This window comes from Cupressus sempervirens, chromosome 11 (genome assembly GCF_028749045.1).
Source record: "Cupressus sempervirens isolate cs-2001-9-10 chromosome 11, ASM2874904v1, whole genome shotgun sequence".
NCBI classification, from domain to species: Eukaryota; Viridiplantae; Streptophyta; class Pinopsida; order Cupressales; family Cupressaceae; genus Cupressus; species Cupressus sempervirens.
In genome coordinates this window covers 280,504,407-280,576,495 of record NC_143128.1, presented here as the reverse complement: position 1 = coordinate 280,576,495, position 72,089 = coordinate 280,504,407, and positions in this window count along the sequence as shown.

The window sequence follows — 72,089 nt, the reverse complement described above, 5'->3', positions numbered from 1 at the left end:
ATAATCAACAATTCAATTGCATCAAAAATCAGATCATCTCATTTTTACTCTCTAACAATTGTAGTAGTGATCTAAATCTCTTAATAGGGTTAGCTTAACATCTATTTGCAAATCCTCTAACAAGGTGGCATTTCTATTGAATTGTCAAAATACCTTCTAAAAGGGCACTCCTAACATGGTGATTAAATCCTCTAACAAGGTCACACCTAACAGTGTGTTTTAAAACATTTAATAGGGTTTTCTCCTAATAGGGCTCACTTCAGAAGAGTAAAAATCAGTAACTAGTTGCAATTGGTGGTTTTTCCCAAATTGAGTTTCCATGTTAAATCTTGTTGTGAAATGTGTTCATGATATTTCTCTTATATTTTTTCAACTAAGTTAAAGTAATATTAATCTTAGATAATATCTTAAGACTTTCATGTTAAGCATTTCTTGAGCTATTTTAGTGTTTACTGAGTTACAACATTTTGTCTGTGTGTTTATCAAGCATCAACAGAGTTTAATTTTCATAGAGTTTGTTCTATAGTAACATCTAAGGGATTTGGGATTTATTTTTGTGGTAACTGATTCATCCCTTCCCTCTTAGTTACTCCTCTTATATTTCCAACACTTTGTTCAAGTTTTCAATGGATGAGACAGATTATCGATTTGGGATCAACTATGGAGCGATTTCACTCAAGAGGAGTTTAGAGTAAGTTTTGTCATTGGGGCCAACAAGAGTAAAATAGGGAGGTGGAATGGGAAAAAATTGCCTTAATGGGAAATGGGAAAGAAAAGAAGGGGTCTAGAAAAAGATCAAATTCACAAAGTGAGAAGAAGAAGAAGAACGATCTTTCTAAGACCAAGTGCTTTGGTTGTTAAGAGTATTGTCACTATGTCAGTGATTGTCCATAAATGAAGAAGGGAAATAAATAGGTGGGAGCTTTAGAAGGTGCAGAAGAAATCTCTAGTAGAATGAAAGATGAGTTTGAACTCATAGCTTGTATAGTTAGCTCAACCTCATAATGTGTTTGGTATATAAATAGTGGGGTGTCATTTCATACATGAGTTAGAGAGTTCTTCTTTAGTTTTAAGGAGTAGAACACTAGTATTCAAATCTCTATGGGAAACTTTTCCAAACTCAACCTAGTTGGGAAAGGGACTATTCAATATTAGAGGGAGAATGTAAAGATAATTCCACTTCATGATGTATTGCATGTACTAGGCTTAGGTATTAATCTAGTTTCCATATCTATCCTTCATGATATGGGGTATAATGTACTCTTTAGAGGGGCACATGTGTTCATCAACCATAGGGATTGGAAGTCACCCATAACTATTGGAGTTAGGAGTGGTCACCTTTATAGGTCATAGTTTGATAATCCTAAGGAACTCATGAGCATAAGTAATCCTAGAGGTCTTGGAGAGCTATAACATAGGAGGATGGGCCATATCCATAATGGAGAACTCAAATTGCTTCATGAGATAGTGATGGGTATTCCAGAGGTGTGCACAATGCATGTTGATGTATGTAAGGGATGTGTTTTGGAGAAGTTTATAAAAGAATCATTTCCAAGGAGTGATGTCATATGTGAGGGTGTTCTTAATCTAGTATAGTAAGATGTTTGTGGAACAATGCTAACAAAGTCTCTTAAAGAATATGAGTAGTATGTCACTTTTATTGATGATTTCTCTAGGGAGACCTAGATATACTTCTTGAAGACCAGGAATAAGGTTTTCATTCACTTTAAAGAGTTAAAGGATTTTGTGGAGAGCTCAACAAGAAGGAAGATAAAGGTTCTTTAGTTACACAATGAGGATAAGTAAAAATGAAATTTCTTCTAGCATTTCTGTACCAAGGAAGGAATCAGGAGAGAGTGGATGGTTCCTTACAATATACAACAAAATGGAAATGTTGAGATGAAGAACCATTCTATATTAAAGGCAGCAAGGGCTATTCTACATCACCAGGACATGCCTTGTTACTTATGGGCATAGGTGTGTAGTATGATAGATCACATTCAAAATAGGGTTCCATACAAGGTGCTAGGGATGATGACACCAAAAGAAGCTTTCACATAGAAGAAGCCTAATGTTGGTCACTTTAGGATATTTGGGAGTTTGGCATATTTTCATATTCCAAATGATACATGTAAAATGTTAGATCAGATTGCAAAGAGAGGGTACCTTGTTGGGTACAATGAAACCTCTAAGAAATATATGATTTTTATCCCTAGGACCAAAAGAATTATTGTCACAAGTTATGTCAAGTTCACGGAGGACAAGGAATTTAGAAGGTCTAAAAATTTTCTAGTAGATGATCAGAGTGAGAAACTAGAAGGAGATCCAATACCAAGTCAAGGGAAACAAAGCTCAAGCATAATTACCAGTACTAGTGTAGGCTGAGGTGGTGAAGATTCACTGAATATGAAGGAACTTGTGTAATAGAAAATGCATCAAGAGGACATAGATGTTGATATTCCATCCTCTACAATTGGTAATAGGAACCATGAGGTTCAACATACATAGAACGATACTTAGGAGTTTGTGGGAGGTCCTAAGAAGAGTACTAGATAACAAAAAAAACTATTCAAGTTCAATGACTATGTGGCATTAATTAGTTGTTAATAGATAGTGATCCTTCTAGCTATCAAGAGGATACAAAGTATCATGTATGGCAAGATTCTATAGTTAAGGAATATTCTAATATTGTAGAATGATGTGTGAGAGGTGGTGCCTAGACCAATAGATAGAGTTGTAATTGGGTCATGTTGGATCTATAAGATAAAGCATGGTGCATATGGTAGCATCAAGAAATATAAGAAAAGGTTTGTGAAAAAGGGGTTATCTCAAATGGAGGGAATAAACTATGATGAGACATTTTCTCTACTGCACATGTATACTTCTATACAAGCTATGAATTTATTTGTAGTATAGATGAGATGGAAAATCCATCAAATTGATGTCAAGACAATATTAATTAATGGTGAGTTGAAGGAGGAGGTATACATGGAGCAACTAGAAGGCTTTGTAGCACATACCAAAGAGACCCATGTGTGCAAATTAAAGAGATCCTTGTACAGACTTAAGCAGGCTCCCAAAGCATGGTATGAGCACATTGATATATAATTGCAAGAAATGTGCTTTTTGAAGAGTGAAATGGATGATAATTCCTACTACTTGGTGGTTTGGGATAAGGTTCTAATTTTTTTTCTTTATGTGGATGACATGTTTCTTTTAGGTTCAATAGGCCTTATAGAGGATTGCAAGAGGGACCTTGGGCAAGAGTTCAAGATGAAAGATTTGTGACTTATGCACTATTTTTTAGGCATGGAGGTGTGGTAGATAGATGGAGAGATTTTCCTTGGTCAAGGGAAATATTGCATTGAAATCTTCAAGAGATTCAAGATGGATGATTGCAAAGCCATGTCTACACCCATGATCATGAATTGGAGGAATGTAGATACCTCTAGGGAGAAGGATGTAGATCCCACCTTATATAGGAAGATGATTAGTTCCCTTATGTGTTTGGCCAACACCAGGCTAGATATGATATTTGTAATAAACTCTCTTAGTTAGATAATGGTTGAACCAAAGGGAATGCATTGGACAATGTTCGCACATGGGTTTTGTTTCTTACATGGTATAGTTGAGTATGGGATCAAATATGCTTGAGGTGAAGGTATTAGATTGATAAGCTATACTATCTAGCTTGTGTAGGAAGTACAATAGACAAAAGGATCACTTCAAGGTATTGTTTCAGTTTGGGATTAGTTGTTATCTATTAGTTCAATAGGAAGTAGATGTTTATGGCTCTAAGTTTAGTAGAAGCATAATACATAGAAGCTAGCATGGTGACATGTGAAGTTACACATCTTAGAAATTTTCTAGTAGCATTGCTTGATCAGAAGGTTGAGAATACTATGATGCACTATGAAAATCAGAGTTGCATTGAGTTGTTTGAGAATCCAACATTTCATGATAGGTCTAAACATGTAGACATCAGATATAAATTCATGAGAGATTGTGTACAATGAGGGGTTTTTAAGCTACAATACATACCTATAGAGGAACATATCACAACCATTCTAACTAAGCCATTAGAGAAGGAAAAATTCATCTTCATCATGGATAAGTTGGGTGTCATGTAGAAAAACTTCCTCACTAAGAGGGAGTGTTAGTTTTGGTAGCTTTGGACATTTTTTCATCATTATGTAAATATTTATAAAATAATGGTTTCACTAACTAAATAGTTAGAGTAGGAAAATTATTTGTTAAATAATTAACTCCTTTTAGAATCAACTAGAAACCAAATTTGTTAGGGTTGTTTTAATCTCAAGTACTATTAATTGAGAATCAATATCAACCATAGTTTTTCCAATAGGAGTAGTAAAAATGGGGGTCAAGAGGAAATTTGAAGAACACAAGTTGGATAAGCATTTGTAGAGCTAGAAAATTAATGTGCAATAATAGAAAATAAGTGCAGTGTTAACAAGTGAGTAGTGATAGTGTTGGGGATAGCAGTGAAGGATTATCAGTAGGAGAAATTGAGAGGTTGTTAGAGTTCTATCAGTGAGAGGCAAGGAATTTTGTATCTCTTGATTTCCAAAAGTTAATATAATTCCTCATCTATACAACTAGTTTTCTTGTAAAGGTTTTTCTATGGATGATTTGTCTAAAAATATTGTCACATTGTGTTGCTTATCTCATTCTATATTTTATCAGTGAAGTTGAAGTTGTTTTATTTTTTGATATTAGCTATGAATAATTTTTTATAGTTAAATAATAATTTAAGATAGGAGATTAGTAATCAATGACTACTCTAGATTATCGGGTACTTCCATTCCCCCTTCTTGGGATACCTCACATACCTTCAATATTTATATATTTATTTGGCAATAGCTTAAGTGGGATGTTTTCCCCCTTCATTTTTTTTTTTACTCACCACAGAGTTCTTCATCTTTGGGACAATGACTTCAATGGGAGCATACCTTCTTGCCTTGACAATGTTTCTTCTTTAACTAAGCTTGACCTTAGTGACAACTGAATTCTCTTAGAAGTATCTCTTTGTTGAACTATTTATATCTTGATAAGTATCTACTGAGCAATATCATTCCATATACCTTAGGCAATCTATCTTTACTGGAGTGGTATCTTATTGATAATAACCAATTGAGCAAGACTATTCCCCCTTCATTTTCTCATCTTTCCTCACTAACTTAATTGTGTGTTGATGGAAATTGTTTCAATGAAGCCATCTCTTCTTCATCACTTCTACCTACTTTAGTTAAACTAAAATTGTCACTAAACCATTACTAGTCCATTTCAAAAATTCTCTTTCACAACCTTAGAAGATTGTATAATTTGCAATTATCCAATTGTGTCCTAAATATTAGCACAAGTTGGATTTCATCCTTTTATTTATTTAGAGATATATTTAATGTCATGTAGGATAGAGGACCAATTTCCATTTAATATTTTGACATTGATCTCACTTGAAGGGTTAGAAATAACTTGACTAAGAGAAAACAATCCTCTATTGACTACTCTAGATTTGTCTAGAAATGTATTGAGTGGGTGCATCCCATTAATGGGTTCTTCTATAGTTGAAATATTGATGCTCAATGACAACTTATTTAGTGGAAATATTCCTCCTAGCTTAGAAAAGTTATCTCAGCTCAAAGTGTTAAATCTTGCAAATAACAACATAAGTGGAATGATCATTCTAAACTTGTCCAATTGGTCTTCCCTAGTTGTTCTAAAAATGAGAAATAATAATTTGGAGGGAAGTTTACCATTTGATTTTACTAACCTAAGTAAGCTACATTCATTAATTGTTCATTATAATAATATAAATGGATCATTCCTTCCTTCAATAGAAAATTATTCAAAGCTACAAGTCCCTTATATAGGAAAAAACTCATTTGGAGGTGAAATACCAACTTTGACTAGGAATATTTCATAGATAAGAGTGTTGGTAGTGAAGGAGAACAATTTTATAGGTATTCCTTGGATTTCCCTATCCTCTTGTGCTTTTTTGATTTCTCATCCAAATGTTTTGGCCATAACAATAAATAGGAATGGTAATATGGGATCTCCTTGCTCCTCTGGATGTATTGAAAAATCCTTCTATATATATATATATATATATATATATATATATATATATATATATATAATTCTATTAACAAGAGAAGCCAAACTCTTCTACAATCTCTCATAAAATTCTCTAGTCAACCTTATGATAGGCTTTTTGGATGTCTATTTTCATGAGCATGCATGCTTCTTTATTCTTTTGTGTTGAATGTATAGTTTTGTGAATACTAATTATGCCATCTAAAATAAATCTTCTTAAATCAAATCTTGTTTGTTCTTCTAATATGAGTTTTGGTGAAACTATTTAGAGTTGGTTGGTTAGTGCCTTAGATAAGATCTTATAGATAGTATTACAATGCACAATAGATCTATATTCTTCCAGTTCCTCATGGCTTTCATTTTTTGGAATGACTGTTAAGAAGGATATAAATAATTTTAGTCAAAAGAGACCCTATATTTTGAGAGGCTTCCCCTTGATTAACAATGTGATTAAGATCATCCATCTTTAAATCATACACAATATCCATAAAAGATGGATGAGAAATGGCATTAGTATCTTGTTCATGTAAAGGATTCATATAGATTTGAAAATTTTGAGGAGGAGGATAAATAAATTTGTTCCCACTACCATAAAACTTATCAATATAGATAAGGCATTGGAGTCGATTAAGTCTTGAACCTTATGTTTTAAAAAATAAAATTTCTCACTATCATGGCCATTATGGTGATGACATTGACAAAATTCTTTTGGATCAAAGGATTTATATGCAATCGTAGCAGGTAAAAGAGGTTGAATAGGAGGTAAAGTAATCATATTTTCAGTCAACAACCTATTGATATTAGTATGTAAAGATTCAGAAAGAGGAGTAAATGTACAATTTAATTGAAAAATAGTGGATGTAGAAGTCGCATTATGAGATGCAACAACAACTTGATAAAAAATTGCTTTCACTTGATTATTTATCCTGACATAGTTGTTGAATATTTGAATTCTTTTTGGATTAGAAGGAGCATCTCTTTTATCAACATGAACATTAGCCAACAGAGTGTTGCTCTTAAATTGACTCACTTGTAATAGATAATGAATAAGCACTACAAAAAGTTGTTGAAAAGACGTAAATTTAGTAAACATAATCTTATCTCTAATATCCATTTGCAAATTTGAAATAAACATATGTTGAATATCAATATCAACAACAAGATAGGAAATCTAAGCATGTAAACGCTTAAATCTTCTAAGAAATTTAGTCAATTTTTCCTTCGCATGTTGTTTACAATGCATAAGACACTTGCAAACTAATGTTTTTTTGAAATTGTTGAATAAAAGCATTGGAAAGTTGTGGAAATGAATCAATAAAATAAAGAGGCAAGGAACAAATCATTGTAATGCATTATCACAAAAGATTCTAGCAAACAACTTGGCTAAAATCCTATGGTCATGAGCATAATCACTACAAAGGATTTGAAATGTTTTAACATGATGAACATGGTCTCCCTTAATATTATAATTCTTAAAATGAGGAATATCTTCATGTTGAGGAGTGAGAGTATGAATGATATCTTGGGACAAAGGACTTCCCATGTCACATGTAGGAATACTAAACTTGTTTTGAGTCAAGCATGCAAATTGTTAGTGTAAAAATGACACAGTTTGAACCAAATTGATAATTGTTGAATCATTAGAGGAAATAGGAGGAATAAAAATATTATAAACACTAGGTAAAGTGTATGAATCTGTAGAATTGGAAAGCACAATTGAAGGAACACTTGGAACTATAGTTAGTTGATGACTAGAATAAGTAAAAGGAAAATTATGATAAGAAGGTTGTCATGTAGGAAGTGACACAAGAGGAACAATCATAGGAATAGAGGGAATCATCCTAGTCATCAAAGAAGGAGTATAGGTAGAAATAAAAGGTAAAGGAACAAAAGAAGGTTCTACAATAGTGATAGGAGGAATCAACTCTAAATCTTAAGCTTCTTGAGCTAAAGGTTTAACATTTGAATGCACAAGGTGAGTAATGCCACACAAGAGGTTAACACCTTGATCAATATCACAAAGAACTTTCTTAAGAGCCTTTATAACCTAAAAAGAATCTAGATTATGGTTTTCTTGTATAAGCAAATTACCCATTTTATCAAGTTAAGTTGAAAGTTTTTGGACTTGTTCAAGTAGAACTCTTAAAGAATCATCCTCATCACGAGACGAGTGAGAATATCTTTTGTCCATAATAGGATTGGAATCATGAATAGTCAAATTATAATCTAGGATCCTAAGAAAAGGAAAGGAAGACTTAGGATAAAAAGCAACCATAAGTCCATGACTTCATTGAAATGGAATATTATAAGTAGGATTAGAAGTACAAGTATTACGAATATTTTTGTATTTTGAAAGAGATTTTGCAAATTTTTTTGTATTTTTGAAATATAGATGCAAGAAATCTAATTAGCATGGAAGATTTAACATAAACGATAAATCTAACATCAACAAGATAAAGAAAATCTAAAACCACAAACTAAGAATGAGTATGTGTGGGTATGATGTAAGAGGGAGAATATAGGACCTATCCTTAACCAAATTTCCAAAAGAAAAGATCTAAATTGGTTAATCACAAGGAAGTGGTCAATACACAGATGAATGAAATGATGGAGAACATGAAGAAATGGGTAAATCCTATAATATAATATACAAAGTATGTATTTGAAAAATTGAATGAATAAAAGATGAATACTAACCTCAAAGCTAGGTAAATCTGGAAAATGCTAATTCTTGATGTTTGTGCACAGTTTTGGGGAATTATGTAACCTACTCCAGACTAGAAATACTAAGACAAAGACTAGAAATTTTTTTCCTTTTCGAAGGTAGGTCAACCTTGACCTAGATAGAAAGGCACAATCTTAACCCTTTATTTCAGACCTTCACCTGCAATACTCCAACAAAAATTATGTTTGCAGATCACAGAGGTTTTTTGAAAAAGGTATCCAAATCTAAAGTTTAATTCATCATTCCACACCAATACCTACAATAAAAATGGTTTTTTTAATATAAGTGTGGAGTTTTCCTTGGTCAAACCTCAATTTGGAATCAACCTTGAAATGTAATAAAATAATGAAATGTGTAGAAATTGATGAATTTTATGATTATAATTTTTAATAATTATTTGGAATCAAAAATTATATATTTTCCTATTTTTTAAAGATAAATTTTGGTTGTTGAAAAATGCTAGAAATTAGGGGTCTAGTTCCCACCACAAAACTATATGTAAATAAACTTATTTCCCTTTGATCTTATATTATGTTATCAATAATATATGCATCTAGAATAATAAAAAATAGAAATGGGCTTTAGAGTCATCTTTTCTCTTGTATAACGATTTGAATTTCAACTTATTCAAATTGATAGTTTTCATCTCCCACCACATTTTTAAAAATATATCTACTCCAACCAAAAAAATATTATAGATTCTAGAAGAAGGCTCTCTCCTCTAGAATGTCATATAATTTTTTTTTTTATAATATTATTTAATATTTTTTCTTTCCCAAAATTGACATCTTCTTAAGTGTTAAAAGACATATTTGTAGAATGTTTTAATTACAATATACTATATCTAATTAAAAAGCTATGAACTCTATATGAGAATATTCTTGACTTTGAGAATAATAAATAATAAGAGTTATTGAAACATTAGTTTTCTGAAATAATTTTATTTTTTTAGTAATTCGATACCAACTAGTATAAAACATTCATTTAATACACATTTCCAATTGGAAAAGTGTGACACCATATATAACTTAGTTAGAATAATTTTATCAAGATCATATGAGTGAAAAAAATTGGTTTTTAGATAGAAATACTCAAGTTCATCCATTCTGATAAGTTAGCCTGAAAGGTGACATAGCTTTGTACTTTTACCCATAAACAAAGTAAGTGGAACTATTCACCTTACTTATGTTGAAATCCTTGTGGAGGATTAGAATCCTTGAATCCATAAGTATGGATGCTCCAAATAAATGTATAAATTTATGTAGGATGTTTCGAATCAATGTCATTATATCTTCAACACCAATCTTCAATGTATTTTAGCATAGGAAGAGGCATCAATGAATGTGACTAGAGAAATCATCAAGGGGGCTCCAAAGAGATTGAACCCTTCAATGTCTAACAATGGATCTCCTTGATGAATGCTTGAATGCTTGAATGCTTCATCATGAAAGTGGATTCTTGATAATGGATTGATGGAAAAACTTTATATTTTTGTTGTTGTTCTTCTTCTTATCCTTCTTCTTCTTGTCCTTCTTATTCTTCTTATTCTTAGAGAAAATGAGAGGAGGCTTTCTTATATAGTGATGTAGGGCAAAAAATTCTAGAGAGGCCAACATTGGAGGATTAGATCCCAATTAACCTTAACCTTTAGAAATGGACCTAGATTAAATGTAATTAAATGTTTTACCATTTCAAAGACCAAAATAGCCAACTAGGAAGTGGGAAAACAATTCTTTCTAAAACTCAACATCCAAAAATCATGGAACCTTGAAATTTGGACCTAGGGTTAGGGTTGATGTCAACTCTACCCTAGGTTAGGGTCAAGGTCATCTTTGACCTAGGTTAGGGTTAAGGTTTATCTTGACCTAAATGATCAAACTTGACCTTGAGGTCATGCATCTTAGGACCTTAGTCCAGAATGCTAGAAAAATGCAGAAAGAAAGTGGAAAAGGGGTTAGAAACAAGGGGAGAGAAGAAGAATAGAAGGGAAACAACCAGATCCATGCAAAGACCTAATCAAGGCACTTGACATGACCTTAGACCACATACTCAAAGGGCTAAATCTTCTTATCATGGAAGTACATTTTAAGATGATACATTAAGCCCCCACTTTAACAAGAGTATGGACTTGATGCAAACTCTTGGTAAAGGAGACCATAATGAAAATATAATAGTATTAAAATCAAAAGGAAAAGGTATCATCAAGCCCCTAGAGACTCAAGTCTTCATCAACTCCAAGATCACAATAAGAGAGACATCTCTAGAGAGAGAGAGAGAGATAGAGAGAGAGAAAGAGAGAGAGAGAGGGGGGGGGGGGAGGGGGGGTGTGAGTAGATCTCACCCAATCAAAACTTATGTCCCATTGTGAACCATACATGGAAATGATGCAGACAGAAAGATGGAATTGAACAACCTAGTGAATGTGGCAACTCACTAGTCAACCCATCAAGGATTCACCCTTAAGAATATTCCTTTTCCATAAGACTAAAATCAAAAAGAAAAAGAGAACCAATCTTAAGGACACTTTCGACCTTAAGCAATAAAAAAAAATTGAAATTGGAGGGACGAAGGGATCCTTAAATATAAATCCATGCTTTATTGATTAGTCACTAATTGGAAAAGGGATAAAATGTATCATGAAAAATAATACACACATATCAAAAAGAGTGTGTGTGCATAATAGGTGAGCAAAATATATGCCCCCACATTAAAGTCATTGCTAACACTTTAATAGGAGAAATGGCTTTAACAAAAACATAATAAACTCCATAGATTATGTTTCCACTATGAGATGCCCTTAGACAAAGAAAAATCAAGGGAAATACCAAATAAACATATAGAGAAAAAAGAAGGCATTTACCTATCATGGAGTGAGTATGATCATAAGATTATATATATATATATATATATATATATATATATATGTAGTGCAAATGAATTGACATCATTCCCAACAGAAAGTAGAACTACAATCACGAGGGAGGAAAGATCACATAAGAAGTAAGAAGAAGAATATTTTTGGACCATGACCTAGAGACTAAAAAGAATCAGTGCTACCAGGTCGCATATCCAACCAAATTACACAAGGAAACATTTACGAACAATAGCACATGAAACAACATATGGAAGAATAGAGATACATATATAGGAATTTTACCACAAGTTTGATTCCTTTATCACCTTGCACCAACAGAGAAACAAGGGTCATATAAAAGAATCTAACAACATTTATCAAACACAATACAACAAGAAAACAAAGCTACCATAAAGGACAAGCCAATCAAGTGTGCCATCTATTCTCCCCATCTCATTCTGTATCATTTAGGGAAGGTGGATAACTCACAAGAGGGACTATATCCAACATAATAGGAAAGATAGCTAGTTCCAAATAAGGATCCTCTTGAGAATCATAATGTTTGATACTAGGTGTAATTGTTAATTGTGATGAAAGAATATTAGGTAAATCAATGTCAATCTCATTAGTCTCATATTCATCACTAACATCATCAAGAGTATCTTCTTCATCGAGATTAATCAAAATAGTATCTACGACACAAATGGAATCATCATAATAATGCATCTCAACATCATTATTAGTAACAACTTCTTCTAACACATCATACATAGGTTTATTCAAACAAGGTAAAGATTTTTGAAGAACAAAATTACAAGATTTAGCTTGAGCATAATGCTTCTTACAATGTTCATTAGCATATCAATTACATTTCATCTTGTTTGAAATGGTTTGAGAACTAGGAGGAGTAATTATTGGATCCTTCACAAGTTCTATAGGAGAATTAATAGGATTATCAACATATAGACAAGAAATAGTACAATCTTGATTAATAGATGTAGAAGTCATAGATAAAGGAGGTATGGAAGGTGTAGGAAAAAGACCATAGTTAAGATCCATAGGAGGCAAGCTTAGCTTGAGAATCTAATTATTCTTATGGGCTTGATATAAGTAGAAAATATTATTAGGTCAAGAAGGACGTGAATTAGGTAATGAAGACCAAAAAAATAAGTCAAGGGTAGCATAATCTTTGGGCCTAGAAGGTTGAAATAAACTATGATTAACTGTCTTCACTTCTTCATCATGAATAAATTTAAGACATTCATGTATAGGTGAAGCAACAATGTGCATGGCATTTGACCCTAACAAAGAAAGTTTAACTTGAAACTAATTAAAAGTAGGAACAACAACAAAGGTAGTGTTCACAATTTTACCACAAAGTTCAATCAGTAAATTAATAGAAGAAAATGATAGATGAAGAAAACCATATACTTAAAGAGGAATCAAAGTATATACTTTATAGCCACCCTCTCAACCTTACACTCTCACGTTAACAAAATAAAATGAAGTTAGTATGTTTTTCTTAGGAAAATACATTATTTTGTCTAATCATAGATCCAATGTGAAAGGATGTCCAATCCTTTGTTATAGAGGTATTTAGCTAACCGACCATTTTTGATATCATTTTTGGGAAGGTGTTAATCTAATTCAACTTCAAAGTCAATATATTAGATTAGATTTCACATTATCTTACATGCATGGAAAAAGAGATTCCTTTGGGAGATTTCTTCCCCATAATATTAAGGAAGACATTTTTAATCCTGAACTTGAAAAACCTCACAATGAGAATGAGGAAGAACCTTCTAAAAATTCATTCACTACTACTCAAAAATGAATACCCTCATCCTCTAATGAATCCTTGCATCTAAATGATCTCTTTTCTGGACCTAAATCCCAAGATAATCCACTTGCCCTTATCATCTATCAAGCCCCATTGCAAGCACCCCCTCCAACAATGGCTTAGCCTCATCCTCATCCAACATTTCCTTTTCCTATCCCTCCTTAATAAGGTAACCAAAATTTGAAGAACATACCTACTACTACATCCCAAGTTTTATGGCTTGATCATTGAACACCCTAAAATGTTTATCTTTGAGTTTGACATACTATTTAGAAGTTATGACTATACAACTGATGCCCAAAAACTGAAGTTGTTTCCTCCTACCCATAAAGAAGTTACTCTAAGATAGTTCATGGGGTTGGGTGCCAATGTTATAGTAGATTGGCCTACAATGAGAAATTTATTTCTCACAAAGTATAAGGAATATTGCAAGGGTTGAGATTTAAAAGGGGATGAAATTTTCAAAATATAACAAAAGGATGATGAAACCTTGGAAGATTATTTTTTCCAACTCATGTTCAACTTGCAACATAACTCACATCATCAATTGAATGAGAAATCAAAGAAACATCTTTTTCTGAGAGGGGTAAATGATGGAAGCATTGAAGCTCTAGATCTTATGGTAGGAGGGGATATCGATCAAAAGAGTTTGGGTGAATATATGCTTGAATTATTCTAGAGCTACTATGAAGAAAGGTAGGGGAATTAGAGATCTACCACATAAGTCCAATGGTAGTTAAGGAGTATCCAAGATGGAATTATCTAATTTGCTATTAGATTTCAAGCAAGACACCATTAACAATGTAGCCACTTTGCTGGACACCATGCATGCCTGAGAAAAGAAAGATGAAGTCGATGCCATGTTTATTGAATAATGTCCACATTGTAGAGAAAAGAAAAAACACTGCAGATGTAAGTCTATAGCAAGTGTGGAGACAAAACTAATGCCAACCGAGTTCAAAGTCATTCATAAAAATGGAGAGGTACTTTATGTCAATCAAAGAAAGCCATGGGGTCAAAGAAAAGGTATGCCACAATATCCTCTTCAAAGTTATAATAATAATAATCAATGGAAAAAATTTCAAAATACTGGTTTTAGTGGAAATCATAGTTGGCAACAATCTTAATAAGGGTGGCAAAAACCTCAGCAAGGTTGACAACAACCTCAAAATTGGAATACCTAATCTTGTAAACCAACCCTATTACCACCACCTCAACAAAAATCTCTAATGCCTCCTCCTATAGCCACTAATACTCCTAAGAAGATACAACTAGCAATTCAACCTAATCCTAATCTGAACAATACTAAACAACATGCTCAACATCAAAGTATGACATCTCATTAAATGATATTCACTTAAAGTCAAACACCACTCTTCCTACACCCCAAAAGCTTGTAATAACTAAAGTTGAAGATCTTGCAACTAAGAATATAGATGAGTCAAATTAGAAGACCTCTCTTGTAGCCAAAGAACCTCCATTTCCCTATAAGTTAATAGAACAAGGCCAACCTACAGAGAACCATACAATCATTAATTTTATTAATTGACCAAAGTAGATGAGAATAAAAATACTATTCTTGGATTCTATTAAGGAAGTGCCTACCTATAATAAATTAATAAAGGAAGCATGCATTAAGCAGCTTGAAAGGAAGAAGAAAGATAGAAAAAACATTCATGTCCTAGGACAGTTGTCTAGCTTAATGCTGGAGAAATTAACTATACCTAAATACTTTGACCTTAGGAGTCCTCTAGTTACAATCACTATTCATGGGATCCAAGTTCAAAATATTTTGGTTGACCTAGGAGCATCTATTAATGTCATGAAAAAGGAGGTATTGTCTCAACTACATATCATTGGCCTTAGAGAGACATGCACTATCCTTTAACTTTCTAACAGCTCTACCATTAAACCAAATGGGATGATGGAAGATGTTATAGTCACCTTAAATTCCTAGGAGTATCTAGTTGATTTTTTTTTCTTCTCCCCAAAGGTTAATGTGGGAGGATTACCTTTAATTTTAGGAAGACCATGGTTGGCCACTACAGATTCTTATATAGCTTATTGATCTAGGAAGATGATAATATCTAATGGTATTCATACCAAGAACCTAACTTTATACTGCCCTACTCAACCATTTTTACTAGATGACCAAGTAATATTTCCAAACTTGGATGATGATGATCTAGAATTCAATTCCATCCATCAGTTAATGATGATAGGTAGAGAGTCATTTATAGCTGCTCAAGAAGAAGATGAAATAATTTCATCCATTATTTTGAATAAGTATGGGAAAAAATCTCCAATGTGTCCTCAAGTTGAATGTATCCTAGAAACCATTGTACCACCCTTGAATTCACCACATCACCTAGAAGCTTCATTGTTTCTCCATTCATTATTACCTTGTGAGATTGATTCTTCTCCTATTGCCTAATTATTCATGGTAGATAAGGTAATTAAGATGGAAATTAGTCTAGGAAATGAATTGAATGTAAACAATGCCTCATCACCCTATCAACAGAAAGCTATTTTGTAGTTACTGCAATAGAATCAAAGTGCATTTGTTCGGGATTACATGGACATGAAAGGATTAGGCCCTATGCTCTACACTCATAAGATTTACATCAGCCCTAACTTCAAACCTATTTGACAGCTTTAGAGGAGGGTTAATCCTATCTTAAAAGATATAGTTATGAATGAATTCCAAAAACTATTAAGTGTTGATTTTATATACCCCATCTCTGATAGCTAATGGGTCTCACCCCTAGTCATAGTACCCAGGAAGGGAGGAAAATGGCGAGTTTCTTTTGATTATAGGAAGCTCAATTCAACCATTAAGAAGGACCATTTTCCATTGCCATTTATAAACCAAGTCCTTAACAACCTAGCTAGTATAAAACATTTGTCTTTTCTCAATGGTTTCAATGGTTACAATCAAATTCAAATAGCCCCATAAGATCAATAAAAGAACAACTTTTACCTTCCCAGAGTGAATGTTTGCCTACTTAGTCTTGGCTTTTGGCCTGCAATGCTCCAGCCACATTTCAATGAGCTATCATTAGTATCCTCTTAGATATTCCTTTTGACTATATGGATGTTTTTATTTTTTATGGTGCTACTTTTGAAGAAACAAAAGAAAATTTAGAAATAGTACTCAAAATATGTCATGACTATAACCTTTCCCTAAATAGTGAGAAATGTTTATGATGATGGAGGAAGGGGTAGTGCTAGGCCATTTCATTTTATCTAAGGGCATCCAAGTAGATCTAGCAAAATTTGAAGTCATTAGTACCTTGCCTACACCCAAGAAGCAAAAGGATGTACGTAGTTTTTTGGGACATGCTGGATATTATAGAAGATTTATTTAAAACTTTAGTCAAATTGCAACACCTCTCTACAACCTACTCAAAAAGTATTCTAAAATTTCTTGGGACTCTGATTGTACAACATACTTCCTCCAGCTTAAGGAAGTTCCTACCACAATTCCTATTTTTAGAGGACCCAATTAGGGCCTACCTTTTCACATTCATATAGATGCCTCAAACTATGCTATTGATATTGTGCCAAGACAGAAAGTAGACTCTGTCAAACATGCCATTTATTTCACCAATAAGAATTTGAAAGCCATAGAATTTAATTACATAGTTACTAAAAAGGAATTACTTGAAGTCATCTATGCCCTCCATAAGTTCAGGCACTACATTACTCAATATGAAATATTTGTTCACATTGACCATTCTACTATAAAATATTTGGCGAACAAACCTACAATTTTAGGAAAATTGGCTCGATGGTTATTGCTTATGCAAGGATTCAACATCACCATAGTTGATAAATGTAGTAAGGTTAATGTGGTAGCCAAATTTCTCTCTTAGTTACATGTCCCTGAAGATCCTACAACCATTGATGATAGTTTTCCAGATGAGCACCTTTCTTTGTTGTCTGCACAAAACCCATGGTATGAAAATATTGCTAACTACCTCACCACAGGTAAAATGTTAGTTCACTTATCTACCCAAGAAAGAAATTTAATAGAAAAAAAGAGCTTTAATTACTCATGGATTTTTGGATTTATGTTCTATACTAGACCTAATCAAGTTATGTGTAGATGTATCAGAGAGGATGAAACATACAATGTCTTGAAGGCATGTCATGATGAGCCCTATTGAGGTCACTTTGTAGCCAAAAGAACAACCTTCAAAATCTTGAAAATTGGGTATTATTAGACAAGCTTGCACAAGGATGCATGTAGATATACAAAGAAATGTGACAAATTTTAAAGAATGGGAAGACCCACTAAATTAGATGAAATGCCTCTATAGCCTCAAGTAGTTGTCACACCCTTCGACAAATGGGGAATTGACTTTGTAGGACCCATTGAACCTACTTCACAAGGAAAATCCTACATTCTAGTGTGCACTGACTATGTAACCAAATGGGCAGAGGCTAAACCCATAAAACACCCAAGGGATATCAACATGGATTTTTTTTTTGTATGAATCCATCATTACACAGTTTGGCATTCCTAGGAAATTGACATCTGATCAAGAAACTCAGTTTACATCCAATTTGATAACTTCTCTTATAAAGGATTATATTATCAGGAATGGAAAATCATCACATTTTCATCCTTAGGATAATGGTAAAGTAAAATTTACTAATAGGGAGCTAGAATCCATTCTCACCGAGATTGTAGCTCTCCATAGGAAGGATTGGGCCACACGCCTTCCTAAAGATCTCTAGGTGTATAGAACCACCTAGAAGTCCAAAATTGGTTTTACTCCCTTCAAGAATGTATATGTTAAGCCAACAATAATGCCTATAACATTTGAATATAAAACATTGAAGATTGCCTTAGAGCTTGGGATAGAACTCACTATTGTTGAACAAGAATAAATCTTGAGTTTAAATAGTCTTGATGAATGGAGAAAATCTACATTGAATGATATTGAGCTCATTCAATGCCAACAAAAATAGTGGCATGACAAGTTTATGAAACTAGAAAATCTTTGTTGTAGGAGATTGGCCACTCCTTTATGACTCAAAGTACTAGCATAACCTAGGGAAGTTCCAAACATGTTGGTTAGGACCGTATGAGATTGTTGCCATATTTCCAAATAGTAGAGTTCAACTATCTACCATTGATCTTGTTTTCTTCAAGCTACTTGTCAATGGGCATAATCTCAAGCTTTATAATAAAATAGTTATCTGTAAAGAGTTCCTATAGAAATTTCATCATAATGAGGATATTTTTGTTCCTATAGCCAAAGAGTCTAGGTCTCCTACCCTGACTCCTGATACTTCTTAACTTTATTCAAGGCAACCATAGTAAATACTTTCTTTTTGAAAGTACTTTCTTCACATACATTCCACTTCACCTTCTCTCTCTTCCATCTTACCATTCCATCCCATCACTTTGTCAATTTGAATTATCTTTTCTACAACATTTTTCCTATAGTAGTTGTGAGGTACCTACCGCATAACTTTGCATGCATTTTATTTTATTTTATTCATGCTTTGTTAGCATTTGGTATTTTTTATAATTATTTGGTCTTGCATATCCTGACCTGGTGGGACCCATGCATTTATTTAGTTGGGGGGAGGGAACTATTAAATGTTTACTTTTAAAATCAATTTCAAATTGCATGTAACTTCAAAATTTATTGAGATGACTAGAAATAATTGCATACTGAATATCACATGTTGGTGACTTTTCCTTCTACGATTTTGTCATTATGAAATTAAGGACATTAAAAGTAGTTACTTAACTTTTAATGATGATTTGGAATGTGCTCAGGTGATATACCTATACATGAGCAAAAATTATGAAATTTGATGCGAGAAGGATATTATGAGATATTGTGCACTAAACTCTCCAAGTACAAGTTGTTTTTTGTAAAATAACTAGGGCTAGTGTCATAATATTGTAAACCTTGATTCACCAAGCTGTAAATCATCATGGTTTTTCCATAATTTAGTTGGAATTAACCATGGGTGGAGGTATATAGAGGAACGAGACCATTGATCATCGAGTTCTTTTGGGTGATGCAGAAGGTTGTTAAATGTTTATGAGAAGGGGATGATTGGATTATTGTCTTAGTTTGAAAGGATTTGTTGAAGATGTAGCTCTTCAATTCATGAGCACCTTAAAGGATGGCATTGCAATGGTTAATTTTTTGAGAATTAAGTTCTCAGAGGAGGTGGTAGTTGAGGTCACTAGGTTGCCCCAAGAAGGAAAAAATTAGGAGGAAGAGTTTGACCTAAAAATAACTAGGGAAAAAATTAGTATACACTAGTACCCTCCACTAGACATTGATAAGAAACAAGGTACTTCTAGGTTATCCTTGCCAATGAAGTTTATTCAACCAGCCATGTTTATTATCTAGTACTTCATGTATGAGGGATGTTATAAATACTTGCATGCCCTACATTTCAAAATATTGGCTCACCTATGACATGATTATAGATAGGTAGACCTTCCAGATTTCCTATTTAATATTGTTAAGAAGAAATCTTCTCTAGTAAAGTCAAGAAAATATCAGTCTACCTCTCACCATTGCTTAATAAAATTAATCATAGAAAGGGAATTGAATAAGTAAGAAATTGGGACATGGAAGGTGTTCTTGCAGAGGTCGGCCCTAGAGGCCAAGGTGTAGGATGAAGGGATATAACATCCACTATTTTCTGTAAAATTATTTCCATAGTTGAATATTCTCCTAAAGCCTCTCCCTCTAGTTCCAGACCAACTAGGAAGAGGATTTACAAAGCTGAAACCTCCATTGTTAACAAAAAAAGAATAAAAAATATAGAAGTTACTAGTGCTCTCGAGGCCCCATCATCTTCTTAGAATAGGTCTCCCACTAAGAAAAATAGAGGTAAAACTTTGGAACCTGAAGCACAAGGGTTAGAACAACAACTAGGTTAGTAGAGTAGCCTTAATGAACCCCTACACTCCCAAGAGGAGGAAAATCTAGAAAAACCTCCTGAAGCACTTGCAGTAGATATACCTATAAGCAAGAGAGAAAAAAAATCCTCCATGCTTGACAACACCACCCACAAGGTGAAGTGTGAGACTCTTTGAGAGTAGGGTTCCTAAAGCCTCTGTTACCATAGTTATCCCTAAGCTTTCTGAATATGGAAATAAGTCCTCTGGAGGAAAAATTATATTTAAGTCAAGTCAATGAAAATGAGAGAAAAACCTAGAATCTACAACCAGAAGTTGATTATAGTGTTGATTATGTGCTTATCGACAATGATAAGGGGTTTGGTGAGAGTGAAATATCTGAGGAGTTTGAAGAAAAATATGATTTGCAAGAAACTAGTGAAAATTTTTCTGAACTCCCTTTGAAGAATTACCCATAATCTAGACCTGAAATTGTTAGGGAAGTACTAGAAAAATTGGATCAAGAAGGTTTAGACATATTAGCTACAATAGCCACTGAATCTAGTATGAAAGAAAATGTGGATACAATTGTTTTCATAAGAAAAGGAAAGTACTCCACACCATAGAGTTTCAACAAAACTTCTCATTTGGCACCTAAATGGATAGATCTCTTTAATCAAGAGTCATTGCCACCACCCAATATCTCTACACCTTTGTCTATAGGAATTAATTTGATTCAAAAATTGTTATGGGAGAGAGCTCAATAGAAATTGGAGAAAGAAGAATTAAAGAATTTTAATAATGAGTAGAGTTACTAGTTGAAACAAAGTGCAGATAAGAATGAAGTCCTAAAGAGAAGAATTGAGCAAATCATAGGATTGACTCCTTAGTTAATGGGATGTAGGTTACCATCACTAGTATATACTTTATTTCTTAAATAAAATTTTGCAGATTATAAATTGACTAGAATTGTGGAAGTTCTTAATCCCTTTATTTCTACCCCACTTAGTTTTATGATGCATTTCAATCTGTTCCCATGTCTTTGAAAAATTTATTGTGTGAGTTGTATCTTCATAATCTAGTAGTGCCTAATAAAATTGAATGGAACCTAGTCTTGTATGAAGGGGATGTGTAGTTAAGAGTAGCAATGTCATGGATACATACTGAAATAAGTAGAGAACATCAAGTTGTACTCTATAGGAAGTATGAAATGACAACACCCTTGTTCATGAGACCAGAAGTTCAATATTCTAGATGCACATATCTGGATTGGATTTCTATTTTGCGAAATCCTATAAAACTTGGTAAGGTGAGTACAATCAGAGAACAAGCCTTTAAAAATGAAGACCATCACTTATCTCAGATTATTGAGACAATAATCATTTCCTCAAGGCAGTGATGGGTTAGAATTCTACATGAGATCTGAAAATAAGAGAACCACTCTCTCCACAAAACTTGACTCTTGCTACAATTAGAATTCCTTGGTATAGTGACTTGGGGAGAAATTAGTGCAAACATTGGTTACCATTAAGGTATTAGCCCCCAATTCTCTTGTAGCAACTACTAGCAAAAAATGACAATGTAGAATATCATGACACAAATGTTAAAGTTCAATGCTCAAAGAGGCTCAAGAAAAATTATGGTTACTTTGATTATGTGCAGAATGAGCTAGGTGAAAGCAAACCTAGTGACTAGAGAGTGCGGGCCTAGATGACGAACTTCATGATTGTTGGGGACCAATAATAGATCAGTTTGGGGGAATGATGAGCCTCTAAAAGGTCATTATTTTGAGAATCTTTTATCTTGGTTTTAGATATTTATCGTATAGAAACATTTTATGACTCTATGACTTAAGAAAAAGAACTTATGTTTTTATGAATATGCTATTTGTATGTTTTTTTTTAATGAATAGTCCTTTTCTATTAATAATTAATCTACTAAAATTGTAATTCATAGAAAAGGGCCGCGAGGATACAAGATCACCCCACAAAAGTTCACATAGCCACAACCAGAATCAAACACTATTCATAAAAAAAAACATAAATAGAAACCTTAAGTTGCCAAAGAAGTGCCTACTGAGGGTGGTGGTTCATCAAGATCATGAAAACCCCAATCATCTTTAGGATTGGGGGGTGTGCTAGGGATCGTCCAACCATCATCAGAAGTAGCAACAATAGGATCAATGGCAGCCTCTGGACATTTTATCTCTAGCTGTAGAGGAGAAATCTCTAGATCTAGGCAAGGCCATTTCCTTGAAAGCACCTATCAAGCACCAAGAGGAGGATTTAGGGACCAGCTAGAGCCACCATAGGGTGGGGAAGCTAAGAATCACCTCCATCAACTATCACCACCATTAGGAGAGTGGTGGAGAGAAGCTTGGGAGCACGGGGTGTGTGAGTGGCAACCTGAGGAATGACACCATAGAATGCAGCCTCAAGGCATTGAGGTATCAAATGAAGCATAAAGAGGAGCTCTAGCGATAGTGCAAGGGGCATTGCCCCAATGGTTCAATAGCTCTTGTAGGTAAGCCACCTCCAAGGCTACTTTGTTATCTTGAACTTGAATCTGCATAGTTAAATTATTACAAATGCATGCCTTAGTGTACATAGCAATATTAATATCAAGAAAATTGTGAGTGAAAAGAAAAACATTCCTATCTTTCCACAAAGTGAACAAAATATCCATCTTGAAGCTATGCCAAATTTGGGTGAATTTTTGAGGGATTCTAGGGGAATCACCCAATATAACCATGTGCCAAAAAAAGGGTTCAGGCCTGTACATCTTGAAGAAGTCATGAATCCAATGCCAATAATTTTGAGCATGCCTACAAAAATAGAAATTATGCATGAAAGAATGTAGTTGTCCACAAAAAGTGCATCTAGGATCTAGAACCCCAATATGCTTGAGTCAAGGTCAAAGGGGAAGACCTTGAAAGGCTAGATACCAAGCAAAATGGGAAATCTTGGGCTCTATAATAGCACTCCATATAGTGTTAAAGCATTTTCTCCATTGAGAAAGAGAAGATTGCAAATGCCATCTCTGATTAAGTATATCCACCATCGGTAGATGGGGAGAAAGCCATCTATAACCCAAACTTGGCTTGTAATTGGGAAAAGGAGTGGTAGGATAACACTTCAATTCATGCCACCAAGGTCTAAAAGACTAAATACCCACTTTATGAATTAAGTGAACTGGAATTGAAGAGAGTTATAAGTCAAAAGTTTGCCAATCTAAACAAATAAGATGGTATTGGACTTTTATATCTTACCAGGATCTGAAACTCATGAAAACCCTAGAGAAAAGATCTTTGGGAGCTCTAATGCCTCACTTGAAAAAAATGTAGAGCACTAGTACCTTGAGTCTTGGCAAGGGGAGTACCCTGAATGCCAAATAGAGGATACTACTAAATGTTTCATTGATTTAAGGAGAGGCCATTGCATAACTCATCGCCTGACTAGTGAAGCCAAGGTTTGATAGGTTCCCAAGCCTTCCATATACTCCTGATAAAAAAAGAGCCCTGTATGATCACAAGCTCATGCATGATGAGAAGGGTGTGGAAACCAATCCTTTTCCAAGAAGGCCTATTGATAGGAAAGCCATAAGAGATGTAATGTTGAACAAAAATCTTCTAAGGTTCATCTCTAGTGATGGCATGAATAATCCATTTGGCACAAAGAGAAAGGCTTTGTTTCTAAGTAGAAAGTAGGCTAGGGCTAACCAATTCTTTTGGGAGACAACAAAAATCCCAAGTAACTCTATAAAAGCCATGATGATAAGAACTATAAGCCTAGAGAAAATCCTTGAGTAGTCTTTCCAATTTCTAGTAGGAGGCTTTAGAGGGAGCCCAACAAGAAGAATAATAGACATGAGTGGCCATAAGAACTTTTGAACAAATCTAGAATTTGTTCGCAAGGGAGAGTGGTTTTGTAAGCCAATAATCTAGCTTCTTGGTGATCTTGGTAAGAACAACATTCCATAGTTCAACAGGTGAAGCCTGAAAAGAAAAAGGAATGCCAAAAAGGAAGAAAATATCCCCGTGAGTGATCCATTACCAATTAAATTGGCTAAGACAAGGTAGAGCTAGCAAAAATGACTATCAGTAGCAAAGCATTTTATGCCATTGAATAGCAGATCTAGAGGCTTGACAAAAAGTGTTGAGGAAAATTAAAACATTATTAATGTTTTCTTCATCCTCTAAAATAGTGAGGAAGGAATCGTTAGCAAAATGACCATTGACCAATTGGGATGGTGATTCTAGCAAATAAATGTCATGAACTAGTCTAGAGGATTTAGAGTGGGCTAGGAAATAGCAAAATCCTTCAGCAACAAGGACATAAAGCACTGGTGCTAATGTAGGAACATCCTGGGTTGCCTTGTTATCCTACTCATTTTGTTCACCTGGCAGTTCCTTCATGTGCTGAGCTACCCAGTGTATGCCGAGTGATTCTTCATGTGCTAAGTTACTTAGTGTATTTTGAGTTTTTCTTCATGTGTCGAGTTACCCAATGTATGTCGAGTGTTTCTTCATGTGTCGAGTTACCCAGTGTATGTCAAGTGTTTCTTCATGTGCCAAGTTACCCAATATATGCTGAGTGTTTCTTCATGTGCCGAGTTACTCAATGCATGCCAAGTGTTTCTTTATATGCCAAGATACTCAGTGTATGCTGAGTGTTTCTTCATGTGCCAAGTTACCCAGTGTATGCCGAGTGTTTCTTCACGTGCTAAGTTACTCAGTGCATGCTGAGTGTTTCTTCATGTGATGAGTTACCCAGTGTATGCTGAGTGTCAGTATTTGGATGTGATTTTGTGAGCCGACTTGCGAGATATATTTCATTCACAACATTTATGTTAAGGTCTTTTCTTGGGATGAGTCTAGACCATTGTTGGGTCAGCCTTCCTCTTATGTAATGATTCTAGAATAATCTGTAAGCCATTTTGGAAAGTCTAAATAGAATGTTCAGGCTTAGAATTAGATAAGTTTTTGAGAGAAAACATTTTTAGAGAGAAGTTTGAAAGAGAGCAGATTAGAGAGCAGAACTAAAAGTGCAAATTTGCAGTTGGATCTTTGAATGTGAATGTATTTGCATTTGGCTATAACCTAGAAGGCCTTATAGTTGGGCATGTATGAAGATATTTTGATGAATCAATAAAAGTATTTCTTTTTTCTGCTCCTTTGGTTGTTGTCTGCTTGTGTTTGCTTCCATTGTGTTAACTCTTGTAGGGTGGTTCAGATAGCTGGGTGAGCCCTTGGCCCTAGTTATTTGTCCCCTTGTCTATGTCAATTGGTATCAGAGCTTGAGGTTCATCCTTGTGGAGATTGGATTGTGTAGAACCTTGATTTGGATTTGGTTGTAGGGTGGAAGATCTATGGATTTGACCTATAACTTGAAGAGGGTTACGATCTTGTAGGAACCTGATTTGTAAAGATGGTTCGTGGTAGTAGAAATAATGTTGATAATGCTATATTGGATCAGTTGAGACAAATTACAGCTAGATTAGATGTTGTGGAGACAACCCAGAGAAGAGGAGCACATCTTGATGATGTAAGTGATGATGAAGTAGTAGCACCAAACCCTAATCAAGAACCTAAAGAAGACCAAGATGAGGAAAGATTATTGAGAGTATTGGCTAGAATAAATTCAAAGCTTTCTCTAGAAGTTGTTCTTTATGATGGGGGTAAAAGCACAAATCTGGGTCACCATTTGTGATACCAAAACCTATTTTGGTCAAATCTCATTTCTCTATCAAAACTCAATTTTTTTCAAAAACTAAAAATACCTTTTTATATATCTTAGATTCAATATCATCATTAAATAGATTTTTGAGTGTTTTGATTAGTTATAATATGTTATAATCTCAAAGCATTATAAGTCAACATTTCAACACTTTAGAAGATGCTCCCTCAAAAAAGGAAAAAAAATAGTAAATCATATGAAAAAAATTTAAAAATTATATTTATCTCTAGAGGAGAGAATCCTCTTCATGAATATGTAATTTTTTTTCAAGAAGGTACAGATTTGATAGGAAAGCTTTGACGGGAGGAAAAAATAGTTAGATTCTAATAAGGTCAAACTTGAGTACTTATAACAAAGAAAATATACATAAAAATGGGAACTACACCCTATATTTTTTACAGTTAAAAAAGGGACATCAAAATAAAATAAAATGAATAAATTCTTACTCAACAAAATTATAAAAATTATAGGCATAAAATTCATCCAATTCTACACATTTCATCAGTTTACATCATCTTCATATTTTAAACACAAATACCATTTTTTTTGTCACTAATGTTGAACTATCACATTCTAATATCACATTTCTTTATAAAAGGTGACATAGGTTTGTGCTTTTACTCATGGATAATTGGATACCAATGTTGTGTTGGATTGGATCTCTGATATGGAGAAGTTCTTTGAGTATGAAAACACTCCTGATAATAGAAAGGTGAAGATTGCAGTTACTAGGCTTAGAGGTCATGCATCACTATGGTGGGAGCACTTGCAAACTGATAGACAAAGTAGAGGAAAGGAGAAGATCAGAACTTGGCCAAAGATGGTGAACAAGGTAAAGAACAAATTCCTTCCTGTTGATTTCCAAGTTAGCTTGTTGAGAAAGATGCAAAATTTGAAACAAAAGGACATGACTCTAAAAGAATATATCGAGGAATTCTATAGATTAGACAGCAGATTTGGACATGTGGATGATGATGTTGATAAAATTGCAAGGTACATTAATGGATTGAGATCTAGAATACAAGATGAAATAAGTTTTGTGAAGCTGAAAAGTGTAGAAGAAGCATATAATTATGCCTTGAAAGCTGAGGAGATCTTGATAAAGATGCATGAACAAAGACAAAGAGGTAGAGGTGGTAGATTCTAGAGAGGAAGAGGTAGATCTTATGGAGAAAGTGGCAGATCTGACAGTTCTATGCAGGATAAAGGAAAATTTGAATGGAAGAATGATGATAAAGTCAAGATTGAATGGAAAAGTGGTAATTCTATCGAGGAGGCACTAATTCTTATCGAGTAAGAGGTAATTCTTATTCTAGAGGTGGATTTCATGGTAATTGTTTTAGATGTTGCAAAGAAGCGCATAGATTGTTTGAATGTAGATCTTCTAAAGGTGGGAAGAATAATAGAAATGATGTGATTCAAGAAGATGATGAGGGTTCACCAAGTGGACCTGAGGCTAGAGAAAATTTGATGGTGAGAAGAACCTTATGTAATAAGGGAGGTGATGAGGAACCCGTTTTAAGGAGAAGTCTTTTCAAGACAAGATGTAAGATGGTTGGAAAATGCTGTAAAGTGATCATTGACAGTGGAAGTTCTACAAATCTAGCATCAAAAGAGCTGGTTACAAAGTTGCAGTTGTAGAGGCTGAAACATCCCAAACCTTATCATGTTTCATGGATCAAAGATGAGCATAAGATATTGGTAAGTGAGCAATGCCTTGTGAAGTTCAAAATTGGACATTATTTTGATGAAGTTTTGTGTGATATTATACCCATGGATTGTTGTCATATTTTTTTGGGTAGACCTTGGCAATATGATAGATATGTTGTACATGATGGAAGATTGAATCAATATACTCTTTGGGTAAATGGGAAGAAACAAACATTGTTTCCTTTGATGGAAAGTCCAGATGAGGTTAATTGTATTGGTATAAAAATTTGCATGGTTAATGGGAAACAATTTAAAAAGGAAGTGAAGAAGAATCATGTTTTTTTTGCTATAATTCCAAGAAAACTGAGTTTTGTCAATGGAGATTGAGTGCCAAAAAACAATGTTAACCAAGTGCAAGTTAGTGGTGACCAAGTGACAGATGATAGTATTGACCAAGTGCCAGGAGAAATTGTAGAGTTGTTGAATGCATATAAATAAATTATTCTTGATGATATTCTTGATGGTTTACCTCCAGTAAGAAGTATAAGTCATTGTATGGATATGATTCCTAGAGCTAGTTTGCCAAACAAAGCACCATATAGATTAACACCTGTAGAAAATGAATAATTGAATAGACAAGTGCATGAGTTGTTGCAGAAAGGTTTGATTAGAGAAAGCTTGTGTCCATGTGTTGTACCTAGTATACTAGCACCTAAATAGAATGGAAAATGGAGAATGTGTACTGATTCTAGGGCCATTAACAAGATAATAGTGAAATATAGGACTCCTATGCCAATGATGGATGACATAATGGATTGTTTAAGTAGAGAAAAGTATTTTACCAAGATTGATTTAAAGAGTGGTTATCATCATATCATAATTAGAGAAGGTGATGAATGGAAGACTGCTTTCAAGACAAAAGATGGTTTGTATGAATGGTTGGTTGTGCCTTTTGGTTTGACTAATGCACCTTGTACTTTCCTAAGGTTGAAGATTGAAGTTCTGAAAAGATTCTTGGGTAAATTTGTGATTGTTTATTTGGATGATATTCTAATATTTAGAAAGACCAAGGAAGAAAAGCTTGAGCATATTAGACAAGTATTGTAGAGGTTGAAAGAGGAAAAGTTGTTGATTAATCTAAGAAAGTGTTCTTTTATGCAAGAGGAGATTGTGTATTTAGGATTTGTGATTTCAGCTGATGGATTGAGGATGGATCCTAAGAAGGTTAAAGAAATTTTCGAATGGCCTACACCTAAGAATGTGAGTGAGGTAAGATCATTTCATGGTTTGGCTAATTTTTACAGAAAGTTTATAAAGAATTTTAGTGCTATTTGTAATTCTATGACTGAAACAATGAGGGGAGATTAAAAGGAATTCAAGTGGACACATGTAGCTGTTAAGAGTTTTGAGACTTTTAAATAAAAGGTTGCTAAATTACCTATATTGGCCTTACCTAATTTCAACAAAGTATTTCAAGTTGAATGTGATGCAAGTGGTAATGCAATAGGAGTTGTATTAAGTCAAGAAGGTAAGCCAGTTGCTTTCTTTAGTGAAAAGTTGAATAATGCTAAAAAGAAATATTCTGTGTATGATCAAGAGTTTTATGCTATTGTTCAAGCATTGAAGAAGTGGAGACATTATTTGATGCCTAAGGAGTTTGTGTTGTATACTGATCATAAAGGTTTACAATACTTGGGAAGTCAACATAAATTGAATCAAAGACACATGAAGCGGGTTGATTATTTGCAAAGGTTTACATTTGTGATCAAGCACAAGAGTGAAGTTACTAACAAAGTTACTGATGCATTGAGTAGAATACATTCCTTGTTGACTGAAATGAAGATTGAAGTTCTTGGTTTTGATGAAATAAAAGAATTGTATGATGTTGATCCTAATTTTTCTAAGGTGTGGAGAGAGTGCAGAGCACCAAATCTGATAGATCACATAAGTAAGTATGATGAGTATTTCATTCAACAAGGTATGTTGTTCAAAGGTATTCAGTTGTGTATTCCTAGAAGTCTTATGGGGTTGAATTTGATTAAGGAAAAGCATAGTGGTGGATTAGCTAGACATTTTGAAATTGATAAGACATTGAGTTTGCTAAAAGGGAAATATTATTGGCCACAAATGTATAAGGATGTTCAAAAATTTGTAAGGATTTGTGGAGTTTGTCAAGTTGCAAAGGGAGTGAGTCAAAATACTAGTTTGTATACACCTATTACTATTCCTAAGAAATGTTGGATTGACATTAGTATGGATTTTGTTCTTGGATTGCCTAAAATAGTGAAGGGGTATGATTCTATATTTGTTGTAGTGGACAGATTTTTTAAGATGGCTCATTTTATACCATGTAAGAAGACATCGGATGCTGAGCATGTTGCTAAAATTTTCTTTAAAGAGATTGTTAGATTGCATGTATTACCAAGAAGCATTATTTTAGATAGAAATGGTAAGTTTTTTGGTTATTTTTGGAAGACCTTGTGGAAGAATATGGGTACTGAATTGAATTTTAGTTCTACATTCCATCCACAAAAAGATGGACAAATAGAGGTTGTGAATAGAAGCTTGGGTAATTTGCTGAGATGTTTAGTTGGTAATAAGCCAAGTAATTGGGAGATGGTATTAGCACAAGTTGAATTTGCATATAACAATTCTTTGAATAGGAGTATAGGGAAGACATCTTTTGAGATTAATACTAGAATGTATCCTAGAGGTATATCAAATTTGAGAGATGTTTCTAGTGAAGAAAAGAAAAGCATTGCAGGAGAAGAATTTGCTAATTTTATGGAGTCCTTACATAAGGAAGTGAAGTTGAGGTTGGAAAAAAGAAATCAGAAGTATAAGGAGAATGCTAACTAGTCTAGAAGACACCATGCTTTTCAAGTTGGTGATGAGGTGATGGTTCATCTGAAGAAAGGAAGATTCCTAGTTGGAACATATATCAAGTTAAAGATGAAGAAATTCAAACCTTGTAAGATCCTAAAGAAGTTTGATAGTGGTAATGCTTATGAAGTTGAGTTACCTGATGACATGGATATATCTCCTATATTTAATATTGCTGATTTGTATAAGTATCATAAGTCAGAGGATGAAGTTGTTATATCAGATGATCATCCTAAGAAATAGATTGAGGAAGTTGAACGGATATTGGATCAGAGAGTTGGAAAGAGTACAAGAGGAAAAGATTACTATGAATATTTGGTGAAGTGGAAGAACAGACCTATCAAAGATGCTTCATGGGTTTCTCAATTTGAGTTGGATTTAGCTCAGGTTGGGACATCTCAATGATTCAAGAGAATCATTTCTTTCAACCCTAGTTGTCTGATCCAGGAGCATCTTGGGTTGCCTTGTTATCCTGCTCATTTTGTTCACCTAGCAGTTCCTTCAGGTGCTGAGTTACCTAGTGTATGCCAAATGATTCTTCATGCGTCAAGTTACTCAGTGTATGCTGAGTGTTTCTTCATGTGCTGATTTACCCAGTGTATGTTGAGTGTTTCTTCATGTGCCGAGTTACCCAGTGTATGTCAACTATTTCTTTATGTGCCGAGTTACTCAGTGCATGCCAAGTGTTTCTCCATGTGCCGAGCTACTTAGTGTATGCCGAGTGTTTCTTCATGTGTTGAGTTACCCAGTTTATGTCGAGTGTTTCTTCATGTGTCGAGTTACTAAGTGCATGCTGAGTTACCCCATGTATGCCGAGTGTCAGTATTTGGACGTGATTTTGTGAGCCAACTTGTGAGATTTATTTCATTTGTGACATTTAAGTTAAGATCTTCTCTTGGGATGAGTCCAAACCATTGTTGGGTCAGCCTTCCTCTTATGTAATGATTCTAGAATGATCTATAAGCCATTTTGGCAAGTATAAATAGAATGTTCAGGCTTAGAATTAGGTAAGTTTTTTCGAGAAAATTTTTTTAGAGAAAAGTTTAAGAGAGAGCAGAACTAAAAGTGTGATTTTGCAGTTGAATCTTTCAATGTGAATGTATTTTTAATTGGTCGTAACCTAGAAGGCCTTATAGCTAGGCATGTATGAAGATATTTTGATGAATCAATAAAAGTATTTCTTTCTTCTCCTCCTTTGGTTGCTTTCCACTTGTGTTTGCTTCCATTGTGTTAACTCTTAGAGGGTGGTTTTGATATCTGGGTGAGCCCTTGGCCCTATTTATTCATCCCCTTTCCTGCGTTAGGTGCCAACAACCTTGCCTAATAGAAGTAAAAAGACTAGAAGCTTTCGATTGAAAATTATTGATGGTAATGTAAGCATTAGAATTTCCAAAGAGCATCTCCATAGGCTACATGAAATTGAGACCAAAACCAAGAGCCTAACACATAGCCAAGATAAAAGGCCATTCAATGTGATCATAGGCTTTAGTAAAATCAATCTTCAAGAAAAATTTGTCTATTTGAACTTGCGATCCCACTCCATTCCTTCCCAGATAACAATAATGTTGTCATGAATATATCTAGACTTAATAAAGCCTATTTGCTCAGGGCACACAATTAATGGTAATAGGTGCCAAATTTTGAGAGAAATTGCCTTGGAAATAATCTTATAAGACATGCTCAAAAGGGTAATGGGCCTCCAATTGCAAATATCCTTAGGATCTCTAGCTTTAGGTATGAATTTAATATTTCCTTTTATTTTTAATGGCACCTAAGATTTTAGTATGATAGGCTTCAAGATAAACTTTTTGCAAATCAAGACCTATATGCTCCTAGAGGTGTTTGAAAAATTCATAGGGAAACCCATCATACCCAAGGGATTTATCATTATTCATGGAGTAAGCCACCTACTTAAGGTCTCAGAGGGTGAGAATTTTGTCACAGAAAGCACATTGCTCAACTACTAAGTGGTTTGGAGTAACAAAGATACACTTTATGAGATCTTTCTCTTGAGAAACTAAATTTCCCTACAAAGCAAAAACATTCTGATAGTGATGAACAAATGCTTGTAGGATGTTAGAGAGAATGGAGTGAATAGAAGTCCTTTGTTTGATTTGTTTAATCCCAATATTGCTATGATGGGCTCGAAGAGACTAGAAGAACTCCTCTGAAGCCTTATTACCAACCTCTAACCAATGGAGACGAGCTTTGATTTGGGCTCCTCGCATGGCATAGTTATTAGCAGCTTATTTATCATGGTGAAGTTTGGCAAGCTAGATATGCAAATCCACATCAAAGGAATTCAGGGTGAGAGCCTTAGACAATTTTTTGAGCACAAATGTATTGGCTTCATAAGACCACTTTCTAAAAACTACCAATTGTCACCCATAGATGCATAGAAAGTGAGCAATTATAGTAATGGTATAATTCCACCATTAAATCCACCCTATCTGAGAATTCAAATGTGGCTCTAGATTCTAGACACATAGGATATGTGTAATGGTGGAAACATGCATCAGTACAAATGTGTTGAGGAAGAATTGTTACTTAACAACTTTCTAGATAGTTGTTTTCCATGAAATGACAAAATAAATGGGATAGTGGTCAGATAATATCACATCTAGTAGGGGAATGATAGGTAAATCATGATCCTTAGAAAAGGAGAAAAATATTGTGTAGTAATCATGGCACAATCAAGGAACTTTAAAATGTGGTTAGAGCTAGGTTGAAAGTTGGACCAAGTGTGTCAAACCCCACTATGTTGGTAGCAATTAATATTGGGATAAAAAAGGCCCAATTTATTATACATGTAGTACAAGGCTTCCCTTTCCCCAACTATCCAATGAAAGGGGAAAATATCATCTTTGTTAGAGGCCACTTCAACCATATTGAAGTCTCCACACATAACCCAAGTAGCTGGAGACAAGTTGTCAGCCAACCAGCCCCATGTCTGAGATATTTCCACATCATCATTTGAAACATAAACATTAATGACTCTGAAGGAATGATTGTGAATGGAAAGCAACAACCAAATAATTCTATGGATGGGGTTTGAACTATGCAAAATAATAGTAGAATGAAGACGAGGTGACAAGAGAGTAACTATACCACCTTTATTAGCTTCATGTTAAGAGGAAAACATAATTTCATCTTGCCATATGAGGGGACATGTAGAGGAAAGCATGAAACTAGAAATCCTAACTTCTTGCATTAAGAGAAAATCTAAATTAACACTTGTCTATGGTGGGTGTCCTAAATATAGTACTTTCTAGAGAGGTCTATAAGACCTTGTACATTCCATGATAAAAAATTCATGAAAATTCTTCCATATCTTCCTTTTCCTCAAGAGAGGAGTAGCTATTATGAAAGAAGATAGAAACTAGATTAAAGTCAAAAGGAAAGTCTTCTAGACTTATAGCTTGTCATTTTACCTCTAGTTTCTCAGCACATTTGGGAGGACTGTGAGAACACCATGCCATTTATGGCACTATGGAAGATGCAACAAGAGGTTTATAAACCATAGCCAAGGTGATAGCCCTGGTGGTTTCCTTAATCCCTCGCAAACAAGTAGGGTTTGAAACCTACGAGACATCTAGAGTAAGTTCTAAGGAGACCGCTTGCATTCCTAAGCTAGATGGGATTTGTGCTCCTATTGGAATAGGAGGAACTATGGTGACTATTGCATATGAGTATTTAGGAGCCAAAGGAGTCAAGAAAACCTTTCCCTTGCATCCAATAGTAATCTATTCTTCCTTTTTCCTTTCAACTAGCTTGGCAGGAGCTTCTTTAGGCCAGGATTTAACCTTAGGCATAGCCAAAGGGCAATCCTTGATCTTGTGTTTCACTGACTAGCACCTATGGTAGGTTCTAGGAAGGTTCAAATAGAGAACTTTTTGAGAGAAGGTTTGAGCCCCAAACTAGATTTCCATACAATCCTTAAGATCCTTGGAAAGATCAACCTCAATGAAAATGTGTCTTTGTGAGTGAGCGTTAAAAAATTTCTCATGCTGCTTTGTGATAACTCTGCCAAGGGTATTGGCAATTGACTCAATAAAAGGCCAACATGCAAAGGGTAAACTTGGGAACTCAACCCACACAAGAACCCTAAGCTTTTTATCATTAGAGACTATGAAGTCTCGTGACCATTTTTGAAAAACAAGTAGAGATGAATGCACAGACCAGGGGCCATTGTTAAAAATCACGTCTGCTTGCAACAAGTTAGAAAAGAAAAATTAAAAAACTATGGTAAGGTTTTGCATAGCATTAAGGTAGACACCATGAGGAATCCAAATCTTGTTAACCCATTCTCAGAGCATAGCTTCAAGAGGATTCCTACCCAAAAAATACCCTATCAAAGTATGTTATTCTAACCAATCACATGCAACATCAAATTCTTGTAAGGGAAGGATGATACTAGGATTACCTCATGAAAAACCTTTGAGAAAAATTTGCAAGGGTGTTTGTACTAAGGATTAGTAGTGTGAATACTAGTAATAACTAGGTCACCACTGGCCAGGGCCATTATAATCTAGCCTAGAAGCTTATGCAATAAATGCAGTGTGACAAGTGAAAACAATAGAAAGAGAGCTCAAATAGATAGTCATATGCAAGAAAATTGAAATTTCTCATGAAACCCTAGTAGAGAGAAAAAAACCTATTTGTATGTTAAGACATGAAGATTGGAGTATATATAGTTTGTATATGCTATGTTTGATTGAATCTATGGACTTCTATGGTATAAAGAAGGAATATTACATGTTGATAAATGTTTCCCCATCCATGCTATATTTGGATAGATTCCTTCTTGTAGCCATAGGATTTGCAAAGAATGATAGTTTGAACATTATACCTCTTTCTAACATTGATGATGAAATGAATATATATGTATGTGGAATTTGTTACATTCAATGTTTTATAGGCACTTGCCAGACATTTTCAAAGTCAACATTTTAACACTAAGTCAAAGATGACCAAATTGATGAATCATCGCAACAAGTAGATTATTGTATGAATTTTGTTATGGTAGTGCATGAATATAACTTCCTCAACCTGTTATATTCTTGGAGGAGTTAAATCATAGTTAATGATATTTCTATTGTAAACCTTATGATCTGTAATTGATCCTTATTGATGAGTAATCATAGAAGTAGGAATTTTTTATAGTTTTCCTTTAAATAAGGCTCACTATAGCTTTGAAAGAAATTTTTACTAGGAGGGAGATAGAATATATTATTTATTCATATTAGTAGTGTGTAATCTTTTTTTTAATAAGATGTGATCTCTTATCATGAATGAATATAATACAAAGTTCAAGTTTCCACCTTCTATCTTGATCATCTTTTCTATTCACTTATTTAAGGGGACCCACTTAGTGAGTGAACTACTTTGTTAGAATAGATTTCATTTCCTTGTTTGTTTCTTTACAAAGTAGACTTATGTTATTCCTACAACATAGGTGCATAGATAGAATTATTATTTATAGCATTACTCTAAGCTTTAAGACAAGATGTTGTTTTAGTTCCTAGCTTAGTTTCCTTCAGCATTTCTTTTCTATTTTAGTTATAATGACTTAAAAAGTAATCAAAGCATGTACTTTGCAGCCACCCTCTCAATCTTATACTCTCGGGTTAGGAAAACACATGATTCTATCTATTCATAGAGTCAATGTGAAAGGATGTCCAATCCTTTGCTACTAAGATATTTAGCTAACTAGCTAGAGACCTAGCTTCCTATGATGATGAGGTCATCAACATAAAGCACAAGTATCAATAAGTCAGCCCCATGACATTAAATGTGAAATTTAGAATTGAAATGACACTAAGTGAACTATGAAGCAAGCAAGAAGGAATCCATCTTCTCATACCAAGCCCTAGGGCCCTATTTGAGACCATATAAAGACCTCTAAAGTCATACTAATGAAGAGTCTTGCACAAAACCATGAGACTACTCCATATAGATTTCCTCAAGAAGGTCTCCATGCAAAAAGACACTCTTCATGTACATATAAAAAATTGTACATCCATGTGAAGCTACAAGAGAGAGTACAAGGAAAATAGAATTCATCTTGGCAATAGGGGTAAAGGTCTTGGAGTAATCAATACCATCAACCTGTGAAAATTCTTTTACAATAGGAAATGCCTTGTACCTATCAATAGAACCATTGACAACATACTTGGTGTGGTATTAAGTTTTATTAGTTATTGATTCACCCCTCCCCTCTCAGTAACTTAGCCTATCATATATATTTCCAAAAATTGGTATTAGAGCATTGTGGTTCTGAAGAAATAAGTTTAACAACTTGACCAAAGATTAGAGGCTATGGAGGCTATTGGACAACACAAGAAAGAAAAGGAACAACTCTCTCAATCCCTAAAAAGAAGAAAATATCTTGCAATCTAGATGAATGAACTTCTCTACATTGAAGAAAGAATTGAAGACATTCATTTAGAATGCAATTTAGATGAAGCTAATAAAGCAATCAAAGAGCTATTAGAAAAGAATGATACACTTCAAGAAGAAGTAATAAAGCTAAAAAGAGAACAAGAAATTTAGTTAGTAAGATTATGTGAAGTCATGGAAGAGAAAAACAAGATATGAGAAGAGATAGAAGGAAAGAACAATGAAATTCAGCACCTATCCCTTCAGCAAGTAGACTTCATTGATCATATCACCAATGCAAATGAAGAAATCATGAATCTAAGATCAGAAAATGAAAGGTTGCATAATGATCCAAACATTGAAAGGAAAATCAATGAAAGGATGATGAAATCTCGAGAATACATGGATCAAAAAAATGAGCAAATCCAATACAAACAAAAAGGAAAAGCAAGAATTGGATATACAGAAGAAGGTGAATCATCCAAGCAAGAAGCTCACAAGAATCAAAAACCTACTTGCAGTCATTGTGGTAAGATAGGTCATACACCAAACAAATGTTGGAGAAATGAAAAATCTAAATTTAATGGAAAATGCTACAATTACAATCAACGTGGTCATAGAGCTAATGAATGCAAAGAGAAAATTAAGTTTGAAGGAAAATGTCACAAATATAAGAAGCATAGGCACAAATCCTTAGAATGTAAAACTAAGATATTGAACCCAATAGAGTATATTGTTAAAGCTATATTTGGTTGGGACTATAACACTTGGTGAAAATGTCATTAGTGTGAAGAATTTTGAAACATTGGTATAAATTGTGTAAAACATCACATTAGGACAAGTGACACTACTAGAAGATGTTTCATTTGTACTGAACTTGGTCATCTTGCCAAGAACTATATAAATACTAGAAGAATTGAAGATGAAAAGAAAGCCAAGCCTAATATTTAGAAAGCAAATGAGACAACAACGGATTCCAAAATCTTTTGAGAATTCAAGTCCGAGCAATGATGATCATGTCACTCAAGAATTGGTTGACTTAGGAATTTCCACTTGATCTCTCACAAGGAGTAATAGAACTAGGATTTTGAAGAAGACATCTCACATCAATTCTAGTCACTAGAATGAAAAAGGATCTCCAAGAATTTAAGAGGATTCTAGTCATTACTGAATGAGGTCAGATTGCAGACCTTGCCGAGCAAGGTCAAGAGCTACTAAACTTGTTGAGTGGACACCGAGTCATGGATGACTCTATCAAGCACTTAATGCAAGTGAAGTGGATGAGAATCTATCATTTGAAAAAATAATCATACCAGAAATTTATGGTGATCAAAAGGAAAAATTTGATAAAAGGATGAAATTGAAGTCATTTGTCATCATGAACTTTTTAGAGCTATTTGTGCAAAGCAATTTCTTATTGCATTTGAGTGATCTAAGTGAATCATTGTTCAAGATTTTCATGTTCTCTCAAATCCTAGTGAGAAAATGGAATCCACTAGCAAAAAATCTAAGAAAGGATTTGATATGTTGGTTTGAGGCATGGAATGGAAGGCACCATGATTCAAGCTGAGTGTGGCTGTCATAGAAACCCTAGATCCAAGTGGAGATAAATCTCAAATTCCATCAAAGGTACTATTGATTAATGATTTTTTTTTGCATTTTCAATGTGTTATTTAAGCTATTGGAACACTAGAAATGGATGATTCATTGCGAGAATTGTGTGTGAATGGTGTGTTAAAACTAGAGCATCAACACCTTAAAGTGAAGGGTTTGATTCACATTTTTTACATGTCACGATAGTTTCAAATCAAATGAATAAGATTTATCCCCAGTCATGTGCATAATGGTCAATTGTGGTTGGAAAAACCTATTGTGATAACAAAGAAGATGATCCATAGAATCACTGGTCTTCCAATTTTGGGAAAATAAAAAATGGCTAAAACCCTAAGTTAGGTTGAACTAGAAAAGAAAACTCTTACTGAGTGGGATGGAAGGGGAATGAAGATCAATTGTGTCACAGATATGGAATTGAAGTTTGAGATACATGTCATTATGCTCAAAATATATAGCTCAAGAAGACTCAACAATGTATCATACAAATTAGTGGATCTCACATACAAAGTAGTCAAGAATGATATGTCACTTGACCTTGCTGAGTTGATGCTGAATTAGTTCAACAAAAATATGGAGAGTATAGGAACTTCAAAGAAAAATCCTTGTAAGCTCATTTCACTCTTAAATTGTCCATTTTTTTATGTACAAAATTTTTCCCCATCTAAAGGTATAGTCATATGGAGGAAGGATGTACCTATTCTTTACTAGATCAATGAATATATAGCTCAAATTGGAGAAGACTATGTTAGTATTATGGATAATTACTTTGATGCATTCAAAGATAAGATGAATAATAGATTTAGGATCCCAAAAAAACTTGATGATTACAAAGATTATATTTGTTTCACGATTGATAGTGATAAAGTCTATATACAAGTAGTAAGACCAAGAATTGTATGGGTTAAGCCTCTAGGTTATGAGGTTAACATTGATGAAACCAAGGACATCATTGAAGCACTAATTAATGAGCTTGTTGACCCAAAATCTCCATACTTTGGCACCTATGATGAAACAAAGGCAAGAATATAACTTGAAATAAAACTCCCTCAGGTGGTCAACAAAGGGAAGAAGATGATAGCAAAATTGAAAACTAGCTCCACTCTTTTGTTGACTATAGGAAAAGGTGATGAAATTGAGGATGATGAAGTAGAAGCTGAAGAGGAGTTAGAGGAAGAAGAATCCTTAAAGAAGAATGAAGAAAAATTTACCTTGGGATTCAACACTTGTTTTATATTGATGAATGGCATTAACCATGTGGTAAGGAATGCCACCAACAAATGGAAGAACATTTATGTTCTTCCCAAGCGGAGTGATTTTATTATTAATGTAAGTGGCAAGGATGAAGATGATGATGATTAGGACAAGGAAGAAGAAACTAATGATGAAGAAGTAACACATTATGATAACATGGATGATGAGGAATGGGAATAGAGATAGGAAGCTACCAAGGAAGATTACCTAAACTTTAGAACATTGAGGAGACTAGCCCAGAGAAGATTGTAGTAGTAGTCATAGCCTTACTTACTCATTCTTGAAGAAAAGAATTGAAAACATCAAGCCTAGAGAAAGCCACTATAGGATTGATTATGTCAAACATTGTAAGTACAAGTAGTCAATCAATTTTTGCACCTATTTAGCTTAGTAGTTCATTGATAGAAGTGACAAGCACTTCATCTACTAAGCAATCAACACTTTCTCCTCCATTAGTTCTAGTTACACAAGGTATTTGTTCAATAAGTGTAGTATCTAATTTTTCATCCAGTCCTACTATTTCTACTATTGTTTCCATTCCCAACATGCAATTAATAAGTGCAAGGATAGTTGAGACCTAGCCTCAACCAAGTGCAATTTTTTTGAGTAAAGGCAAAGAGAAGGAAGAAGAAATTGATCTTGATGAGGAGATTGTTATTCTAAATTGGGATATCTCCAATCTTAATCCTAATCAGATGTATATATTTGGAGAACTTCAGAAGAAGAAAGCTAAGCAATAGAGTCTTAGAGATGAAAGAAATAAGAAATTTCAAGTTCTTGAAGACATAAAGAATATTCTAGCAGAGGCACTCAACATGGAGTTTGACACTTCTCAATGAAAGTTGGCTTAGTTAGCAGAGGTAGTCCATAAATTCAATGAAGATCTGAATGGACATGAGAAATTTTTGCAGAGAGTAGAAAATAAATTTGAGAATAAGGTATTGGAGCTTAATGCTCAAAATATTGCAATTCATCAAGTAGATCTATCTACTATTCTAAGCTCATTAGAGACCTCTTGCAACAATGTGAGTTTATTATTTGATAAACTCTATAATACTTCAATTTTCACTAAAGAAATTAAGGAAAAAATTTCTAAGATGGATGAAGATCTAAATACAAGTGCACAATAGTTGCAACTTGACCCGAGTTACAGCTCTACCCACTACACAAAGTTCAAATTCTTAATTGATGTGTAGGCAGAATTGCTAAGAGAAGAAGCCAAAATAAGAGCTACATTGGTAAACATTCAAACCATGATTCTACCAAACATGGATGCATTGTAGAAACATATTGTACATGCTAAAATGTGTTGATCTTAGATTGGTTTTGACAAGTGAGTGTCAACACACTTAAGCCATTTACTTAGTTTATGTGGATCTAGTAATACATGCCAACCACAACATATAAATATTAGACCATGCTAAGTTTCAATGAGTGTCGAGTCACCCATGTGCTGAGTCACTCAAGTGCCAACTAGATAGACCATGTTGAGTGATTTAGGAGCCAAGTAAATAGTGGATGCTGAGTAATCCAAGTGCTAAGTCATAGTTTATAGAATAGTGCATGCTAAGCATCAGAGACTTCATATGCTGAGTAACATAGTTTTGACATATTTGTTTGTAATGGCACAAACAACTTTTAAAACCATTTTTTAGCTGACTTAAAAATAGATTTTGATAGTTTGGAGATAGGGATGAATCTCTATTTGGATTCCCTATGCAATTACATGCAACCAATCAGAAAATGGGAAGGATTAAAACGAAAAATGGATGAATTTTAGCCATGGATTCATACTTAACCCTAAGCCACCAAAGTCTTCCTAAGGAATATGAAACCTTGAACTCTTTATGGGTGACTGGTCAAATTGGAGGAGCGAACAAGATAGTTTGCATGTAGAGCATCCAAGGTGACTTATAATTGAGAGTGAACTGCAAATTAGTTAGAGAAGTATAGAGGATAGATGAAAGGATACACCATTGAGACATCTGATCATGAAGGATCAATAAGATATTGTTTAGAGGTGATCTATTATTAGGGAAGAAAGTTCCAATTGTAGGATCTATGCTGTGACATTTTAATAGATGATTTGAGTTAAATCTCTTAAGCAGAGTAGTCCTAATAGGTTGTATGAAATCCTTTAATAGGGTACGTAGTTGTAATTTGAAGTCCTCTAACAAGGCACACTTCTAATAGGGTGTTGAAATCCTCTAACAAGATGAGACCTAACAGTCTTTGTAAGCCTTTAATAGGGAAAACCTTTCATAGGGTAGATCATGATTCATGGTCAAAACATTGTAACCTTCATTAGATAAACTGTATTCCTATAGCAGTGAAGATTTGTAGGTATCGTCCCCACACCAATTCAACTTCTCACTTGGAGGGCTTCTTTGTAATCATATTTGGTGTTATGTGTGTAAATGCTTATGTTTTAGATGAATATGCTTTACATATTATTTCAATTTACATATTGAATGCATGTGATGAATGAATGGTGAAAGTTTTATGGGTCCAAGTTTAAACTACTAATTCAACCCCCCCTAGAAGTTTACTCTTTTAACTTGTAATTCCAACAAAAAACTCATCCCTAATAACAAATTCTCAATTATAGATCACATGATAGAACTTTTCGCAGAAGTTCAAGTTGTATTGCACACATGCAAAGTGTTGCAAGAAAATTGGGACAAGACAATGGCACTGATTCTAAAGGTACATTTAGATTTCTTTCCACATTTTTTCATTACTATATAGTATATAGCATACATCTTTGGCATTAATGTCAAAAAGGGGAAGAAGATGTATATTCTAAAGTGGAGAAGTTATAATATAAGGAGGACAAAATGTATATATCATATGTAAAGATGAAAAGATGTGAAAAGATGTAAAGTATATTGTATACAAATGTATGGGGGAGAAACATCATAGTATATACATGTATAATATTTAAAGAAACATCTTTTACAAAAGAAATTTTGAAAAATCCCAAAAACAGAGTATGCTACCAAGTTGAAGATAGAAGGTGAAGAATAAAAAATGTTTTGAACTTTTTGAGTATCCACTTTTCACTGATAAGTGTTTTTGTGACTAATATCAAAGGGGTGATTGTTGACATTACAATCAAGTTTGTTATTAGTAACACACACTTATTTAGATTGTAAGTATCCTATAAGGTAATGTATAGTTAATAGAGTTAACTAAGAATTTTAGCTCTACCAAGTTTTGTAGTTGCTACCAAGTTCAAGGGACATTATTCAATTTTTGCTGAGTAGTTTCTACCATGATGGTGATTAGCAGTGTAAATCAAACTACATAAGGTTTACCAAGTTCCTCAATGCAAACCAAGTTGGGTAGTGCTTACTGAGTTCCCAATTACAATAATGTGAATCTAGTGTTGACTGAGCCACTCAAGGTTAATCGAGTGACTTAGTTTATACCGAGCTCATTGTGATAGCAATAACCTAGCTATGTAGTGTGAATCAAGTGATTCAATATATATGTCGAGTTTCACAGTATTCACTGAGTCACCAATGCAGACCAAGTTCAAACTACTTTGAAATGATCAGTATGAACTGAGCTTCTACATCTACCAAATGCATGATGATGTTGAGCATTAATAGTAGATGTTGAGTGTCAAAACCTCACTGAGCTAGTCTTGAGAACCTGAGTTCTTGCAGTTGAGCTAACTTTGTGTATTTTTGTGTAAAATTTTATTATAGCTGACTTTGTTGATTTCTAAATTGGATTGGTATATATGTAACGTGTTTTATCACTTCCAATAAAATGTATGTATGGAATATAACTAGAAGAGAAGAGCAAAAGTGCAAAACACAAAGGCTATAGCAGGATAAAGAGCAGTAAAGATTTATCTATTGATCATTACACTCAAAGGAATCTCACCTAGTAAACCAAGTTATAGATTAGATATCAGCCACTATTTCATCCTAACAGGTGGATCAATTAAATCCTTTCACAAGGTAGACTTAATAGTATTTTGTAAATTTCTTTACTGAGTGCATACTTCTTTGTATGTTTGTAAATCCTGCTGCAAGGTGGACCTAGCAATCATTATTGCTCCTAATAGGTCATATCATTAGAAGTGATCATTGTAAGACTTAATAGGCCAAATTTATATTGTAGTACTAAAGCTTATTAGTATTATCCCCACTCTAGTTTTACTTTCTATTTGGAAGGTTTCTAGGTCACCATATTGTGTGTCAAAGTGTTATGAATGTTTTATTGCTTTCAGTTTCTTATGCATGATTAGAATTCACAAGAAGGATTAATTAGTAATTAAAAATTAAGTTTTATTAGTTATTAATTCTCCCCTCCCCTCTCAGTAACTTAACCTATCAGATTTATATTTCCAACAAACTTACCACCATGCTCACATTGAATAAAACCCAATATGGCTTTCATAGTGCAAAGACCCCAATTATAGTTTCATTAAAAATATTCATCACTGCTATAAGAATTCAATCTATTATTTACACTCACATACAGAAAAAATTTACTTTCCTCAACCTCAAATATGGCATACTAAAAATTTGGAATAGTGAAGACACCAAGACTGCCAAGACTACAAATTTCAAAAGAAACTACCTATTTTATTACCACTTTGAAAGGGGGTAATCAATTCTTTTACAGGAACATGAATTGGAGAAATAGAAAAATATAAAAATTAAACACAAAACAAAGTCAAAATGGTATAGATTTTGAACCGATAATGAGTTAAATGTTAAGAACATGTAAACATTGAAAAATCTTCAATATCATTGTAAGATTATGGTGACTAATTAGGTTCAAGTACTGTACCTACTTCATAATTAGTGGCCGACATATTATGGCTGACATATGGATGACATGTTGTAACCCTAAAATGGATAAAATACTTGTATAAAAGGGTTTTGGGTTAGGTATTTTCATTATGTTGTGATGTGAAATTGGTTCTTGCAGCGGTATTGAGCTATAAGGGATTACAGACTATAATCAGGTTGTAATCACTGGATTGTAATAAGATCAGACTTGCTGTTTGGTGGACGTAGCCTAGGGATTGGGTGAACCATGTTAAATCTTGGTGCCTTGTGTTCATTTCTGTGTGATCTATTATTTTCAGTTATTGGTTATATTTGCATGTAGTTTTTATTTTTGTTTGTGGTTTATCCTAACAAGTGGTATCAGAGCGAGGTTGTCTCTCAATTATCCTCTACAAGAAAGTATCACAGTTAAGTGGGAGTCTTATAGTTGAGTGGGAGTGATGGAAGTTGAGGGTAAGCTGAGGGTTGATAGGTTTAATGGGCAGAACTTCTAGTTATGGAAGATGCAAATGGAAGACTATCTATATCAGAAGGATTTATGGAAGTTGTTGGAAGGCAAAGCCAAGAATTTGGGAACTATGTCAGATACTGAATGGGATCTTTTGGATATAAAGGCACTCAGAAGCATTCGATTATTCTTGGCACCATCGGTGGCATTTAATATTACAAAAGAAAAGATGACAAAAGATTTGATGAAAACCCTAGCGACATTGTATGAAAAGCCCTCCGCTTCAAACAAGGTATTTCTCATGAAGCATTTATTTAATATGAAAATGGAAGAAGGTGGATCTGTTACAGATCATTTAAATTAGTTTAATACAATTACTAGTTAGTTATCTTCTATGGGTATCAATTTTGATGAAGAAATTAGGGCTCTCTTGATTTTCTGTTCTTTGCCTGGAAGCTGGAATGGCTTGGTAATGGTTGTGAGTAATTATGTTCCTAGATTTAGTACCCTAAAGTATGATGATGTGATCAATGTTGTTTTGAGTGAGGAAACTTGTAGGAAATCCTTAGGTGGATCTACATCAGGAAGTGCTTTAAATGCACAAAGCAGCGGCAAAATGACTAAGAGAGGAAGTAACTCTTGAAATTATGGGAAATCAAGAGGAAAGTCAAAAGGGAGGAGGTCTCAATCGAGAGGACCAAATGATTGTTGGTACTATGGGAAACCAAGGCACAAAAAGAAAGATTGCTAGAATTGAAAGAAAAATGAAGGAGATAAATTAGATGGAGACAAGGAAGCAAATGTGGCAAGTAAAAAATTTGAAGAGGATGCTTTGCTTCTGTCTTTAGAAAGTGTTGATGATTCATGGGTTTTAGATTCTAGTGCTTCATTTCATGCTACACCTGATAGAGGTTATTTCATTGATTATGTCCAAGGGGATTTTGGGCTTGTTTATTTGGGGGATAATGAACCCTATCAAATTGTTGGAAAGGGAAAAATTAAGATTAAGTTGTAGAATGGGAATCATTGGCTACTACATGAGGTAAGACATGTTCCAAGGCTAAGTAGGAATTTAATTTCAGCGGGGCAACTCGGTGATGAGGGTTGTGCAGATACTTTTAATGATAAAAATTGGAAGGTTTCATAAGGTTCCCTTCTAGTAGCAAAAGGTGTGAAAGTAGGAACCTTATATCTTTGTATAGGTCATATTGTTCCTTCTACTTTGATTTTTTAGAGAAAAATGAATGTTCAGGAACAATTACTGTAGTTGAGCAGGGAGAACAAATAGCTGTTGTAGATTCTTATACAACATTATGGTACAATAGAATTGGGCACATGTGTGAGAAAGGTATGAAAGTACTTCATTCAAAGAATGTTTTACCAGGTCTAAAATGTGTTAATATGGATTTCTGTGAAAGTTGTGTGTATGGAAAACAAAAAAGAGTGAGTTCTGTAAAGATTGGGAAGGAAAACAAAATAGAGAAATTAGAGCTTGTGCATACAGATGTATGGGGACCAGCTCAAGTATCTTCCCTTAGTGGCTCTCATTATTATGTTACATTTATTGATGACGCAACTAGAAAAGTATGGGTTTATTTCCTTAGAAAAAAATCTAATGTATTTCAAACTTTTAAGAAATGGAAATGCTTGGTTGAAAATGAGACTGGTAAGAAATTAAAATATCTCAGATCTGATAATGGTGGAGAGTATTGCAGTTATGAATTTGAAGATTATTCTTGCACTAATGGTATTCATAGATAGAAAACTGTTCTAAGGACTCCACAGGAAAATGGAGTGGTTGAACGCATGAACATGACTATAATGGAGCACACAAGGAGCATGAGGTTGCATGTTGGGTTACCCTTACACATGTGGGCGGAGGCTATCAATACTAGAATATATTTGATTAATAGAGGTCCCTCTACTCCTTTGGGCTATGGTATTCCAGAGGAGGCATGGACTGGTAAGAAGGTGAGTTATTATTTTCTCAAGACCTTTGGTTGTGAAGCTTTTGCTCATATAGACTCTAAAAATAGAACCAAGCTAGAAGCTAAACCAAAGAAATGTGTATTTATTGGACATGGAATTAATGAATTTGGTTATAGGCTTTGGGATTTTGAAAATCATAAAATTTTTAGAAGTCGAGATGTCATATTCAATGAGAAAGTGTTGTACAAAGATCTATTGCAGCAACATGAGATGAAAGAAGATGATTATGTAGTGTTGGATGATACTCTAAAAGCTTATGTTCCAGCCATTCCTCATGATGTGCAACAACTGCAACAACAAATACCACACACACCGATGAATGTTAGATGGTCAACAAGGAAAATTAGACCTCCATAAAGATTTTCTCCCTCTTTGTATTCTATTTTACTTACTAATGTTGGTGAACCTGAAAGTTATGATGAAGTTGTGTAGGTGGATACTAAGATTCAGTGGGAGTCTACAATGAAAGATGAAATGGACTCTTTGCCAAAGAATAAGACATGGGATTTGTGCAAGTTGCCTGCAGGTAAAAAGGCTTTATAGAATAAGTGGGTTTACAAGTTGAAAGAAGAGGACGAAGGTAAGAAAAGATTTAAGGCCAGGTTAGTTGTAAAAGGTTTTGCATAGAAAAAGGGAATTGATTTTGATGAGATATTTTCTCTTGTTGTTAAAATAAGTTCTATCCATACTGTTTTAAGTCTTTTGGCTACTAAAGATTTGCATTTAGAGTAGCTAGATGTTAAAACAACCTTCCTTCATGGTGATTTGAATGAAGAAATCTATATGGCTTAGCCATGGGGATTTGAGGTCAAAGGTAAAGAGAACTTAGTGTGCAAATTGAAGAAAAGTTTATATGGCTTGAAGCAAGCACCTCTGTAATGGTATTTGAAATTTGATAGGTTTATGCATGAGCATGGCTATAATAGGTGTCATTTAAATTATTGTGTTTATCTTAAGAGATTGGATGATGAAAGCTACATTATTTTATATTTATACGTTGATGATATGCTTGTAGTTGGGTCTAACATGGATCATATTACGGGGCTGAAATGCCAGTTCGCACATGCATTTGCTATGAAGGATTTGGGGGCAGAAAAATAATTCCTTGGTATGAAGATTTGTAGAGATAGGAAGAATAAAAAATTGATGCTATCTTAGGCTAATTATGTTGAGAAGGTGTTGCAACATTTCTCTATGGAGAATGCTAAAGCTGTCGGCACAGCTTTTCCTAATCATTTGAAGTTGACTAAAGAGATGTGTCCTAAGACACATGAAGAGGAGGATAAGATGTCCAAGGTACCCTATGGTTCAGCTGTAGGAAGCTTAATGTATGCTATGGTCTGTACTAGGCCAGATATTGCACATGCAGTGGGAGTTGTTAGCAGGTATATGAGTCATCCAGGGTTTGAGCATTGGAATGTTGTCAAGTGGATTCTTAGATATTTGAGAGGAACATCTAATAAGTGTTTACACTTTGGGGGCTCTGCTACTGATTTACAGGACTATGTTGACTCAGATTTGGTAGGGGATATCAATACCAGGTGGAGTACTAGAGGTTATGTTTTTATAGTTGGTGGGGCAGCTGTGAGCTAGGTTTCTAGGTTACAAAAGATTAATGCTCTATCCATTATAGAGGCAGAGTATGTTGCTGCTACAGAGGCATCCAAGGAGATGATATGGCTTTAGTTCTTCTTGGAAGAATTGGGACATCCTTAAAAGAATAATTATTTGTTCATAGATAGTCAGAGTGTCATTCATCTTCCAAATAATTCAGCTTTGCATTCTAAGACCAAACACATACAGTTGCAGTACCATTTCATTCGGTCAGTTTTGGAGGATGGACAGTTAAAGCTAGAGAAGATACATACCAATGACAATCTAGCAGATATGTTGACAAAGGTTGTAACAAGGGAGAACTTGAACTCCTCTTCAGCTTCGATTGGTCTTTTAGATTGAACATGAATAAAAGAACAACAGAGTCCAGGTTGGTTTGATCTAGTGGGAGCTCCATGTGGTAGTGGTATTGCTATAGGATCAGTCTCCCAGTGAGGGATTGTTGTTTATGTGGAGCCTGATCAGTCCCCAAGTGGGAGATTGTAACAATATGGTGACTGATCAGGAAAGTACTATACATACTTCATAATTAGTGGCTGACATATGGCCAAAATTTTGTAACCCTAAAATGAATAAAATACTTGTATAAAAGGGTTTAGGGTTAGGTATTTTCATTATGTTGTGATGCAAAATTGGTTCTTGCAGTGGTATTGAGCTGTAAGGGATTACAGACTGTAATCAGGTTATAATCACTAGATTGTAATAAGATCAGACTTGTTGTATGGTGGATGTAGCCTAGGGATTGGGTGAACCACATTAAATCTTGGTGCCTTGTGTTCATTTCTATGTGATCTATTATTTTTAGTTATTGGTTATATTTGCATGTAGTTTTTATTTCTGTTCATGGTTTATCCTAACAATCATAAATGTCCCAATAATATTTTATTTGTAGCGAGAAAGTGCCTTTACATCATTCACGAAAACCTCATAAGATGTGACTATAAATGAAAAATCTAGACCACATTCTCCTAACATGTGGTTTCTTCTCAGCTCATCATGCTCAATTTTTGACCCGTGATATAGGAGAGCTTTCATCCTTGGAGTAAATCTACAGATAAGTTTTGCTTGAGTTTATTAACAAGTCAATGCAATGAACAAGGTAACTCTGAAAAGGAAAAATCTTACAAGTTGTCAAAATCCTACCTAGCAATTTCATTCACCCAATTTGATAGAGTAGTAAGGGGGACAATCACTATAAAGGGACCATGCATGTTATTTCCCTTTAAGTGAGCAAGTATACCAATAGCCTACACATTTTCTCCTAGACCCATTTGATCTCTGAGTATCCCATTGAGACCATTTTTCCACCAAGAAATTAACCACTTTACTCCCTTGATCTGATAAGACTATAGCCTTCCTCCCATCAATAGAAGAACAAGATTCATTTGTTCTTTCAAATTCCTTTCCTTCTTTATGAAATCATCAAAACCATTATCTTGGAATCTTCTTTGCAATTTTCTCGCATGACCTTAATTACATCTTTTGCCTTTTCTTTTTCCTAAGAATTTATAGCACACATACGAAATCACATGAGAGGCTTAACATTACCCATTAATGCTCTAATAGAAAACATTAAATATACATTGGTTAATAATTTTTTTTTAACAAGCCTCACAAAATTACACAACAAAATCTTCATAGAGTCATTAATGATCTCATATATAGAGGTCAAATGAGCATTTTGAACATGTCATTTCACCTTTTCATTATTTATTGTTCATAGCTTTAAAATTTGTTAGTGATTATGAGCACTATATGATGTTTTGAAAGAAACTTATGGACCATTAGTGATGAGAAGGCATCCAACTTCCAATACATTTTTAGAAATGCTTTTAGAATAACTAAGAGGGGGGAATTAATTAGTTATTCAAGGTCCAAATGTCCTACTCAAACATTTTCATCAACTAGAGTGTGCCCATTTAACTATTTGTTTATCCAAGCTTTAACTTTCCTTTTCAGCAAGTTACTCTAGATCAACATGCAAGCATAACACATAAAAGATAAACGCATAACACAGTGATTTATGTAGAAACCTAATTTGGGAAAAACCATCAGTAACATGCTACTCAATTCTCACTCTTCTGAAGTGATGCCCTATGAAAGGCTTTCCCTATTAAAGGCTACAATGCACTATTAAATGTGACCTAGTTAAAGGATTTAACCACCTTGTTAGAAGTGGGCTTGGTTAGAGGAATTTAGAACATTCACTTGGAATGTCACCCTATTAAAGGGTTTACAAATGGCTATTAAACTAACCTAAGTCCATAGGATTTTACTTCTACCCTAACTAATACAATTGCTAGAGAGTAACAATATGGGGTTTTGACCTAATTACAGAATACAACCCAACCTATAGATCTTAGATCACTTCTTAGCTCATATCATTGCCTTGCTTTCACTCTCTGCAACTCCTGATAGCTTGCCCTCATTTCCGCTTTGTCTGATCTTGATCCTTTGTGATCTGATAACCTTCACTTCTAAAAAAAGATTTTCTTTCATACCCTCGTCCATCCACTCATATATTTACAAATGAAATTTTGTCTTCCTTATAACGACATTTGAGGATTTAGGGTTAGGTATGGATCTATGATCCATATTCAATCTTCATTTTTCGCTTATTGTTTTCACTTCTTCTATTGGTTGCATGCCTTTATCAATTTTATTATTGGCTACATGTAGATTGCATAGGAAGGATAAAATATTTGATCTTATCATTAAATCCTTCAATATTTACCCTATGTCGACTGTAAAAATGGTTTACATCATAATTTGTGCAAGTACAAATTCTTATGCTGATATCCTGAGTTACTCGGCTCCTGAAGCATTCCTGATGCTCAGCACATGCTATTTCCTGGATAGGTCGACACCTAGATAAAATTGTATCACTCGACACTTTATTCTACTCGACACCTATTAACACTTGACATCTGTTCTTCACTCGGCACCTAAAATTTACTCAGCACCTAATCTTTACTCGGCACCTAAAAGTTGCTCGGCACGTGAATACCTTCCTTTCTCGGCTCATATTGTGGCTTGGCTTACATAGTGTACTCGGCTCCAATGTGGAACATGATTAAGTTCGTTGGCATTCAAGTGTCAAAAAAAATTATGAGGGTAACAATCTCCCCCTTTGACATGAGTGACAAAAAAACTTAACTAACCTTATGAGTACATTAACTAATCTTGTTTGGTATATACAGAGTTTTAAAGAAAACTTGATCAAAATGTGTAGTTTACAATATATCAAAAATGTTGTAACTCCCCCTGAGTTGATTGTGCCTTGTATGTATATCATACTCCTCCTCTTATCTTTTCTCCCACATTCCATATATGTATCTCCCCTTGTTATATCTCTTTTCTCCCCCTTTTTGACACTTATGTCAAAGAATGTTTAAGGGTTAAGACCATATTTAGCCAAAAATGTGTTGTTTACCTCCATAATCATTCTTAGAGCTGCACCCCAATTATTCAAAGCACTTTCAAAGTGACTTATGCTGGATGGTACTCTTGGCAGCAAGATGAATAAGTCCATCTGATGTAGAAAGATTTGGGTCTTTCTTGAGAACAATTTCAGCATATACTTTCTCTTTATGGAGTATCTCTAAATGTGGGGTAATGGAAGATTGGAGCTGTATTAATTTGGCTTTAGTATTAGCCTCATCTGCTATCAATACAGCTATTTCTTTTTGAGTTTGAAGCGAATGAGAAAAATGCTTCTCACTCTGAGCCGGATCATTAGGTAGTTGCATGCTTGAAATGTTTAAATTTCTTTCCAAGTTCAATATCTTTTGGCTTGTTTCTTGTGTGAAGTATGAGAAATCACACAACTTTTTGTACAATGAGAATATATTTACAAGTACCTTTTTCACTTTGTCAATGAGTTTTTCCAATTCAACCTGTGAAAGTGCAATTTGAATTGATATTTTCTCATTCACTTTCCCTTGAAATTTTATTTCTAACCATTCCATAAGTTTTGCATTTGTTTCTAGGTCTTCATTTGTCGCTTGGTCAACAATATCTATTAATTGTTGTGTGATATACTTTGAATCATCTGGTGATTGCAAACTGAAGGCATCCATAAAGATGTCCTTAATCTCATATAGTGTTTGCTTTTGTTTATACTCCTTCCTGAGTATCTCCTGCCTTTTCCTTCTATTCAGTGCTTCTTGCACCTCATTGATTTGATCAATGGTTATAGTTTTTGAGTCATAGCCTGGTATGACTATCTCCTCATCTAATTCAAGGTATCCATAGTGAAGTACCCTTGTAACTCTTGTAGTACTTGATGTTGGTATAGATATCTGCAATGGCTAGTGTGAAGGAGTTCCCGAGGTAGGAAAATTTATTAAGGTTTGTATTGCCTCCTATTCTTTAGGGGTTTCCACTGTTTCCTCCTCCTACTGGTTTCCTCCTCCTACTGTCTACCATGATCAATTATTGTAATTTGTGGAGGTGCACCTTGTGTTTGTGCTATAGGATCAGATGTAATAGTCTGTCTTGTTTCCTTTTCTATAGTTACACTTGGCTTCTGTTTTGCAACATCAACTATGCTTGATGGCATTTGAAGTTGACTACTCGATGATAGAAGGTGGTTCTTGTGGATTCACCTTATCTCTGACTATACTTTCTACTAGTTTTTGCAATTCATCCATACTGACCAATATTGGATCTACACTTAATATAGCTTGTTGTGTAGATTGGTCAAGAATTATTTTAACATCTTCTACAGTTAATGGATTGATATTCTGACCAGAAGTATCAGTAACATCAACAATTGTTACAGTGTCTATAGGTGAGATCGATGCTTGAGGAGGGCCAGGGGGTGGCAATTGTGTGTCTTGCACACTCTAATCTATTTGCTACTCTTGCTTAGTTGTTGCCATCATATCCTATTTTTATGTCTCTTCCTCTCCATCTTTCTTTTCTTCTTCTACTTTCTTCTCTTCTTCTCCTTTTTCTACTACAGTCTTCTCTTCTCTTCTTTTTCTCCTCTCTGCTATTGGAATAGTAGCTTCTTCCTTGTATTCTTCTTCAAGAAGATCTTCAATCTTTTTGTACAAATTCTTCCATGATTTCATTGTTCTTTGAACAATTTCTTCTATCCTATTTTGGAGTATAAAGAATGCCCCGTATTTAGGTGTAAACCTATTATTATGCCTTTTGGCTGCATTCTTTACTTGTACACTTGTGAGGGTTGATTCCCTCATCTCCTTCTCCATTTTTAAGCAAAAATGCCATCTATCTTCTACAATTTTTGATAGTTCTTTTGGCAATTGTCCATCTAGTTCAAGTGGAGTATACTTGAACTGTGCCATCATTCCATAGACTATTTCTTCTATTCTATTCTATTCTTCTTTAGTAAATTTATTGAAATCAACTTTACTTAAACTACTTAAGTCACCATTTCCAATCTTTTTACATAAGGTATCAACTAAAGAATGGTTTATCTTTTCTCATTGGTCCTCTTCATCAGTATTAGGTTGAGCCACATATCTTCTTCTTTTCCTCTACTCTTCCTATGTTTCTTTGATTTGCTCCTTCTTTATAACTTTTTATTTGGCCTTTTGAGTGGAGGCCCTTGTTGCTGCATGTGTTGTAAGCTTTTGAGGTGATGGCATGGCAGCTTTCTTTGATTTGGGCTTAGATGAAAGCTGTTTTGTTGCCTTTCTCTTCTTTGGCTCAGCTTCAGTTGGTGCTTCCTTGGCTTCTTCTTTCTCGACACCTTCCTCCTTGTCTTCTCCAAGACCTTGGGTTAATTCTATTGGCCCTTATTCTTGCTCATCCTCATCATCACTATCATCTTCTTCTTCTGCTTCAGCCTCAATTTCTTTACCAAATTTCTTCTTAATTTTCTTTAATAATTTGTCTTTCTTCTTCAATTTGGAAGTAGTCTTTAATTCCATATTTATCTTTGACCTTACCACATCATAAGTGCCAAAATGTGGAGCACTTTTATCTGTTTCTTCTGCCAATAATGTAGTTATTGTCGCAGATGCCTCATCAATATTAATTTCATATCCAAATGGCCTTAGCCATCTCACTCTTGGTATTACTTCTTGAATATAGGTAAAATCAATGTCAACTAAGAAACATATATCATTAGTATGTTTTTCCACTAAGGGAACTGGTATCCCTGATCTTTATTTCATAGATTTCTTGATATCCTCAAAATAGCTGGTCATCAATGTTGAGATAATGGGTGTTGCACACATTGCATAATATTGTTATTTTATTATTTTATTATGTAATGTTGTACCTAGATGGACGTGCAACATGTAAATATTCCCATGGAATATTCTTGATGAGTTGTATTGTAACATTGTGAAAATATTTTATGTAATTATTTAATATTGGAGAAAAGAATTAAATGCCCAATATTAAATGTGGGGTCAGTGGGTTAGGTAGCACATGGTATTAGCACATGGTTTATGTAATACCACTTAGTGGTTTTGTGGGACTTGCTACTATATAAGCAGCCACAAGGGTAGTTGTTGTAGAGAGAGAGTAAGAGAGTGACAAGGAGAAGACAAAAGGCAAGAGTTGAGCGGGACAAGGCTTGACAGGTTAGCCAAAGGAGCATTTGTGAAGGTTGAAAGCATGGCATGGGATGTGTGGATTCATGCTTGTTCACATAGTTTGCTCGGTTGTGGCTATGGCCATGAAGGCTTTCATGGTTGTATGGAAATGGTATTTTGGCTGAATAATACATGATGATGGATGCTTTCGGAGGCTAGGTTTTTTCCCTCAATGAGGGTTTCCCAGGGTATATCTTGTGTCACATTTTGTGGGTATGTTGTCTATTCTCTTGCATGTGGATTTTAATTCTGTGTTTATTTTAGATCTATTATGGGTTATGTGGAAACATTTATATTCTTTATTGCCAAGTTTCCTTTCAAGTGGTATCAGAGCTATGGTTTTATTATTGTAACCCTAGATTGAATCCATGGGAATGCATGAGAGGATAAAAGAAAGGGCAAGATATATGAATAATTTATTGCAGATCTGATGGTTTTGGGTTTGCTATTATGATGGGATGTTAAAAGATTTGAGCATGTGAAATTGTTGGACAAAAAGGTTTTTTCAGATGTTTCATTTAAATGACGGTTTTGGGGGGGTAGCATGTAGAAATGACCTCCTGGGTAAAAACAAACCTCACCATTGGATCTGGGTCAACATTTCCATAAATTTTGATATATAATATGCCCTAGTTTGGCCATGTTTAGAAGAAATGAAAGATTTTTTTGGTTTCAGCCCATGATGGCCGTCAAATTTAATCCTTTTGGAATTTTCGTCACTGAAAAAAATTAAAAATGAAAAATTGTACTGAAAATGGTAAAAAGATTGTCTTAGTAAAATGGCCATAACTTTCTCTCGAAATATCGGATTTTAGAGTTTTTATAGGCGTTGGAAAGCTAATTCAGAGCACTACAAGATGGTGTAGGTTTGGTTCTATGCTTTTGAGATTTTGTTAGGTTTTAAGTGCCCTAAAGTTAGATGTTATTTATTTTGAGCACGGATTAGGGCATAACTTGGGCATATGGAGTCGAATTTTGGACTTCGAGTAGTCAATAGAAAGCTCTTGGAGAGCTCTACACATTGGTTCAGATTTGGTGCAGGTTTGGCATGATTTATTTATTGATATATTGATCTAAATAGTTTATAGGTATATTTTGACTATGGTAACATTGTGAGTTTATGGCATTGGAGATTTAAGTTTTGATGTCATTGTATACTCAGTTCATATTTCAGATTGGTCTCATGATGATATGGTTATCAGTGTTTGGTTTGGATATGCATGATGACTTGTTGGGTCTACAAGTTGTACAGTGTTGTAAGCGGTCTATACTTACAAGTTGCATTTATAGCTTGGTTATGGGTTGTCTTTGCCCATTGATCTTTCATTATTGATGCATATTCAGATTGGTGGCTTGGATTTGGGTTGTCTATGCCCTAAGTCACATGATTTACTATTTTCTTTATGTAGAAGGGATGAGATGTTGTTACCAGGTACAGTCATGGTAGAGGATTGTGGTTGACTATGCTGACAGGTTGGACATATTGAGAGCCAGATGCTCGGTTCATGGATGTGATCATGGTGTCATGAATTTTGGCATGAGATGATTGGTTATATAGGTACATCCTTGATGTTTATTAGCTTAATTTTCTAATTTGGTTATGGTGGTATATCTTCTTGGTTGAGGATCATGGTTATTTAGTTTCTTTTGAGGAGCTCATGATGTGCACTCTGAGTTCTTTAATGGTTTGATGCCTTGGTTGATTCTTATGGTTAGAGGATGGATTTGTTCATCATATGTCATGGATAGCTTGGATACATGGTTTAGTGGGAGCTTGTGACAGTGATGGGGTGACAGTGCAGGATTAGTTCTTGGTTTGGTTTATATCTTCTTGGTTTGGAGAGGATGGATTTTATGATGCCATAGGTGACTTGATACCACGACTGAGTGGGAGTTGTTGGCATTGATATATTTATTGAGTGTTTGCAGATGTTGAAGGTTTGTCTTAGATTCTTTTGCTATAGAAGCATCTTTGACATTTGCATGGTGCACTTGTTAAATTCATGGTGTATGAAGATGGTTAGATCTTGAGGACTCATGGAGTTCTTGGTTATCTTCATGGTGTGTGGAGATGGTTCTTCCTGTTATGTGGAGATGGTTTTCTTCATGGTGTGTGGAGATGGTTGCATCTTGAGGACTCACAGGGTTCTTGGCAAAGGTGTGGTTTATGCTTTTATTTGGCATGTTATCCTTGGTATGAGGATGGTTTCATTATTATGTCATGGTATACTCTTGATACACGTTTTGAGTTGTGACATGTTATAGTGTGTTCACGTGGAGCATGTTATCTCTTTAGTTGAGATGGTAAGATCATGTTGTCATGTTTATATTCCTGAGGCCATGGTTAGAACTTTGAAATTGATCTTGGTTTAGTTTCTTGGTATTGAGTACACTGACCATAAGCTGGATACTTCATGATATTGCTATGTTGCATTTGGATTTGGCATGGATTGATTGGTTACAGGTGCTCATGGATACTTAGAGATGGTGGTGATGCTGATTTCTCTTGGATTAGAGAAGTATTTGTTGGGATGGTTGATGGTTTCAGCAGGAAGTCTGAGGGGCAGTCACCTGATATGGACTTGAGAGGAAATTGTTCTTAGATGAGTCTTGGTTGGAGACTTGGGTATCTTGATGAGCATTCTCATTCCCCACTCTTGGTCTACTCGGCGGTTTGCTACTTGAGAGGTATAGCCCATTGTTTCTCTCAGTTGCATTATATTTATGCTTGTCTTTCATGGATATGGATCTTGAGCTATGGTATATGAGTTAGTTCTAGAGGGTTCATTTGAGAGATGGTTTTAGCATTGGTTACCTCCATGTGCATATGTTGTTATGCTGGTTGAGTTTGGGAGATGGTTTTATATTGGGCATATTCCTTGGATTAAGAATGGTTATTCCTTGGTTTAGGAATGGGTTTATTGAGTTTGATCTTCTTGTGAGAGGCTTACATCCATGATGAGTTATATGGTATGGTTTGAGTGTTGTTGAGGCTTCTTGTTGGGGTTTTATGGAGGAGATCTAACTTGCACAGTTTACATCTAGAGGTGTGTGTAGAAGGACATGATACAGGTTATGTTTTGCATGGTTTCTTGTGTCTTGGTTATCTTCTTGGATGTTTAATTTTTCCTACATTGGATTTGAGATTGGTTGGAGATTGTGATCACTGGTTTGTGCTCATGCATGTCATGTGAGAGATGACATGGTTATTCCTTTATCTCTTTCCTCTATTGGTTGTGGAGAATTTGAGAGACTATTGGAGACTTGTTATAAGAGTTATTCTTGCAGGATATTGGATTATGTATTGTGGATGTCCTTGATACTACATGGATTCACTTCTTTGAGATGTTGTGAGTGGATTGGTTATAGATTTGACATTATCTTTTGCAGTGGGAGCTTCTTGGTATATATGTGGTAGGTATTGCTCTTGAGGCTTGTGATTGCAGGTTGCAGATTGGATATGTCAGTGATATGAGATTCACTTGTTATACCTTTGAGGTATGGATAGTTGGATGGGTTTGGCACTTTGTTGTGGGTGCTATTTCAGCTATGGATATTTTGACAACTACAGATACATGTGATTACCTTTGGATCAGGTTTTCTGTGCTTAGAATTTCAGTTGGTACAGGATTTTATGATCTTCTAATGCGACAGGTTGGGTGGTTTTCTCTTTGGATGGCTTCTATGTATGTCCAGTGGAAGTGGCATAATAGGAGGTGAGATCATTCATGTTCGAGATGCTGGATACTTTGATTTTGTCATGGGTACCAGGATGGAGCACTTGGTGTATTTTGATCTATGATGGTGGATGTGCTGGGAGGGATTGTTCCCTTGTTCATTTATGTGGCTACAGATTGACCCTATGCAATGTATACAACAAGTGGGAGATTGTTGAGATAATGGGTGTTGCACACATTGCATAATATTGTTATTTTATTATTTTATTATGTAATGTTGTACCTAGATGGACGTGCAACATGTAAAGATTCCCATGGAATATTCTTGATGAGTTGTATTGTAACATTGTGAAAATATTTCATGTAATTATTTAATATTGGAAAAAAGAATTAAATGCCCAATATTAAATGTGGGGTCAGTGGGTTAGGTAGCACATGGTATTAGCACATGTTTTATGTAATACCACTTGGTGATTTTGTGGGACTTGCTACTATATAAGCAGCCACAAGGGTAGTTGTTGTAGAGAGAGAGTAAGAGAGTGACAAGGAGAAGACAAAAGGCAAGAGTTGAGCGGGACAAGGCTTGACAGGTTAGCCAAAGGAGCATTTGTGAAGGTTGGAAGCATGGCATGGGATGTGTGGATTCATGCTTGTTCACATAGTTTGCTCGATTGTGGCTATGGCCATGAAGGCTTTCATGGTTGTATGGCAATGGTATTTTTGCTGAATAATACATGATGATGGATGCTTTTGGAGGCTGGGTTTTTTCCCTCAATGAGGGTTTCCCAGGGTATATCTTGTGTCACATTTTGTGGGTATGTTGTCTATTCTCTTGCATGTGGATTTTAATTTCGTGTTTATTTTAGATCTATTATGGGTTATGTGGAAACAGTTATATTCTTTATTGCCAAGTTTCCTTTCAATCAAAATATTAAAATTTTCTCCCATTTGCTCTATATATTCATTGATTTGAGCAATGATTGATCTTTCATTCCTCCATTCCACTTTGCCAAAAGAAGGAAACTCATTCTGAACATAAAAGAATATACAAACTAGAATTGCTCCAAATTTGCATTGAGTGCCCTTTTTTCTTCATATCTTGGACCATTGTAATTTTTGGGGGAATTTGGGAGAGAGCTCAGGCTGGGTCATTTTTGTAGGCAACTTCAGGTATAGGATTAAAATTAGGTTGCTTGACCTCATTTGAGACTAATTGCACTTTAAAAGACTCTTTAACCTCGGTTTTCTTTGAACTTGACACCATTTATCCAAACTAGGGTTTTCAAAACAAAAGGATATGAAACTACGTAGCTTGACACAAATGAAAATACCTTAAGATCGATGAAAAATGTGTTGAATTAGGTTGCAATCTACTTGAAACGCTGGATTCTTGCTATGTAGTGCCTGCCCCTAAGTCACATTTTAGTCTTCATTGCCAAACTCTTTTAGGCCAATTTATGTTTGATGATTAGTATTATTATTTTAGAGATTATAAGATGTTGTTTTACACTCAGTTTATTATATGATGAGATTACTTGGTACTCTATATTTCATGCATGTATGATGATTATTCAATGCTTTTAGTTATCGATGATGATTAGTTAGATGGTTTATTATCACATGTGCTTTCTTATGGATACTTACCCCATACTGCATGTGTATGGTGTGCGTGTTTGTTTTATTTATGTATGGTGTTTCTGATGTGGTTAAGGAAGGGAGTCGTAGTCACCTGCTAGTTGGGATCTACACAATGCACCACTTCCTACCATTGTCTGTTTAGCTTAGAATATTGTGTTTGTACATGCGTGGATTTTATGCAGGTTGCAGGTACCGGGTATCGACTTCCCTGAATTGCCAGGATGAGCGTACCCTATCGCATTGTCTCAATGGTAAGAGAGGGGAGATAAACTCTTAAGTCCAAATCCTAAACCCTTCAGCCAATTGTCCTAATTGATAATTAGGACAAGTATCTGAGTTAAGTACCATCTGAATGCATCAAAGGATGTAATTTCGTGATTATAACCCTTTTTGTTTGATTTAGTATGTATTTTTTTCTATGTAGCGTTTTCGTATGTTGTTATATGAGTCCTTGATGTGTTTTCTATTAATTAATTCTAATTAAAAAGATTAATTAATGATTTAATTTAATGGAGAATTAATATGATATCTTTAATATTTAATTAATAAAGAGATTAATTAAATAAAAGAATTAAATTTAAAGGTTAAAGTTCAAAGATAAATTTAGAACAGGATAATATTTATTTAATTTAATAATAATATATTTAGAGTTCATTTTTAAATAAATGCTAAATATTATTGTTATTTAAATTAATAAAATATGTTATCAATTAAGTTCTAAAATAAATTAAAAGTTGAAAGATATAAAATTATTAAGAATTCTAGATCGCATGATCTAAGCATGAGTTTAAATATGAGAATTAAATAAAAAGATTAAATAATAGAAATTAATAACGTTATTTTAATTTCATAAAGTGCACATGAGATTAAAGTAATAAATTAATTTAAAATAGAAGTCAAGAGGAAAATTAAATAAAGTTATTTATTAATTCATTTAACATGCATTAAAAGATAAAACAAAGATTAATAAAAAGTTAATAGGGAGTTAAGGGTTGTAAGCACAGAGTTCTCCTAGGGTGAATGTAAGTTAGTTCCCCGATCCAAGGGGGGAGAACCCTTTATTATCAATGAAAGGTCCATTTTGATGGGCGAGAATTTTGAGAGAGGAATTTGGACGGCGATTTTGGAAAAGAATTTTGGAGACAAGAATTTTGGGAGACAATTTTGGAAGGGAATTTCAAAAAGAGAATTATAGGAAAGATATTGAAGAAAAGCAAATCCTCTCACAGTTTTGGGGACTTCATATTAGCATCAGGACCAGGTAGGGTCTTGTGCTTGGACCATTGGTTAAATTATGCAATTTGAGATTCTTGTCTTCTTCGTGAGTGTTAAAATCAAATCTCTGGATTTCATTGCATGAATCTCTTGTTCTTTGGTTCTGTATCTATGATAGGGTATTGTTAAATTATGTTTAGAAGTAAAATAAATTTAATTAGGAACCCTCATCTTCTAGTTTAAAGAAGACACGATCGAATTGGGAAGGGTTCGAATTTAAAAATGAAATTATAATTTGAAAATTAGGATAGTTGGCAATAGTTCCTCTATCAAAGTAATGGGGAGATCAAATTAAACTAACTATATATATATATATATATATATATAGTTTAAATGAATTTTAAATTCTTATTAATTTCATAAAATAAATAAATTTATATTTGAAAGGATTAAATTTAGTATATGTATAAAGTTATAAAATAAATTTATTTATTTAAAAACTTTATTTGACAAACATAATAATTATGATAAAATATTTTAAATAAAAAAAAATTTAATTAAATTAAAATTTATATTGATATGGGGGGGGGGGGGGGGGGGGGGGGGAGGTCGTTGACCCACACCCCACCCGTCCTTTCGCTGTCGTGTGTCACAGTAGGTACTGCTGCGACAATAGGTATTGCTGACGCAGCCGTACCCTGCGACAGCAGGCCGACAGTATATGAAACTGCCGCAGCGATTCAAGGAATCGCTTAAATATATTTTTATTTTATTTTTATTTGTAAAAAAAAAGTTTGATTATATGATGCATGATTACAATTCGATTTTTAAATAACTTTTATTAAAATTTTAATTATTATTTGAATTGTGTTAATTATTAAAAAGATTTTAATATTATATTATATATATATATATATATATATATATCATTTTAATATATATATATTAACTTTATTAGTATATAATAATGTTTCATTAATAGTTTTATTAACATGTAATAATTTATCTATTAATGCATTTTTAAAGAACTTTTGTAAATATCAATTTATTAATAAGCTTTTAGTTATATATTAATAAATTGATAATTAATGAAGATATTAATACAAGTATAGAGATCAATAATTATTAATTAATTTAATTAAAAATAGTTTAATTAAAGTTAATTAATAATAGATATTATTTGATAAGATTGTAGAATTATGTTATTGATTTAAAACATGATGGGAGGGTAATTCTAGTTTCATTCGAACAAGTGAATGAGTCAACCTGTAGGGTAATCTAGAAATCTTTTGAACTTGAATCATACCTTGAAACGAAAAAAACTGAAAGTCTAATGTTTAACTCAATTGCACGTTTTCAAATCCAAATTGTTAGACTATTATGTTTTCTATTATTGTCTATGCTTTGGGGTGTTTCGGGGTTGATTAGATGTTGACTAGTTATAGGTTGTTACCAGAGGCTCGGGGGTTATGCGATTGTGATGATATGGTGATTTGTTCTTAATCTTTTCAAAACCAACCAAGGTAGTGTGATGGTATGCTCTATGATGGATGTATTTACTGTTTGTTATTGCTTTCCAGTTTCCTTGTGTGAAGCTGAGGTGTATGTTTAGGTGATACCTAACTTAACCATTTTTGAGTCTCGATCAGTTATACTTAGGTTACTTCCAGTCGCTTTGAGAGGATTGAAGTGTTTGTTATGTTCTTGATGATGTCATGTTTTGACTTGACCATTTTGGAGTCTTCGATCAATATTGTAAGTTACTATTGGGATACTTTCTGGTTGCTCATTGGAGAACCATTGGATTTTGTGATTTATCATTGATGCCTTCAGTGGCTGATAGAGAACTGTCGTGGTCATATGATTATTATTTGGTGCTTATCTGTTGCTCATGAAGAACTGATGTAGTTTTATGGCTTATTTTTTTATGATGTTTTTCAGTTGCTTGTATAGGACTGAGGTGGTTTTATTATGATTCTTTGATTTATGATTTCATGAGCCTAGGGTAGGTTATCTATGTGTAGTGTTGGGAAGTGGCTTGCAATGGGGATTGGGGCCCTAAGAGGCTGCCTGGAGTAACCCATTGTAAGTTGTTTTAATAAGTGAAAACATTTACACTAAATAAGGGAAAATGAACCTAATAAGATAATTGTATGTTCTCTCCCATGCCTTGAGTGCTAGTACAGACTAGGATGGGGTAGAGAGAATGCTTGGTTACGACCTTGCATTCCATAGTATGCCTCTTCAGTACGAGAGGATACTTTGGCCGCAGGGATCAGTAGGGACCCGAGATTCCTAAGGGATTGCTCGGGTAACTTCTACGTGACTTTTGCGATGACACTTTCTCGCTTGCATATTAGGTTTCCTACGTGTCTTGTGGTACCTCTGGGATTTAGATGTCGATCTTTTTAGGAACCCTTGAGTTAGCATACTTATAGGATTTCCTGGACTTAGAGAGTATTTATGATTATAGGCTTCATTATCCTATTTGGGACTTGAGACTATCTCCTCAGCGCGGTGGGAGTGGACCATTTAGGTTCCACGCGGTCGGGTGGTAGTGCTTTTACTCTTACCATTGAGATCCATTTCGTGGTCACCGTGGTTGGATATTTCATGATTGGCATTTACCTTCACTATGTTCTTGGATTATTATGATGGATGGTTAGATTTTATGATAGATGTTTTATCATTATGGATGTATCATGTACGGTGAATAGTTTCATATATTTTACTTTAATTTTTATCATGGATTTGAGGATGTTGTATATTGATCTTTACATATGTATATTCTTTTAAGCCTTTCATACCCTGTGACTTGTACAGTGGATGATTGAGCATTCCGAATTAATTTGCCAAGAGTCATTCAGAAAAAATGTATAATATGGACATGGGACTTTTGATTATTCTTTCATATTTATGTGGTATTTGTTAGACTTAGAATTAATTAAATTTAAATGTGACTCAACGTCTTGGGATCTTTAAGAAATGTAACTTGCAATGTATGGTTGTCGATGATTACATGTTATTGCTTCCGCTACTATGTGTTTGATGTGTATGTTATACTTTCTTACCTTAAAAAAAAAATGTTTAGCAAACTTAGTGAAACTTTAGGTTAATTCTTTTGGATCCCTTGGCGGGGTGTTACATGCTATGAAGTCACTCAGCTCTCTTTCTTCTTCTTTTCTCTTTGATCATGATGAGTAAAACCGATTGAAATCGTGATAATATACCCTATTTCCATCGCATTAAATGCTCAATTGCCAACTCGACTTCTGAAGAAATTTTAACCTAACTCGGCGAACACTACATTTCAACTTTACTCGGCTTCCATTAGAGTTATCCAACTCAGCATTAGTTATCAGCTCGATCGTTGTTAGGAGTTCGACATCTGTTGAAGTTTTAACTCGGCATCCAAAGATAGCTCGGCAACAACATTTAGTTTTTGTCTTGACATCTTGTTTCATGTAGATTTATACTTTGCTTAGCTTCTTTATCTTGGCACTGATGTGTGATATAGCTTTGTATAGCAGTCCTGTATTCTTCTCACGCTTAGTTTGATGAAGTGTGATCACTTGACCCATTGGGTGAAGTGATCCCTTCACTTGATGTGTTGCACTCATCTTTCTTTTTCCAAGTCTTATTCATTTGCTCCCTTATCTTTTCGACATCAATCTTTTCTTTTCCCTTGGTTTCTTCAGTTTTGGGTGCCTTTGATCTTGTAGGACAATTTCTACTAATATGACCAATTTTCAAGCAACTAAAACACGTAGTTTGATTCAACCATCTTTTGTAGTTCCCTCTGAAATGTGTTCACATGTAGTTTTGTGGTATATGTCCATATTCTTCACAATAATGACAACTGTACCTAGTATTGTAATCCCAATGATGATGACTTTCATTCCCTTCTATTTTTGCTAGTTGATTTGATGTCCACATAGGTTTTGATCTGCATTCAAATGCCCCATGTCCATACTTTTTTCAATTATAACAATGTCCATCAAATCTCTGAGTCCTTGTAACATTGGATCTACAATCTTGTGTCATATGTCCTTGCATGTTGCGCTTGTGACAGAAACTCTTACTTTTGGATGTGTTTGATTGATTGAATCTTTTGCTCTTGCACACATTAGCTGTATGCCCCTTCTTATTATAGTAATGACAAGTGGGTTTCAAATTCTTACCTTTGTCACTTCTTTGTTCAGCACTCTTTGATGATTCCCCAACTTTAGTGCTATTGTATCCTAGTCCTGATGTATCATGGGCAGATTTTGTAGATTCCAGCAACTGTTCAAAATATTTGATGGCTTCACTTGACTTGTTGAGATTCTCTGCCACCTCTTTTTCTCTGTTCAATTCATTCTGTATTTGTTCATTCTACATCTTCAAAGTAGATGTCTCAATATCTTTCACATTGAGTTCATGATGTAGGTTCATCATTTGGGCAAGTGTATCCATCTGTTTGTTTGAGATCCTTGTCAATTCAGTACATTTTTCTTCAAGCCTGTTTGCAAGATTTCTTTTGTCATTTTTCATCATGACTTTATCTTCAACTGCTCTTTTCTTTTGTTCAGTGATTTTACATATCATTATGGCCTTTGATTCATGTTCCATCTTGAGAGATCTTATCTCCTCTGCTTGAATTTTGTTTTTCTCCATCAATTCTGCTATTACTACATCAAACTCTTTGGTATCTCCATTGGAAAATATGTTGGTGGTATCAATCTCCTTGTAGTTTATCTCATTTTTGGTTATGGCTAGATCCTTCCTCTTTTTTAATGAGTTTCTCAACTTGTTTCTAAATTCCTCCAAGCTATGCAGAGCAAGTTGCACATCTATCACCTGATTTTCAATGATCTTTCCAAGTTTGAAAGCTTCCATCTTTAGATCTTTTCCTTCAAGCTGTTAGGCTTTTCCTTGTGAGAACCTGGAGGCTCTAATACCAATTGTTGGAATATTCAAATATGGAAAGAATACTTATGAGAGGGGGGGTGAATCAGAAGTACCACACTTTAACCAATAAAACTTTTAAGTGGAAGTAAATTGCATGCATGTAAATACATTAAGTAAACATGAATCTAAACACATGCATCAATAACACATAACACTAAAATTTGGTAACCCAGAAACCCTCTAGGAATAAGAAGGTAAAATTGGGGTCGGGATGATACCCACAAAAATTATTGCAGCAATATTGTTCAACCACTTTTGATGGTCTACCCTATTAAAGGCCTGCCCTGTTAAAGGCTTTACACTATATTAATAGTGACCTGGTTAGAGGGTTTACAAAAACTTAATATGAAGTGTCACCCTATTAAAGGATTTAATCACCTATTTGAAGGATCTATGAAATAGTTGTTAAGCTAACCTATCACCATAGGATTTTCATTCTAATACAATGGCTAGAAAGTATTAGGTATAATGAACCTAATAGTTTACAATCCTTGATTGCTGAATGCAGGCACCTGTTCCGCTTTGTCTGATCTTGATCCTTTGTGATCTGATAACCTTCACTTCTAAAAAAAGATTTTCTTTCATACTCTCATCCATCCACTCATATATTTACAAATGAAATTATTTCTTCCTTATAAAGACATTTGAGGATTTAGGGCTAGGTATGGATCTACGATCCATATTCAATCTTCATTTTTGCTTATTGTTTTCACTTCTTCTATTGGTTGCATGCCTTTATCAATTTTATTATTGGCTGCATGTAGATTGCATAAGAAGGATAAAAGATTTGATCTTAGCATTAAATCCTTCAAGATTTACCTTATGTCGGCTGTAAAAATGGTTTACATCATAATTTTTGTAAGTATAAATTCTTATGCCGATATCCTTATGCTGATATCCTAAGTTACTCAGCTCCTGAAGCATTCCTGATGCTCGGCACATGTTGTTTCCTAGATAGCTTGGCACCTAGATAAAACTATATCACTCAGCACTTTATGCTACTCAGCACCTATTAACACTCGACATCTGTTCTTCACTCGACACCTGAACTTTACTCGGCACCTAAAAGTTGCTCGACACCTGAATACCTTCCTGTCTCAACTCATGTTGTGGCTCGGCTTACATGGTTTACTCGGCTCCAATGTGGAACATGATTAAGTGTGTTGGCACTCAAGTGTCAAAAACCATTATGAGGGTAACAATCCTCTCTTTTTGACCACTTATCAAAGTAGAGTCCTTGCGCTCTGTTCTTCCTTCTCCTAGATGTTTTCTCTTTGACAACATTCTAACCATTTCACAATTTGGCAATCTAGGAGCTCCTGCTTCTTGGTCTATGACTCCTTAAATAGAAGTCTACAATTCCTTTCCTACTTGATTCTTCCCTCTTTTAATTTCAATTCATATGGATTAGGTAGGACAAATTGTATCTAACCCATACTTAGTTTCTTCTAGAAGCATCATGAAGAATCCTTTTGAATTCGCTCAAAAATAGTTTACATAGAATTCTATGCCACCAACTCATCATCTTTATCCTCCAACTGGTTCACAAAATTCAAGGTAAAAACTTTGTTGGCTCAAATTTGATGAATCTTTGACTTTTAAAAGAATGTAGTAGCTTGGCACTATTTAAATTCTTATGCTCGGCACATACTGTGTTACTCGGCATCAACTACATTTTACTAATGCTCAACACCTAAACTTTACTTGACACCTACTAAGATTTTCTTATGCTCCACACATATTACTTTTCTTGGAACTTGTACTTCACTTAGCACCTAAAGTTCACTCAGCACACTCTAGATTTTACATTTTCTCGAGTCCAACTAAAAATTTGCTTGGCTTAAACTAGCTTGCTCGGCACCCACTGATGAACTTAGTTTAAGGTTTGTAGTCAACCTTATTACATCTTATTCCTCCAATGTTATTACGTGTAGCCAACCTCTATATCCTCAAGTATGTTATCAATACATCATTTAACCATTGTCTTAGTTAATCCTCGCACTTCATTACAAAACCATAACTCAACCTTTCCCTTAGGTACTCTTGTTATATCTTGTTGATCAAATCATCTTCATCAATCAACCATGTGATAGTACTTGGATCTTATAAGCAATTATCATTCCTACACATAGTAGGTTTAACATCGATGACAAAAAATGATTGAAAACATTATCTTAAATAAAATCTTCCTCTTTGATCTTCAACAATGATCTTTTCAATTAGATTTCCAACAATCTCCCTCTTTAGCATTGATGGCAAACCAAATTGATCAACTATTAGACCAAACTCTTCAATCATGTTATCAAAATGTTTGTTAGAATAGTAAGTCAAATGCCAAAAGGAAATTGTGTTACCATTAGTTGTATCATCTCCTTCTCTTGATCTACTCTCTTGATTGCTTCATTTCTATTTCTCCTTCTTAGCTTCTGTATCCTTTTTCTTTCCTTTCTTCCTTCTTACATTTTCTCCCTTTGTATACATTGCTCATCTTTAGCTTATTCATCTTCTCCCTCAACTATTGACCATTTATGTCTACTTCTCCCTCATACTATTAATCAAATATTGTTGATCAGTTTCTAATGTTTCTCCCTCTTTGACAACAATGCCAAAGGCATATTATTTCAGCATCATATCATATAAGCGTAGAATCTATAAGCTCTTTCAATTTCTCCCTCTATCTTCTTTCTTGCAACTGATTTGAAAATTCATCACTTCAATTACTTCAGGCATGAATCCTAAAGTAATTATCCTCTGGATCAATGTGTAATATTTCAACAATCAATTCATTTGATGTATGGCGATCTTGCTTTTACTTCAAGTAGCCTTGGCTAGGGGTATCGCCCCTAACTTACCTCTAATATACTCAAAAACATCTTTAGGTAGTGCTTTTTTGAAGATGTCAGCAATCTATTCCTTCAAGCTAACATATTCCATCTTCACTTGTTTGTCTTCCACCAATTCTCTTACATAGTGATACTTGATTGCAATATGCTTGGTTTTAGCATTCATTGCAAGGTTCTTTGATATTTCGATAGTAGTTGTATTATCACAATAAAGTATCACAAGCTCATTTACCTCTTCCTTCATACCTTATAAAAAATGTTTGATCTATACAATATTAGTGCAATTTATAGTGGCTACAACATATTCAGATTCTACAGTAGACTATGAGGTACAACTTTACTTTTTTCTGGTCCATGTAATCAATCTTTTTCCCAAGAAAATTGCTCCTCCACTGGTACTTTTTTTTTCATCAATAATACCTCCCCAATCTATATTAGTGTAGGCTCTTAGCTCAAACTTTTCACTCCTCTTGTAATACAAGTCAAAATCATCAGTTCCTTTTAAGTACCTCATTATTTTTTTTATTGCCATTAGATGATTTTCTCTTGGATTTGTAGAAAATCTTGCCACCGTTCCAATAGCTAATGCAATGTCTAGTCTACTATGTAAAACATGCTACAACTTTACAATCATTGATCTATACATTATCCAATTCACTTCTACTAACTCATCATTTTTTGATAGCTTATGTCCTATCACCATTGGTGTCCTAACTAGTTTTGAATCTTCTAATCCAAATGCCTTGAGTATCTATTTCATGTATTTTGATTGGGTCACCAATATGCAATACTTCAATTGATGTACTTGCAATCCAACAAAGAATTTGGTTTCTCCAAACATTGACATTTCAAACTCATGTTTCATTTGATAAGTGAAATCTTTGCATAGAAGATCTTTTCCTCCAAATATTATATCATCAACAAAGATTTCAGATATCAAAATGTCTTTACCTTTTTTTGCCTTGATGTACAATTTTTTTTGTCATCTATTCTCTCAAATCTTATCTTCACAAGATATTTTTACAGTCTCTCATACCATACTCTAGGTGCTTTCTTCAAACCATAAAGTTCCTTATGTAATTTGCAAACCATATCCTTGTTGTTATCAACAAATCCCTCTAGTTGTTCTATGTAGACTTCCTCTTCTAGTATACCATTTAGAAAATAAAACTTCACATCCATTTGGTAGAATTTGAAACCTTTATAAGAAAGATATATAAGCAATGTTCTTACTCCATCAATTCTTGCATTAGGGGCAAATGTTTCTCCATAATCTAGTCCTTCTTGTGCATAGCCTTTACAAACTAGTTTGACTTTATTTCTAGTTATCTCACCATTATCATCAAGTATGTTCCTAAACACCCATTTGGTATCAATTACATTCTTATCAACTGGTCTAGAAACTAGGGTCCAATTTTTGTTCTTCTCAATCTGATCTATCTCCTCTTCCATAGCTTTATCCTAGTCATCATCTTGTAGAGAATCTTTCACTATTTTGGGCTCAACCTTGCTCAGTAAGCATGATTCATTCCTTAGTCTATTCCTTGTTATTGGTCTAGCATCCTTGTCACCAATGATTTGATTTACAGAGTGATATCTTCTCGCATACTTCGCTGACCTTGGTTCTATCCTTCTTTCCATGTTTGATCCTTCAACTTCAGAGTCATTTAGTTCTTCTCCATCTAGTACTTGATCATTTCTTTCATGTATATTATTTTTAGAATCAAAATTAAATTTTCTTCATTTTACAACTTAGCTTCTGAATGTAGCTCAACATTCACTAGTTGTGACTTGGTTGATACTAAAATTTGTTGTTGATTCCCAACTTTATTGGCAACATTGTCTTCAACAGTCATTCCTTCATAGAAGTATACAAAGGATCTATAATCCTTTGATTGCTTGGACTCATCAACTTGGATTTCTACATGCTCATCAAAATTTACATTTGCACTCTCCACAATCTTGTTAGTGTTAGTATTCAAACACTTATATGCCTTACTTCTAGTGGAGTATCCGAGGAATATGCCTTCATCACTCTTTGCATCAAACTTGCCATTTCTAGTATCTTTAAGAATATAAAATTTACATCCAAATACTTTGAAATGTTTTAAATTAGGTGAGTGACCATACCACAATTCAAAAGGTGTTGCATTTGTTCCTTTATTGACTTGGACTTTATTCAAGGTGTAAACAGTAGTACTTACAACTTATCTCTAGTACTTTAGAGAAACATTTTTCTCCATCATCAAGGTTCTAGCACAGTCTATTACTGATCTATTCCTTCTTTCAGCAATACCATTCTGTGGTGGAGTTCTTGGTGCTGATGTTTTACTTTTGATACCTTTGTCATTGTAGAATATCTCAAATTCTTTTGATGTTAACTCTCCTCCTCTATTTGATCT